Here is a 72,089-nt window from a genome sequence, read left to right on the forward strand (position 1 = left end):
CGAACTTTGATAACAAATATCGTGTGTGTGTCTCTCTCTATCTCATTTATATTTTTGCACTTAAGTTTTTGCATCTGTATGCTCTCATTTATCGTTATAATTATTTGCATGCACACCTCTATTTTAAATGAGATATGTTCCACCTGTATGTCTGCATTCATCGTTTTATTAATTTATATACACATGTGAAAATGAGATATGATAGGTGGTGAATCGTCATAAATGTTTAATTTAGTCAAAATATTTTTAAAATCCAATTCACCCCCCCCCCCTCCAACATATATTGAAGCTTGAAGATAAGATGGAGTCAAAGAAAGATAAGCATGAAGACTTAAGTGTTTCGAATGTCAAAGTTTTAAGAAGTCTTTATGCATGTAAGTACTTCAAACAATTTCAATATGGATGCATGAAACTCTTAGGTTAATTTCTTGAACCTAGATACCTTTTAAAATACTTGAAAAATATTTTTATAAGATCAAAGATTATTTAAAAAAGGTTAAAATTATTTTTGGAATGAAAAGCACCAAAATAGGATTTTCCAAATTCTGTTATTTTTTCTATATCCGTATTGATGTGTATTTTTCTGTATCAAAAACTCCTTATATTAAAACATTCTCAACATGAAAGTTGTGTTATTTTCTCTTAGCTTTCTGTTGATACTAATAAAGTCTAATTTGAAGTTGTGTAGAAAAATTTATGACCAAAATACTGAAAGGTGGTCAATACTATCAAGCGGCTGACCTTGTCTATTCAGATGACTGAACAGCAAACAAAACCACTTCAGGTGCCTGACCCTTGTAACCTCAGGCACCTGACCCTGTACTGACTTCAAAAATATGCTGAAATTTAAAGTCCAGGTGACTGAACCTTTGAGTTCATGCGCCTGAACCATCAAAATTCAAATTTTAACAGCTAGGCAACTTTCCAAAAGTGATTTCTTGGCCACCAAATTTTGTGAAAACTTGGGGAATACTCCAAGCAGCTTGGGTAACACGAAAATACTCTTTAAAATCTATAAATACATTATTAAACCCAAGGATCAAATACACCAACAACCTACATGCAGCAAATCAATCAAATTCTTTGCTGAGAAAAGCTCATGGGTCTTTGCATTTTTACTGATTTATTCAACCTAAGAAAGAACCCCGGTGATATATATACTTGAGCTTCATCTTTCTATATTGTGATTTTGATTGAAGTATATAGATTTCAATTGTATTAATCTACTCTTTTGAGTGTGTCATTGTACACCAAATTGTTTCTTGTTTCTCTTGTAGTTTTTTACTGTTTAAGGTTAGTAGAATCGTTACACCAAGTATGAGGCATCGCTTGGAGAGGGGGCTCCAACCTAAAGGAGTGATTGTAATGGTTAGTTTTGCCCGTAAAGGAACACTATAGTGGAATCCTTAGGTGGTCTTTCCTAAGGCGAGGACATAGGCTGGGGATAAGTTGAACCTTGTAAAAAACTCGGTCTCACTCTCTTTCCCTAAACTCTCTTTAATTTTCTGCACATATATAACTGCGTGGTTGTTAATTTCAAATCTATAAATTGTGTGGATTGGATATAAAATAAACCAAAAATTAATTTGACTTTGGGATTGCAGAAATCAAACGGAAACGGGAGTACGTTGGTTGATCAATACTTTTTGCGGAAACTATAAGGGAGTACGTTGATTGATTAACACCCAAGACTCATTAATTGAAATTTTATTTAAAATCTGAGTTTTGGAAGAGTGTTAGAATTTTCAATTGTGCTTCATTAAAACATGGCTTTTATTAAACTCTATTTTGAGTTATTCAGTTGTTGAATCTTGGAAGCTTTGCTGAAATCATTCTTTTGGGTGAATCTTGTTTTGGTTATCTTGTTGAGTGGATTGAATTATTCAAAAGTTGAAAGCATTACATTGTGAATCATTGGTTTGTGTTGATTGAATTAATTTATTGGTTGGGTGTTAATTAACATTGAAACCTAAGGTGTAGTCCCAAGACGGGGGGTGAATTGGGTTATTTAAAATTTTTCTTTTATGTCCCTTTTTGAAATCTTAACCTTTTACAATTCTTTTTAAAGACTTCTTATTTTCTTGTTGATTAGGCAATCCACACGAAAAACTTACGTATTCTATTCAATCCACATCCACAATATAAACAACCAAATAATCAATTATTCAAACCAATCAAACACAATACAAGTAATCAATTAATGTATGCTTTGCAGTATTCAGCCTAATTATTAGCAGCCTTGTATATGAACATGCAAGTCTTATAGTTGGCCTTAGAACGGAAGATTAAAATAACATCCAATCACTCTTTTCAATAACTCATATTTTAAATAAATCCTTAGTTAAAAGAATTTAGGAGTTGATTAACCAACGTACTCCCTTTCAGTTTCTACAATCAATGATGATCAACCCAATCACTTAGGTTTATTTAATATCCAAGGTTGTTTGTAAGATTAACACATCCACGCAATTTATATTGTTGTTCGAATTTAAAGAGAATAAGAGAAGAGAGTGACACGATGTTTTTACGAGGTTCGGCTTACCCCAATTTACGTCCTCACCTTAGGTCAACCCCCTAAGGATTCCACTATACCTTGTTCTTTCCGAGTGGGAAAAAAAAAAAAAAAAAAAAACCTTTACAATAATCAACCTCTTTTTCAAGAAGAGAAACCTCTCCAGGCAACAACCTATGCTTGGTGCAACAATCCAACTATACCTTGAACTATCAAAGATCTAGTAGAAAGGAACGAATATCTACGTACAAAAACACTCTCAAACACAAAGCAAGTTGTACAAGTTAAATCACTAATCATACTTCAAAACCAAAACTAAATAAAAAATATGAAGCTCAAGGTTTAGAAGTCACCAATGGTTCTTTCTTATTGACATAGAAATTTTAGTTGCAAATCAGGACCAAAGCTTTTTAATCAACTAGCAATTTCGTAGAGTTTTCCCCCAACAAGAGCGTGAGCAAGTATGAGCTTTAAGAGAGTTTTAGCGTAGAAATTGTGTATTGCTTGAGTGTATATTTTCATTGAGTAAGAGAAGTATTTATAGACTTCTTAAAGAAAAGTTTCCTCATTTAACAAGTTGACATGGAGTATTTAGGTAACTTTTCAAAAGATATTAAATTATAGAATTAATTTTGAAAAACTTTTCATATAGTTCGAAATTCAAAATCTCCGTAAAGTCAGTCGGCTGACTCACTCAACTGGGTCATTTTTGTACTAGTCAGTCGGTTGGACAGGCGGTTGATAGCATTTTGTCTCTCAAAAAATTAATTCTGATAAATTGTCAATCGACTTACTTAACTATGTTGAAAATAGTCAATCGGCTGACTAATCCTAGTTCAAAAATGGTCAGTCGGCTGACCAGTCCTCTTTTTCATTTTTGATTTTTAAACTCTAGTTCATTTTGAAAAGCTCAAATACCACTCTTTCAAAATCATTTTTTAGGGTTTTAGAAGAAATGGTTTCTAAGTCTTCTTATCTTAAAGAGTTTCACATATCTAAATAGTAATGAATTTCAAGTACTTAGAAACATTCTTGTAAGCATGATCTCTTTAATCACTAAGTTTTGCAGCCTCTTGAGGTTCAGTCTTCACTTCAAGTCCTGCCAAGCCTTTAAGCTCTTTATGTGTCTTTTATTTCTTCAATATTTAGAGAAGCTTTCATTTGATTGTCTTTGATTTACTGCTTGCTTCCCTGATTAACTATGAGTGTCCTTTGGCTTGGTCCTGAAAAAAACCACTCAACAACACATGTTAAAACATCCTTCATTTTGTTATCATCAAAACAAGATTGAAAAGCCCTGTTAGGCTAACAAACATTACTGCAAGATTAAGTTGATTTAGGCCCATACACCCCATTTAATTAGTTAGATGCTAGACAAATAGCTCATTTCTACCCTTATCTTAACTTTGGAGTGATGCTTGGAAAACCCCAAAACACGATTCCATTTCGGTGAACTCGTAGAGAATTTCTCCCAGATCCTTGTGGTGACTTCCGATCGTCGATTCAGGCGACGAACGACTAGAAATAGAATAGAGAAGGGGTGGGGTGCACAGGCTAGAGAGAGAGAAAGAGAAGAGATATTTTTGTTTTCTTAATGAAGAAGTAATTTAAAACCTATTTATAGGTCGTTGACCCGGCCATATTGGTCGATGAAATGGGGCATTCGTCAACAAATTACAGAAGAACATTCATCGACAAAAAGGGGTTCGTCGATGAACATTAAGCCTAAAAGTTCCTATCACTCGGGATTTCTTTGTCGATGACGCCTGAAATTCATCGATGAGTCACAAAAGGGAACTCGCCAACGAAAATAGGGGATTCGTCGATGGGTCCTATTGCTTTTCCCTTTTAAATTTTTCCTTTCTTCTTTTCTTATTTATTTCTTGTATTTTTTAGGTTCGAGTTTCTACAATCTCCCCCCTTATAAAATTTCATCCTCGAAATTGCTAGCTATTACTGATCACAACCTTAACATACGATTCATCTCTACAGAAGAATCAGTAGCCACCCATATAGCGGCCCCGTCCCAAGTTTATTAAATACCCTCACTTATGGCGGAGGAATACCGTGGTTACACACAATGTCTCGAAAGATTACAATATCATAAAAAACTCTCCCAGAAACCATCCATATACGAAATCGTAATTAATTGACAAAACTACACAACCTACCTTATCTAACCTGCAAACAAAATCAACACTTACCTGTGCTGCCGTACTGAATTGTTTAGCGCTAAACCTCTCTGAAAAGCTGTGAGTACTTCTGACATATTTCTGTTTCTAATTCCTAAGAAGCCTTCTCAACTGCATGATTATGCCACAGCACCTTCACTAATGGTATGTCCTTAGTACGCAGTTCTTGTATTTTCCGATCTAGAATTTGAATTGACACTTCCTCGTATGCCAGAGCATCCCTGATCTCCAAAGGCTCATAACTTATCACATGCAAAGGATTTGGCATATACTTCCTTAACACTGATACGTGGAAAACATTATGAACTCTAGATAATGCTGGGGGTAACGCTACTCGATAGGCCACTAGACCAATCCTTTCCAGGATCTCGAATGACCCAATGTACCTATGACTCAACTTGCCTTTCTTCCCAATTCATTGGAGCAATCCTAAAAAATATCATATCACCAATCTCAAACTATAGCTCCCATCGGCGAGTATCCGCATAACTCTTCTGCTGACTCTGTGCTGCTTTAATCCTCTCCCTAATAAGCTCAACCTTTGCAGAGGTCTGCTGAACTAATTCCTGCCCCAAAATCTGCCGCTCGCCTACCTCGTCCCAGTACAATGGAGATGGACACCGGTGACCATATAAAGCCTCATATAGTGCCATCTCGACACTGGCTTGATAACTGTTATTATATGCAAACTCAACGAGCGATAGATAGCGAATCTAACTATCCCCAAAATCCAGCACACATGCCCGCAGCATATCCTCTAGAATCTGAATGGTCCTCTCTGACTGCCCATCCGTTTGTGGATGAAACGCGGTACTGAAAGTGATTTAAGATCCCAAGGCGTCCTGCAAACACTTTCAGAATCAAGAGGTGAACCATAGATCTCGATCTGAAACAATGGAAACTGGGACGCCATGAAGTTGTATAATCTCCTACACATAAATCTCTACCATCCTATTCATAGAATAACCGACTTTAACAGGAATGAAGTGCGTAGTCTTCATCAAACGATCCACTATTATCTAGATGATATTCTGTCCATGCACCGCTAAAGGCAATCCCGATACAAAGTCCATCGAGATATCCTCCCACTTCCACTTAAGGATATTAAGTGGTTGAAGTGGTCCTGCTGGTCTCTGGTGCTCTACTTTTACATGCTTGCATGTCAAACACTGTTCCATGAATTTGACAATCTCCCTCTTCATGTTACTCCACCAGAAGGATTCTCGCAAATCTTTATATATCTTCATACTTTGCGAATGAACATTATAGAGAGAGCGATGAGCCTCCTCTAGAATTGTCTTTTTAATCTCCGCATCATTAGGTATACACAGCCTTGCGTGAAATCTGAGAATTCCATCCTCAGAGACATTGAAGTCCATATGTTGCTCACTTAGTACTTTCTCCATAATTTCCATCAACTCTGCATCTTTCGTTTGAGAGGCTTTAATTTTCTCCTGTAAGGTTGGCTGAATGATCAAATTGGCTATGATCGCCTATGGATCCCCGTACACTATCTCTACACCCAACCTCTCCAAGTCCATTATAATCTGATGCTGCACAACAATCGCTGAAACTGACGCCCCCACCGACTTACGACTCAAAGAATTAGCTATCACATTAGCCTTTCCTAGGTGGTAACTAATGGTACAGTCGTAGTCCCTTATCAATTCAAGCCATCTTCGTTGCCTCATGCTCAACTTCTTCTGAGTGAAAAAGTATTTAAGACTTTTGTGATCAGTAAAGATCTCGCACTTTTCACCGTATAGGTACTGCCTCCAGATCTTTAATGCAAAAACTACAACTGTCAGCTCTAAGTTGTGCGTAATATAGTTCTTCTCGTACTCCTTGAGTTGGAGAGAAGAGTACGTAATTACCTTTCCTTGCTGCATCAATACCCACTCGAGTCCTTTCTAAGATGCATCACTGTAGATCACAAATCCACTCTTTCCTGACGAAATAGTCAACACTAGAGCAGTGACTAGTTGTTGCTTTAACTCCTGAAAACTCTGCTCGCATTCACTAGTCCACTCAAACTTTCTGTTCTTTCTCATAAGCTGCATCAGAGGACCTGATAGTCTTGAAAATCCCTTAACGAGCCGGTGATAGTATCCTACCAAATCCAAGAAACTTCTAACGTTGTGCACGTTCTTCGGTCTCATCCAATCCACTACCACCTCCACTTTGCTTGGGTCCACTGAAATTCCTCCGCTGGACACTACATGTCTTAGAAATGCAACCTGTTCTAGCCAAAACTCACATTTCTTAAATTTAGCATAAAGCTTTCCTTCTCTAAGCACATGAAGCACTATCCTCAGATGTTCCTCGTGTTCTTCTAGGCTGTTTGAATACACCATTATATCTCAATAAACACTACCATAAACTGGTCCAAATACCAACAAAAGACCCTGTTCATCATATCCATGAACACTGTAGGAGCATTTGTCAATCCAAACGGCATAACCAAGAATTCATAATGGCTATACCGAGTTCCAAATGCAGTCTTTGAAACATCTTCCACCCTAACCTTCATCTGATGATACCCGAATTGCAAATCAAACTTGGAAAAGACCTGTGTGCCCTGTAACTGGTCAAATAGATCATCAATACGGGGTAACGGGTACTTTTTTTTCACTGTCACTTTATTAATCTCCCTATAATTGATGCACATCCTCATCGATCCATCCTTCTTCTTTATAAACAACATCGGTGCTCCCCAGGGTGATACACTCGGTCTGAGAAACCCTTTATCAAGAAGTTCCTACAGCTGCTCCTTTAACTCCTTTAGTTCAGCTGGAGTCATTCTGTATGAAGCCTTAGAAATTGGTGTTGTCCATGGATTTAATTCGATGGCAAACTCCACCTTGCGATCAGGTGGTAATCCCAGTAAGTCCTTAAGAAAAACATTCGAGAACTCCCTTATCGCTAGGATATCCTCCAGCTTAAGTCCCTCATTCGGTGCTTCTTTCATAAATGCAAGGTACCCCTGTTCACCCTCCAGAAGTAGTCTCCTTGCCTGAATCACTGAAAGGATCCGTGGTGCAGAGTGTACCCATGACCCGACCAATTTAAACGGAGGTCTGAACACTACCTCCTTTTTGCGGTAGTCAATGCTCACGTAACTGGATGCTAGCCAATCCATCCCTAAAACGACTTCGAACCCATGCATGTAAAAAACAATTATGCAAGCGGGCAACGTTCTCCCCTGAATTTCCACTGGGTAGTCTTTGATCACCTTACCACACACCACAACTAACCCTGTCGGTGTGACCACACCTAACTCGGCATCTAACAACTGAGTCTTTACCCTGCACAATTTAACCAATCCCCGAGCTACGAAAGACTGCGTTGCACCTGAATCAAACAATACTACAACATTATTTGACAGAATGGAAATAGTACCTCTCACCACATCGGCGGCGTTCTCCGCATCTCTCGACATAAGTGAATACACCCGTGCCTAAGCGGTGCCCCTCTGATGACCACCTCGGGGTGCCGACTTACCTCTTTGATACTCAGGTTGTGGAGGTGCGTAATTCAACATCGCGCGGTAGTCTTGTGCTATATGCCCTACCCCACCGCACCGAAAGCAACCTGCTGATCCACCCCTGCACTCACCCTAATGCCTTTTACGACATCTAGGACAGGTAGGATGCGATGAATCCCTCCAATGGGCTCAATATCCCATCTTCTATCGCTGGCCCGTGCTAGCGCTAGTCTGAAACCCCCGAGGCAAGGGCCTCTTCTTCTGGTTTACTGCTCTATCACTCTTCTGAATATTGGCCTTAACTACCATGGCCTTATCCACCAACTTAGAAAAATCTTACGTCAACAATGCCACCACCTGTGCGCATATCTCTTGCCTCAAACCCTTCTCAAACCTCTGGGCCTTCTTCGGCTCATCTGGGATCATGTATGGAGCGAAACGGGATAGCTCCATAAAGTTGGCCGCGTACTGTTGTACGGTTAAGTGTCCCTGATTTAGATTCAAGAACTCTTTTACCTTAGCCTCTCGGGTGGTAGTAAGGAAATATCTGTCAAAGAAAACCTCCCTAAAACAGCTTCAGGTGATAGCCACAGGTCCTGACCGCTGTTCCTCCACTAGCTTTTCCTATCTCCACCACCTCTTCGCTTCTCCCACTAGTTTGAAAGTAGCATACCGCACCTTCTACTCCTCCGTGCACTCCAGCACACCAACAGTTCCTCAATATCCTAAACTCAGTCTTCAGTTGTGACCGGATTTTCTCCTTCTGCAAATGCCGACGGATTTGCCCAAGTAAACTGCTAAAAAGTGTAGCCTTGAACAACCGGTGGCTGATTCTACTCTCTAGATTCTCTCCGGTTCTCCTTCCTAGCCTACCGCATTATACTTCGCAGCACTGCCGAGACATCGACATCATCCACACTGGAGGTATCCACGTGATTATCCTCTCTAGCTACAATATTCTTTCCCCTAGAATCCATCCTGAAGATAGGATAGAAGCCAACTTAGAAATTCCACATTTATCATGGTTGATGCAAGTATGGAACGACAAAATAATATAACATTTGAGTTTCCAGTTAAAGGAATCATTTATACAATTCTACTACAAAACCGTCAAGATACTGACCTCTAACCATAACACTCACACTATGCACATACTCATCCGACCTAACGTTCCCACTTAAAATTCCAAGCTCAAGTCTCTCACCCAAAAATGAAACCATCGATGGATTTACCATGGTTTTCCTAAAATCATCATTCTAGTAAAAACACAGAAGACCATCAAAGGATTTCCGCTTCTAAGCTTCAAAACCAAGACTCGCCTAATCTACCCATTCCTATCCTTAACTTATCTCAGCCTATACTCTAGTAATCATCAACTATCAAAGTCTGCAGAACCTAGCAAACCTAGGCTTTGATACCACTCGTAATGCCTCGACCCGCCACATGGGCACGGGATGCTACTTTAGTGACGTGTGTGTACATAATATCATATTCAAAATACAACGGAAATAAATAATAAATTCTCCAAAACATTACCAGAGTTCTAAGTAATATTATACATAGGGGTTTCCAGATACCCATAACACCAATCAATTCTGAAGGTGCACTATCCCAGTCCATACACCCATATCACATATCTAAAGACTTACGACATAACTTAAATATAGTAGAGTTCTTACAAACACTCACAAAAACTAAACTGGCTATCACCCCGCCCTGGAGTTCGCTATATTCGACCTCGAGATGGTCCTGAAAAGATGATTTTTAAATTGGGGTGAGACACTTCTTAGTAAGGCAGATTAAGTTAATATCAGTGTGTGGCCAACATGAGTTTTAGAGTATACAGATAACATCTCATTCTCCCTTTAACCGAAAATAACATTTATACATTATACTCATCGTGCACAATTGAAAATACATTTTTTTTTTTCATTTTCATAGTATAAACTCGTTCAGTAAATAATAACACCATTTAGACAAATTAACATATATGCGTAAAAGACACTCCCTGGGACTAACGACATGCTTAACCCCCATGACAGGTTGTGCGGCCTAAAGGCTGGACTTAGCCCTGGGAGATCAACCCAGACAATGTCAAAATATCCATCTGCTAATATACACCTGTAGGCATCCGCACCCCAGTTGCAGGTCTGATTGCCTTACCATTTCCTGGTCCGGACCCTAGGGAAGGTACCACCTCTACGTAGGCTAATCGGCAAAAACCACCCTACACCTCTCAATCCAATGTGGGCGCATATGACCAAATAATAATTCCCTAGCAACGGTACCATGCTCACAATACAACTGATCCTCAGGGTTCTTATACCATATCATGCAATTTAAATAGTAAAACTGTAGTATAAATTTCATTCTGTATAAAACCTACCATTTCACAAAACCCGTCCCCCGGCCATCAAATAAACTCGGCTCTCAGTCGTCATATACAACCTGCCCCTTGATCGTTAAATAAAACCCAGCTCACAGTCGTTAAATACAACCCGACCCTCGGCCGTTAAATAAAACCCGACTTACAGTTGTTAAATACATCCCGGTATTTCACAAAGGCAGTTCCAGTATTTTCACAAACAATTCAGTATTTCACAACCATACCCAAATTCAATTATACCATAACCCATATCGATTATTCACTTGGCACACAATTTCAATATTTGAATATAGCCATTTAAACAACCAAGAAAACACAGTTTGAAGCTTCTAAGATAAAACCTAGTTTTCCACCGTTCGTTTTATCCAAAATACCATATCATGTATCCTACATTTATAAAGTCCACTTTGAACGGTCAGTTTTTGAAATAACCCTAGAAATCATAAATACATACATACATACATACATACATACATATATATATATATAGCAGTTTAATCGGTTCAACTTTAATAAAATCCTGACTTAACTTAATCCCCTTACCTGTTTTATATATATATATAGCAGTTTAATCGGTTCAACTCTAATAAAATTCTAACTTAACTTAATCCCCTTACCTGTTTACTGGAGAGTTCCTACGACGCTCCTAAAGCCCAACCCACGCCGACACAGGCTCCAAACCCTGAAAACACATCTCCCTAGTCCAAACAACTCCATCCCAAAATAATAATCATTGAACATCCCCAGGCCCATACACCCCATTTAATCAGTTAAATGTTAGACAAATAGCTCATTTCTACCCATACCTCAACTTTGGAATGATGCGTGGAAAACCCCAAAACACGATTCTGTTCCGGTGAACTCCTAGAGAATTTCCCCCAGATCCTCGTGGTGACTTCTGATAGTTAATTCGGGCAACGAAGAGTGAGAAATCGAAGAGAGAAAGGGTGGGGTGTGCAGGTAAGAGAGAGAGAGAGAGAGAGAGAGAGAGAGAGAGAGAGAGAGAGAGAGGAGATATTTTTGTTTTCTTAATGAAGAAGTAATTTAAAACCTATTTATAGACCGTTGACCCGGCTAGATTCGTCAACGAAATGGAGCATTCATCGATGAATTGCAGAAGAACATTCGTTGATGAAAAAGGGGTTAGTTGATGAACCTTAAACCTGAAATTTCCTATCATTCGAGATTTCTTTGTCGACGACGCCTGAACTTCGTCGACGAATCACAGAAGGAACTCATCAACGAAAATAGGGGATTCATTTCGTCGACGAGTCTTGTTGCTTTGCCCTTTTAATTTTTTCATTTCTTATTTTCTTATTTATTTCTTTTATTTTTCGGGTTCAAGTTTCTACACTAGACCCTAGATTTGAACTCATAATAGTCCATCAGTAAATCCAATCAAAACGAAATGAAACCACCTCTCGTGAAGGCTCTGAGTTGTTTAACTCTCGCCACTCGTAGGCTAAGAACTGAACTAGGATTTTTAAGAACCGAACTGAGATTTTTTTCTGTCTAAAACCCTTTCAATTGAATCCCTACTCTTGTACAGTGCCTAGTGGCCCAAGCTCCTTTTTTTTTTTTTTTTTTTCTATTGGAATTACTCCAAATAATCTCAAATCTTAAAAATCCCAAATTAGGGTTGGAAAAACATGACTTTAACCGTAGCGAATAAAATTCCTTTAACCATAAAATGCAACAACACATCAAATCTAGGTTTTTCTTTAAACTTTATCATGCAAAACCTAAATCTATGGTTTTAATACAATCAATATCATTCCTAAACTAGATCATGCACAGTTTCTTAATTAATAACATGATTAGGTTCTAATAATACTTGTTGGAATTAACTTTAATCCATAAATCTAACAATCCAAGATCGTCATGTTATTCAATTAAGAAAACTAAATGGGGAATAAATACCTAGATCTATACTAAATGCGGAATAAATACCTAGATCCATAAATGTGTCTGATTTGATTGTCCAACAACCTTTAGCAGAAAGTTTTTGATCTTCCACAATCAAATCTCTAAGTGTCTCACTTGTATTCTTCTCTTTAGATGGGGAAAGTAAGAACGTGAAAACTATTTCCAATTTAACTTAGGGACCATAACCCTATTATCTTTTCTTTATATACTAGGTTAAGTTTAAAAGCCTATCAGTTTTAAATTAACTTAATATTGAACTTGTACACATTTTAAGGCTCATACCCAATAAATATTAAAATAATTTAGTAAAATAATTGTTCTTAAATATGTGAGCCACGATAGGAAATTAAAATTTCCTAAAAGTTCATCATTTATCAGCTACATACGAACCAAAACAAACAGTCGTCCTCCATGAACAAATCATAAAACGAGTTTGATTTTCTACCTTCCTCATGTGGCCATGAAAGGGTCGGTCACCTTAGTTGTATCTTGACTCTTTCACCCTCGCACCTCTTTTTTCCCTTGATGGGTACTGCCAAATGGCGATTGGCGACGATTACAGGCGTTTGACTGCTTGTCATCTTCCTCAGGTCACTGGCTTATTTGCCAGTAGAAGGAGGTGATGATGCACTCCGCATGGCTGCCACATTTAGCCATCTGCAATGGCGGAGGCGTGACCAATACCCTCCACTCAAATCAATGACAAAATCTTCAAAATTTTTACATTTATTTCCCTTGTCATTTTTTTAAGATTTGAAATCATAAAAGTAGTGTTTGAGAATATGAATTTTGAATATTAAATTTGGATTTGAGTGAATTTAGATAAATTTTAATATAACTTTATAATATATTTTATTTAAATTCAACATAAATCCAAATTCAATATCTCACAAATTAAAATGTACATATAAATGCTCCCGGGCATAGGTTCAGGTGGTAAAGAGGTTCACCAAAAGGCCTTCGACAAAAGTAAACTATGGGATTCAAACTCTGTCGCCTGCAGCGCACATCCGCGATTTACCTCCTACGTGTTGGCTGAGGGCACAGCTGGCATAAGTGTGGAATTAATTTGACGCGCAAGTCCACGAAACTCGGCATATAAAAAAGAATGTACATATAAATGACATATTTACCTTTTAACAATTTATATATAAACATGTGTACATGTATAAACTTGTTCATATGATACTTTGCTTTTTATTTGTTGAATTGAATTAACACCCCCATTAAAGCATGCTATACATTCAACAATATTATAAAATTGTTAAAAGGAAAATTTTCTTTTATTAATTAAAATTTCGTTGGTAAAGAGTTCGAATCTTCTAAATTATTTGAAGAGGTGAAAATTAAAGTAAAATTCCTTACTCCAAATTTTTTTTTTTTCAAATTCTCCCAAGTCCAAGTGTTGGTTCCATTCTTTTCTAATGTATTCTCTCTCTCTCTCTCTCTCTCTCTCTCTCTCTCTCTCTTTTACTATAGTTAAGCATTTAGCCTATTGGAGCTGTATTGGATTTTGAATAAAATATAATATAAAATTGTATTAAAATTTGTCAAAATCTATCTAAATCTAAGTTCAAATTTAAAATTTGAAATTCATACTCTCAAATGCAACGTATAAAATTAATGCTTTTATAATCACGTAATTAAAAAAAAATTATTAAATATACCAAATATATACACTAAATATTCATTTGATATAGTCAACACTTTTTCCATAATTAAGCCTCAATATAAGTGTATTATCATTAGGATTTTGAGTTTATTAACATATAATTTTTTAAAAATAATAGTGTTTGAGATCTTTTAAATCCTCGACTAATCTACTGAAATAATGAGTCACTTCTCTATCCTTCTCTATTTAAATATTCCTTCTCTACTTAAATATTAAAAATATAATCTTAAAAAGAAATTCATAACTTGAATTTTCCTAAACAACATCAATATTAATGGTTTCAGAAATGAGAGAGAGAGAGAGAGAGACCACAGGCACAATAGTGTTTGAGATCTTTTAAATCCTCGACTAATCTACTGAAATAATGAGTCACTTCTTTATTCTTCTCTATTTAAATATTCCTTCTCTACTTAAATATTAAAAATATAATCTTAAAAAGAAATTCATAACTTAAATTTTCCTAAACAACAACAATATTAATGGTTTCAGAAATGAGAGAGAGAGAGAGACCACAGGCACAGTTGGTAGTATAAGTAATAAGGTTAAAGCAAGCAATGAGGTCACATCTCACATGAGAGGGAGGCGGCAATGATGCATGACTCATGGCGCCATCCACTGCAGCAGCCGAGGGCTCACATGCTGCCACCCCTTCCCATTAAACTAGCATACCATACGCCACCTGCCTCTACCTCTCCCTCTCTCTCTCTCTCTCTCTGTGCGCACATGCGGCCACTTGGGCGAATTCTCTTTTCAATTATTAGCATTTTTTGTCTGTATAATATGATTGAAATTATAATATTTTTTTTAAAAATAATCAACCTGTGACATTATTAATTAAAACTCAAGAATAAAATAAATGAATATTTGTCCCCAAAAAAGGTAAATAGATTTCGGTTATAAGTGCATAAACCAGATATATATTTATAGCTATTTCATATATATATGATTTTATATACGTCTCGAGTATTACGACTAATGGTTATTATTAATAATAACTATATATGTTAATGTAGTTATATCTAAATTCTTAAGCTTAAAACCTGAAAAGTCAAAAATAAATTTTCTATTATTTAAATTAAAAGTTTTATGATAACGATAATAAAACTAAGTCTTAAGTCCCATTAGGTGAGGTCGGCTACATGAAATCTTTTTCACCAGTTTATGCGATCAAGATTTTAAACAAGAAAAAAAAAACACTTATGTTGAGAATGAATCATTGATGATTATGTGACTTTAATATTTGCTAAATGGTAGTAATTGAAGTGAATAGAAAATAATATTGTCAACACGTTAATGTCGACATTGTTGGCTCCTTCTACTTTTTGTCAAAACTGATATTTTTAAGGTAGTTTCATGTGAAACTGCTACCTTACCCTTCGGTGTTGTTTATGCTTGTGTGGCCCTTGTGCCATGTTCTACAAGATTTTTTTTATCTTGTAAGATCATGCTAGACATGTCCTCCACCCTCCTTTGGAAGGCTAAAAATTGGTCTAAAGGCACAATTTGCGGCAAATTGTCTAGTCATGGGGAGTGAATCGATTAGGGCAATTGATCCCTAACTACAAGTTCAGATTCACTATTGTATAATGTGGCAATGATTAAGTTTTAGAAAGAAATCCTTCCAAGTTTCCCATAGACGGTGCCAATTGTTGTTGCCAAAATTTGTAGAGGAGAATTTGGATCAATCATAACTGTGATCACTTGCTAAGAATTAAAGAAAAACGACTTGGGGGACCTGAATCCGAGGGATTACTCTAGTGCCTAAGTTAGGGAATTTGGAAGGATTGTGAGATTGCAATAGTAAAGGAGTGAGTGAGAATGAGATGAGATGTTCTACCTTCTTTAAAGGGTCCTTTTTATAGGCATTCAAGATACCTCCTTATTGATTACCCTACTAATGGATATTTATTTGGATTGCAGGTGTTACACTTTGGTTATGGATATGTTACTAGGGAGTAAAGATTGGTATGCTACCCCTTGCTTTAATTAACGAATGTTACCTACTTTCTATCAATCCTTTAATGTCTTTTCATTTTTTAGTCTTATGACGAGTTTGCCGTTTGTGTCTTTTTTAGGCTATATTAGTTGTCCCCCTACTCTTGAGTCTTAAAGTTACATTTTTTGGCTCGAGGGTATATTGCATTTACTATAAGTCTTTTCTTATCACGAGATTTGAACTAAGTCATCATATGCGTATCTTTGGGCCTTATGAGCAGTGCCCATTAAATGGGCCAATATTCTGTTGAGTAGTGCCCATTTCTGTTACCTCGTGAGTGGTGCCCATCAGATGGGCCTATACTTTGCCGAGCAGTGTACATCTCTTTCTGCCTCATGAGCGATGTTCATTAGATGAACCTATATTTTGCTGAGTAGTGCCCATCTCTTTCTGCCTTATGAGCAGTACTCATTAGATGATTATTTTTGAGTCTCATGAGCGATGCTCATCATATGAGCCTATACTTTCCGAGTCGTATTATCTCTTGCTGCATCATAAGCAGTGATTATATATGGACATTTTTAGATCTCATGAGTGGTGCTCATCAAATGGGCCAACTCTTTGTCGAGTAGTGCTCACCTTTTGTTGCCTCATGAGCGGTGCTCATTAGATGGACATTTTGGGCCTCTTGAGCGGTGCTGATTAGATGATCCAATTTTTTTCCGAGTAGTGTCTATATCTTATTGCCTCAAAAGTGGTGCTCATCATATGGACATTTTTGGGTCTCAGGAGTGGCGCTCATCAAATGGGTCATTTTTTTGTTGACCAGTGTTTGTATTTTGTTGCCTCATGAACAATGTTCATCATATAAGCATCTTTAGGCCTTATGAGCAATGTTCATTAAGTGGGCTAGTTTTTTGTCGAGTAGTGTCTGTCTCTTATTACCTTATGAGCGATGCTTATTAGATGACATTTTTTAGCCTCATGAGTAGTGCTCATTAGATGGGCTAATTTTTTGCCAAGCTATTCCCATACCTTGGTGAGTAGAGTTCGATTCTTTATGTCTCATGAGTAATGTTTATCAAATGGGTATTTTAGGGTTTCATGAGTGGTGCTTATCAGATAGGCCATGTCTCGATGAGTAGAGCCTACTTTTTATGTAAGAACTCGACCCAAGATATGTGGATTGACTAAATAACGGAAGGGTAAAAAGGTAAATTTTGTAGGCTTCATTGACAAAGCCATTATTCTTGTCGACAAAGGCCTTCATAATCTTCGTCGCCGAAATTCAGAGCCTCATCGACGAAAAGATACCGAACGTGTTGTAAAATATCGGAATAGGGTTCGTCGTCGAAGGAGCCAGTTCGTCTACGAAACGTTTGGATGACTCGTCAACGAAGGTGCCGTTTTGTAGACAAGGTTGGCCGGGTCAAAGGGGCTATAAATATCCTATTTCATTACTTAGGCGCAAAGAAACCTCAAATTCTCTCTCTCTCTCTCTCTCTCTCTCTCTCTCTCTCTCTCTCTCTCTCTCTCTCTCTCTCTTCGATTCTTCACTGTTCGTCGCGTGATTCAATGATCCAACGTTACTGCGTGGATCAAGGGAGGAATCTCTATGTTTTTAGCGAATCAAAAAGTCGTTTAGAGGATTTTTGGGTTTTGATTCAAAATCGAGGTAAGGGTCCGATTTTAGTTTCGTTTCAGTATATATGTAGTAGTAAGAATTGTAGTGAAGCATAGTTCTTGGATGTTTAGGTTTTGGTGTCTCGGTTTGTAGTTTTGGAGTCATAGAGTTCATATTTTGGTATTCGAGAAAAGGTAAGGGGATTCTGTTTATATCAATTTATTTTTGAAATCGGGATCAGTAAACCTGTAGTTTATGATCATATATATGTTTTGATTACTTATTTGGAAAAATCTATCGGGTGAAAATGCGGGATTTTTGGGTTACAGTTTTTGGGAAAATTTGGGGGTTTCGGGTATCATCTCTATTTTATTGGAGAAAACGTATGTTATATTAAAATGCTCTATTGAGATGATCGTACCCATATTTGTATTAAATTGTATTCTTGAACTGAAAACGATATGATTTGTTGTATACCAAATAAGTGTGGAATAAACTGTTATATGTAAAATGTTCCAGGTTTTGTAAAAAGAGGTAAGGGCGGCTAATTGTCGTACGCTAATGAGTGTAGGTACATGAGTTCCAAAATTGTTCCAGAATTTGTAAATCAGCTAGGGGCGGCTAATTACCGTACACTGAATCAACTAGGGGCGGCTAATTACCGTACGCTGACGCCATGTCTCGGCTAATTACCGTGGGCGAGAGTGTCCGATTCTATATCCGGGGGTGTGAAATATCACCTATTCTTTCCGGCTAGTCACTAATGGGTGTGAGCTACACCGTAGTGGCAACTATATCGCTGTGAGGCTTCGATTATCGTAGGTTATCGAGTGCTCGTATTGGCAACATTATCGCTGTGAGGCTTCGATTATCGCAGGGTAATTGGGTGCTTAGTGTGATGACACTGACCATATGTTTGGTATCGTATGTACTAGAACAGATTTGTGAAAAATACTGGAACTGTATTGAACCGTATTGTACTATATTGTATTGTATTATGTTTTACGTCGAAATAACATTCGTATGCCACACACTGATATAACCTATTTTCTTCATTACTGAGAGGTGTCTCACCCTGAATATACAAATGTTTTTTAGGTCCTTTTGGTAGTCGAAACTAGCATCCTAGCGTCTGGAAGTGGGGGTGTTGGTTAACTGCGTTTAGTACCTGTATAAGTTCGAGTTTTGTAACTGGGTTGTCATTGTTGGATTTTGTAGATACCCGGAGTATGTACTGTAATTTTGGGAACGTATATTCTAATTCTCTATAGACTCTGGTATGGTATGATATATGTATAAAAAGAACATTTTTCGATGTGTATTTGATGAGTATGGATATGTATGTGAATGAGCATAGGGTTTACGTGTATCCCACAGGGACGGACCCTCATTCAGTATTGTATCATGTATATTTAATTGATACAGAGACAAGTTAGGTTACTATATTCACACCTGGGACCCATCTGCAAGTTTGGGGTGTGACATTTTAGGTAGATTTCCCTAGCATGATTTGCATCTCATGAAACATCATGGTCCGTGCCACCTCTTTTTTCTTATATAAATAGTCCCTTCCCCTTCTCTATTATTCTCCAAAATTGTAAGGAAGTATTTACTGGAGGTACGTTTCCTTACTCCTCCCATCCCTGGTATGTTTTCTCTTTAAATCTGATTTGCTTCTTTTTTTTTTTTTTGGTGATAACCTCATCCAAGTTGATATATTTCTGGGCCCTTGCCGTTAGTTCTCCCATGTCTGTCGGGGGTTTCTTCCCTATGGAATTTAAGAAGTCATAAGGTTGTAGAGTTGTTGTCAAGGAGGCCACTATTACTTTATAACCCAGGTGTTTGACCTCCAGATTTGCATTGATAAATGGTGCATGAACTCTTTCAACGCCTTTTCCGTTCCTTGAACAATGCTCATAAATCAGGTGGGCCAATATGGTGTCCACTCACACCCATCGGTGACCAGTTGGAACAAACAAGCTGTAGTGACCTAGAGGAATTATAATATTTAAATAATAAAAGGAAGTGAGAAAAGGAAATTAAAAAGGGGCAAAAGCAGGCTTCGCGTTCGTTAACGACGTTGCATATTGGGCTCGTCGACAAGGGTGTGATTCGTCGACGAGAAAATACCGAGAGAGGTTTTGGGTGATTCTGAATTTTAGTGACAAGGAGAGAGTTCGTCGTCGAGTTGTCTTTATGGCCTTGTCGATGAGGTGACATGGCTTGTCGACGAAGGTCAGTGTATAAATAATTTTAAATGCGATTTTCACTTAATTTGGCCGCAAAAACTTTCTCTCTCTCTCCTCATTCGGTTCTCCTCACTTCTCTCTAAGATTCCGGACCGATCTTTTGCCTGTTCGACGATCTGAAGCCACCACAACACTGTTGGGGAAGTTTTCTGCATATCTGCTGGAGTGGATCGTTGGTGGGGCTAGTTTGGAATCCTTTCCAAATCTAGGGTAAGACTTTCTACTCAGTTTTTGATTCTACAACAGTTGTTGAAAGCGTAGTACACGTAGAAATACTAAAGTTTAGTTCTGGGAAATGTCGTTTTCAGGGTGTTAAATGGGGAACCCTGCAGGTGCAGGACTGTATTCTTAGGGGCTTCTCAGGAATCAGGTAAGAGGATAAATTAAGCTAGTTATTTTATGAAAATGTAAGTATGTTATTATAGCATCTGATTTCAGGAAAATAAATATACTTATATATGCTTTATGTTGGGAAATACTGCTGTAAAAGATGATATGTTTATATATATATGAAACCTATTTCGTGTGGCATGAGTAGAATTTATAATGAAATACTGTCTTCTGGCAATATTATAAAGATATGGATTTTTATTATGAAATATTGGCGTACAGGCCTAGATTTTTATATATGATTTACAGGCATACGAGCTAAGCTATGGATATATTTGCCAACGTACAGGTCAAGCTATGGATATGATTTTTCGACGTACAGGCCGAGCTATGGATATGTTTGCCGATGTACGGGCCGAGCTATGGATATGATTTGTTGGCGTACGGGCCGAGCTATGGTAAAATATGAAATACCGGCGTACGGACCGATGATTTTCATGATATACGTGTATATGCAAAATGAAGTGATGATAAACTTGGCAATTGTTAGTATGAAATATTCATGTATCACAGTTTGGTTATATGCTATATGTTATCAGAACCTGGTTGGCTTGGTCTAGGCTAACACTTGCACGGTACCGCTGCTATGTGTTCATGTTTCATGATATTGTGTGAACGCTGCTGTACAGAGTAAGTGGGGACGAATGGTCGATGTGGTTTTAAGAAATGTGAGTGCCCCTAGTGTACGGACTAGGTCTGGCAGACCCATCGGACTTACAAACTGTACTTCTGACTTGGCAGTGGTCGGCCAACCATTGTCAAGTCCCGCCTTCGGGTCACACAATCCAGTCATGTGGGGGTAATACATGACAACAACTAGCTAACCTACCAGGGTTATTTTTTTATTATATTATATGAGATGAATTATATTTATGAAAATCCTGTATGTTCTACCATGGTATGAGAATATATGTTTCTCAGATATGATACGGACAATTATGCTGATATGTTCATGTATGATTTTATATAGAACACGGAAATACTCATGTTGCCACACACTAGTATTAGTTTATTTCCCTTATTGAGAGTTGTCTCACCCCGAATTACATGAAATTTTCAGGAGCCCTTGATAGAAGAGCGGGTAAAGCTCCGCTGTGATAGTTACGGCTGATCTGCCCTTTCTGAAGGGTATGTATTTTATGATAGGGTCAGTTAAATTTTGTGGAAATGACCCTAAGACTCTTCTGGGTGATTTATATATGTATATACAGTGGATATAGCAACTCTGGTGTTGTGATGGATGATATTATATATGGTATTATGAGTTATTTATGATTTTATGTTTCCTGCTGCTTAGGCTTCCGTTATGTGTTTCTATTTTATCCCTAGTACCCACGGGTCCAATTGGATTATGATCTGCTGGATATATGATATTGGTTTTATTATAAAAAGAAAAAATATATATATGGAAATTAAGTAGGTCATTACAATTTGGTATCAGAGTCTAGGTTGCTAGGTTCTGTAGACTTTAGAGTGCAGCGGAAATGATACCAGAGTATAGGAAAATGATTTAAGGATTTGTTCTACAGTCTAGAGGCAGGACTTCCGTGGTGGTTTCTATGTTTTTCCTGGGGTGACAATTTCAGGAAAATCATAGTAAACTATTGTCGGGTTATGTTCCTAGAATGTAGGACCGGGGTTAGGAATAAGTTGAGAATGTTGAGATAATAGGTTAGGTTAAGCAGGTAAATCATAAGGATAGGATTTTTAAGTTGTATTTGTCATTTTTCAAGATGGATCCAGGAGAAGGTAGTGCCCATGCGAGTGGTAGCGATGGGGCAGGGCCCTTGAGTGCGACTGGGACTGAATCAGACGCAATATTACGTAGCTTGGCTCAGCAAGTTATGACTGAGATCGCTAGGAGCTCTAGGGAGTAGAGTGGTCCATCTGCAGGCCATAGGTGCACTATAGAGAAATTTACGAAGATGAATTCTCCGACATTCTCGGGAGGAGTCGATCCTGCAGCCGCTGAGAACTAGATGCAGAAGACCGAGAAAGTCTTGGCTGTGTTGCAGTGTACCGAAGAACAGAGGGTTCTCTTTGCCACCTATAAACTGACGAGGGAGGTTGAAAGGTGGTGGGCTGCTGTGAGGCTTCTGGAGCAGTAGAGGACTACACCGATAGCCATGAATTGGGATCGGTTTTGAGGAATTGTTCTTCGATAGATATTTTCCAACTACTGTCAGGGAAGCTAAAGTGGAGAAGTTCTTGAGTCTGAAATAGGGCCAACTATTAGTCCAGCAGTATGCGACTCATTTTATTGAGCTCTCTTGTTTCGCTCCGTATATAGTGCCTGATGAGGTGAATAAAGTGAGACAGTTTGAAAGAGGTTTAAGGCGGAGTATATTCAAGCAGGTGGTGGTGCTATGGATCCAAGATTTTGCTAAGCTAGTTGATAGAGCAGCCTTGGCAGAGGTTGGTGAGCGTTTGGATGCAGAGGAGCTTGGATAGAAGAAGAGATCTACATCTTTGGACTACCAGCAGGGTCCTAGACAAAATCAGTGGAGGAGAGGAAATCATGGTAGAGGGCAGAGGCAGAAGACTGGAGGTCGCGAGGTTCAAGCGGTGTAAGGTCCTCCAGTCTGTCAGACTTGTGGTAGGAGGCACTAGGGAGAGTGTCGAGCAGGTGGTGTGGTCTGCTATCGCTACGGTAGACCGGGACATATGGTGCTAGTCTGCCCTACACCACCAGATGCAGCTCTAGCTCCCAGACCATACCGAGGAGGTTATCAGGTGCCACGTGGGAGCCAGCAGTGGAATATGGCTCCAGCCAGAGTGTTCGCTTTGACGTCGGGTGATGCTGAAACAGCCGGTGATGTGGTGACAGGTATGGTTAGTATGCTTTCTTTTAAAGTTATTACATTGTTTGATTCAGGAGCTACACACTTATTTGTGTCCTTGGGGTGCACTAAACTATGTAAGGTAGAAACACAGTTGTTAGATACGGAATTGTTGGTATCTACACCGTCTGGGTCAGCAGTGAGGTGTAGTAGGGTACACCGGGGTTGCCCAATTGATATTCAAGGGGAAATCTTGTCTACCAATTTAATAGTGGTGAATATGCATGGATTCGATGTGATCTTCGACATGGATTGGCTAGTAGCTAATTTTTCTAGCATAGAGGCCATTCATGAGAAGTGATATTCAAACCTCCGGGACGAGCAAAATTTAAGTTCGTAGGGTCGTGAGTGCAATCCCCGCCTCAGCTAGTTTTAGCTATCCTACCCAGGAGACTACTACTGAGTGGTTTTCAGGGGTTTGTGGCAGTTGTGAAAGAGATGTCGTAGAATGAATTGAAACTTGCTAGCACGCCTGTAGTAAAAGAATTTACAGATGTTTTTCCAGGTGAGTTTCCAGGCTTGCCACCTGATCATGAGGTAGATTTCCCTATTGATCTACTTCCAGGTACAGTGCCGATTTCTAAAGTACCTTACCGGATGGCGTCAACAGAGTTAGCAGAATTGAAAAATCAGCTGCAAGATTTCCATGATAAGGGCTTTGTACGACCTAGTGTATCTCCGTGGGGAGCTCCAGTTCTATTTGTGAAGAAGAAAGACGGGTTTATAAGGATGTGTATAGATTATAGAGAGATAAATAAAGTGACTATCAAAAACAAATATCCTCTACCCTATATAGATGATTTGTTTGACCAGTTCGAGGGTACACGGGTGTATTCGAAGATTGACCTCAGATCCGGTTATCATCAAGTGAAAGTGAAAGCAGAGGACGTTTTGAAGATGACTTTCAGGACTAGGTACGGGCATTACGAGTTCTCTGTTATGCCATTTGGTCTGACGAATACTCCTACTATATTTATGGATTTGATGAATAGGATTTTTCATCCATATTTAGATCAGTTTGTTGTTGTTTTTATTGATGATGTACTGGTCTACTCGTGGAGCTATGAGGAGCATGAGACACACTTGAGGTAGGTTTTGCAGATGCTACGGGAAAAGAATTTGTATGCTAAGTTCGGTAAATGTGACTTCTGGCTTGAGAAGGTCGTGTTTTTAGGGCATGTTATCTTTGGAGACGATATTTCTGTGGATCCTAGTAAGGTTGAGGCCATAGTGAATTGGGTTAGACCGAGGAACATCCAAGAGATCAGGAGTTTCTTGGGATTAGCTGGTTATTACCATCGTTTTGTCGATGGATTTTCAGCTTTATCGAGGCTTCTAACACAACTCACTAGGAAGAATGCTAAATTTGAATGGGACGACAGCTGTGAGCATAGTTTCTAGGAATTGAAGCAGAGGTTAGTCACAGCACTAGTGTTGATCATCCCGTCAGAGGGTGAGGGTTATGTCATTTACAGTGATGCGTCCTTGAAAGGACTGAGTTGTGTATTGATGCAACATGGTAGGGTGGTGGCGTATGCTTTCAGAGAATTGAAAGAATATGAAAAGAACTACCCTACCCATGATCTTGAATTGGTTGCAGTAGTATACGCATTGAAGATTTGGAGGCATTACCTGTATGGCGAGCGGTGTGAGATTTTTTCGACCACAAGAGTTTAAAGTACTTTTTCACGCAGAAGGAATTGAATATGAGGCAGAGAAGGTGGTTGGAGCTAATTAAGGATTTCGATTGTACCATCAGTTACCACCCAGGGAAAGCAAACGTGGTAGCTGATACGTTGAGCAGGAAATCTAGGGAATCAGTGTTGGCAGCTATGGGGATCCAGTATCTGATCATGATGGATCTTGAGAGAATCAGCATTGAATTAGTCGAAAGTGATCCTCAGGTATGTATCGCCAGTTTAATAGTGCAACCTACTCTGCAAGAAAGGATTAAAGCTGCTCAGAAAGAAGGCCTAGAATTAGTAGAGGTGATGGACAGAGTGTAGATTGTCTAGCGGAAGGAATTTAGTATTGCAGATGACGGAGTTTTGCGGTTCCGTTCCATATTATGCGTTCCTGCTAATTCTAAGATGAGAAAGACTATTTTAGAGGAGGCTCACAGATCTTTGTACACAGTTCATTCGGGTAGTACGAAGATGTATTGGGATCTGCAAGAGTCGTACTAGTGGAGTGGTATGAAGAAAGAAATTGCTGAATATGTAGCCCAGTGTTTGACATGCTAGCAGGTAAAATCTGAGCACCAGAGGCAGGAAGGGCAGTTGCAGTCGTTATTTATCCTAGAGTGGAAGTGAGATCATACATCTATGGATTTTGTGTCAGGACTGCCGATGGCGTTACACGGCCAGAATGCCATTTGGGTGATTGTTGACCATTTGACTAAGACCGCCCATTTCTTGCCTAAAAAGACCAGCTATTCCTTTAGCCGTTTGGTGAAGATTTACATTCAGGAGATATTTCGTTCACATAAGGTGGCAGTATCTATTGTGTTAGATCGAGACCCACGCTTTACATCACATTTTTGGAGAAGCTTGCAGGATGCTCTAGGGTCTCAGTTATCGTTTAGCACAACATTCCATCCTCAATCAGATGGGCAAACAGAGAGAACGATACAAATATTGGAAGATATGCTTCGAGCGTGTGTATTAGATTTTGGGGGTAATTAGACTCAGTTTATGCCACTAGTAAAATTCGCGTATAATAACAGTTATCAGGCCAGCATTGGCATGACACCGTTTGAGGCTCTATATGGTAGGAGATGTCGTTCTTCTTTATTTTGGGATGAAGTGGGTAAGTGGCGAGTAGTGGGGCTAGAGCTTGTTTAGCAAGCCCGTGATAAAGTTCGGCTCATCAGAGAGAGAATTAGTGCAGCTCAAAGTCAACAGAAGAGTTATGTTGATACCCGCCACAGGAAATTGGAGTTTGACATTGGTGATCATGTATTTTTGAAGATAACTCCATTGAAAGGGGTTATGCGATTTGGAAAGAAGGGTAAACTTAGTCCTAGGTTTATCGGTCTATTTGAGATTTTATAGAAAGTAGGGTCGATGGCCTACAGGCTAGCTTTGCCACCTGTGATATCTAGAATTCATGACGTATTCAACATTTCCATATTGAGGAAGTACGTCCTAGACCCTTCTCATATTATCAACTATGGTGAATTAAAGCTCAGTGCTTCACTAGTGTATGAGGAGGTATCAGTACAGATTCTGGATAGGAAAGTACAGGAGTTACATAATAAAAAGATTCCTCTGGTAAAAGTTTTGTGGAGGAATCACACAGTAGAAGAGGCTTCTTAGGAGTTCGAGGAACAGATGAAACAAAAGTACCCACAATTATTCCAAAAAATTTCACTGGGTAAAATGTAAGTAGTTAGGTAGTATTTTTTTTGCAGGTACATGTAATAGTTTAATTAGTGTGGTATTTTAGTTTTGGGGGAATTTTCTTTTGTGTATGTAATCTCCTAGGACTCAAAATGTAACCACGGTATTCCTCCGCCATAAGTGAGGGTAAGTAATAAAATAAGTAGACCGTTTTGTTTTAAGGGATGATGAGTTAGATGGACAGCAAATTTCGAAGACAAAATTTTTTATAAGGAGGGGTGACCTAGAGGAATTATAATATTTAAATAATAAAAGGAAGTGAGAAAATGAAATTAAAAAGGGGCAAAAACAGGTCTTCATTGACGAATGCGAAGAGTTCGTCGACGACGTTGCATATTGGGCTCGTCGACAAGGGTGTGATTCGTCAATGAGAAAATACAGAGAGAGGTTTTGGGTGAATCTGAATTTCATCAATGAGGAAAGAGTCCGTTGATGAGTTGTCTTTATGGCCTTGTCGACGAGGTGATGTGACTCGTCGACAAAGGCCAGTGTATAAATAGTGTTAAACGTGATTTTTAAGCTTAATCTAGCCGAAGAAACTTTCTCTCTCCTCCTTTGGTTCCCCTCATTTCTCTCTAAGATTTCGGGCTGATCTTTTGCCTGTTCGACGATCTGAAGCCACCACGACACTCTTGGGAAAGTTCTCTATATATCTGCTGGAGTGGATCGTTTATGGGGCTAGTTTGGAATTCATTCCAAATCCGGGGTAAGAATTTCTACTCAGTTTTTGACTTTATGACAATTGTAGAAAGCGTAGTACGCGTATAAATACTAAAGTTTAGTTCTATAAAATGTCGTTTTCAGAGTGTTGAACGGGGAACCCTGCGGGTGCAGGACTATATTCTTAGGGGCTTCTCAGGAATCAGGTAAGATGATAAACTAAGCTAGTTATTTTATGAAAATGTATGTATGTTTTATAGTATCTAATTTCAGGAAAATAAATATACTTATATATGCTTTATGTTGGGAAATACTATTGTAAAAGATGATATGCTTATCTATATATGAAACATATTTCATGTGGCATGAGTAGAATTTATAATGAAATACTGTTTTCTGGGAACATGATAAAGATATGGATTTTTATAATGAAATACCAACATACGGGCTGAGATTTTTATATATGATTTGCCGGCGTACGGGCCGAGTTATGGATATGATTTTTCGGCATACGAGCCAAGCTATGGATATGTTTGTCGACATACGGGCCAAGCTATGGATATGATTTGCCAGCGTACGAGCCGAGCTATGGTAAAATATGAAATACCGGCGTACGAGCCGATGATTTTCATGATATACGTATATACACAAAATGATGTGATGATAAACTCGACAATTGTTAATATGAAATATCCATGTATCACAGTTTGGTTATATGCTATATGTTATCAAAACCTAGTTGGCTTGGTCTAGGCTAGCACGTGCATGATACCGCTGCTATGTGTTCATGTTCCTCATGATATTGTGTGAACGCTACTGTATGGAGTAGCGTGAGGACGGATAGTCGATGTGGTTTTAAGAAGTGTGAGCGCCCTTGGTGTACGAACCACGTCTAGCTGTAAGAACCCGAACCGTGATAAAGGGGTTAAATAAATAAGAGAGGGACAAATTGGGAATTTGGCAACGAAGCCAGAATTAGTCGATGAAGCCTTTGTTCTTCTCGTCGACGAAATTCAGAGACTCATCGACGAGGAGAAGCCGAGGAGTCTCGGAAAAACCGAAGATCCCAGATTTGTCGACAAGGCCATCGATTCGTCGACGAAGTCAGTGAAAGATTCGTCGACGAGAACACCATTTCGTCGACGAAATTTCCCGGGGTCAAAGGCCTATAAATAGAAATTTTCATTACTTCCTCACTATGAAACTTAGATTTTTTTTTTCTCTCTCTCTAAACCTCTCCCTACTCTCTCTCTCTAGATTTTTTCACCGATCGTTGATGGAATCAGAAATGTGAAGTTACCACGAGGATCATGGAAGGATTCTTTACAATTTCTATGAATTGGAATCTCATTTCGGAGCTTTTCGGGTTTTGGCAAAAAATCGAGGTAAGGCTCAGTTTCTAATTCTGATCCAGTAGCTTTGTAGGTAACTATCTTATGAGCATATTTTGTACTATGATTTCTAGGTTTTGGAACTCGGTTCGCTGTTTAGGGACCTTGGAGTTCGGGATTTGTTATTCAGGGAAAAGGTAAGGGGAACTAATATATTGGTTATTTTTTTGAAATCGGACTTGGTGGAACTGTGGTCCACGGTCCTGTGTGCGTTTTGGCTACTCATTTGGGGGGATCTAACAGGGAAAACTATGGGTTTTTCATTATTACAGTTTTGGGAAAAAGGGGGGCGATGGGCTGCATCCCTGGTTTTGTTAAAAACCGTGGGTATATGTTGATTTATACTATGATATTGTGATGGTCGTGCCTTGACTTGTTTAAACTGTATTTGTTTGGAAAACCATGATTTAGATTACCAAATGGGTGTGGTTTGTTTGGTTATATGAGCATGCATATGTTGTATTTTGGTGAAATAAGAATGGGGTTCTGAATTGTTCTAGGTTTGAAAATTCGGCTTTTGCCTAAATCTGCACCGATTCAACGCTGATGCTATGCCAGGTTGCCCGGGGCACCGATGTTTGCCGAAGGGTGTGAAATATCACTAGACTGTCGGCATTGGCTGAAGGGTGTGAAATATCACCAGATCACCGGTTTTTACCGAAGGGTGTGAAATACCACTAGACAGTTCGACTTCGAGCTGAAGGGCGTGACGACACCAGATTGTATTGCTTGGTTTGTGAAAATACTGGAACTGTTTTGATTGTTTTGATTATTGATCCATGCATGTTAGTGTATCATGATAACACTCAAATGCCACACACCGATGTGTATCATGATAACACTCAAATGCCACACACCGATATAACTTGTATTCTTCCTTACTGAGAGGTGTCTCACCCCTACTGTACGTATATTTTTACAGGTCCTTCGAGTAACCAGAACTAGTGTCCTGGTGTTGGGAGCGTAGTGGCCGGTGTAGTGCGTTTAGCACTGGGTAAGTGCTAGGATTGTATTTCTGGTGGGTTGCCATTTTGAGATGTATTTGTTTACTCGTTTGTACGTTTTGATAAAGCCATGTTTTGCTCTTGTATAGACTCTGGTATGGTACTCTATATGTGGTTATAGAATGACCCTTTTTTCTTTGCGTATATGATTGTGATTGGATGTGTTTAGGGTGCCTAGGAACCCACGGGGTCGGACCCTCATCCACTACACTATACCTTTGGATGTTTTATCAGATACAGGGACAGGTTAGATTATATTTCACCCTTGGGTCCCATTTTGGGGTTCGAGGTGTGACAACTTGATATCAGAGCTAACCAGGTTGTAAGGTCTTGTAGACTTGGTTAGGCTTAGTTGTGAGTACATACCAAAATATAGCATGTGGATATGGGTAGAGTTGGTTGAGGGTTGTTCGGTTGCTAGATCGGGATTTGTCGATAGTATTCTGTATTTTTCCTGGGATGATGATCCCAGTAAAAGCAGGGCAGATGATTGATGACTTTTGTGTCGGTGTGATAGGACAGACCTAGGCCTAGTAGGGAGTAGTTAACACGATTAGTATAGATCATTGTGTTAACTATATGTGTCGTAGGATACTGATAGATTCCTATTGTGCTGTAGAATGGAGCCCATGGATAATGACGTGGGAAGTGGCTCCAAGGATACTGCGAGCGATGAGTCTCCTTCTGTGCCTCGAGGTTTGACGAGGCAAGTGTTACGGGAGATCAAACGGAGTGTGAGTGTGATGACCCAAAAATATATATATATGATTAAAGTACAATAATAATAAAATAATAAAAATAGTCATTAAGTTAATATCAATACGGAAGTGTTTTTCTGTAGGATCCTTGATTCCATGTTTGATGCCTAAGAAAGACCTTGTCTTAGCGAGTGCTCAGAGACCATTGCGGCTCAGTCGCTCCGTGAGGGTCGGCCTGGTCAAAATGGAATTTCATATGATAAACAGGATAGACACTGTTTGTACACGTAAATAAGTATATATACATAAAATAGTGTTTTGACAGACATAATTTGTACAAATACATAATAAGATCATAATAATATAGGTATCATATGTGGGGCCCACAAGACTATGTGGGGTCCACATGAGTCCCGGAGCCACAAGACACTGTTTATATACGTAAATAAGTACATAAAATAATGTTTTAACTGATATAATTTGAAGAAATATATGATAAAATAATAATAATATAGGTATCCTATGCGGGGCCCACATGAGTCCCGAAGCCGTATGGAGGTTTACACGAGTCTCAAAGTTATGTAGGATGCATAAAATCGTATAAGAGTTATTCGAGTTACGTAGGATTCATTCGGGTCTCGAAGTTGTGTGGGGCCCACAAGACCATGTGGGGCCCACATGAGTTTTCAAAATTTAAATTTAATTCTTGTTCAAAAATAAATAATAAAATAAATAAATACTTAAAATAGTTTATAAGTAATAACAATGATAATAATAATGACAATAATGATTAAGAAAAATAATAAAATAATAAAATAATTAATTAACTAATTGATTAATTAATTAGGTAAGTAGTTAATTAAAAATTTATTTAATAGGAATGGTGGCAAGCACTCCCACATGGCCTCCATCCCCATCCCATACTCAACCCATACCTTGCCCATCCCTTGCCCATTCTTTAATTTTAAAAAATTATAATTTCACCCATCTCCCCACACTTTTATAAATTCTATTTCTTCCCCAAAATTTTCCTATAAATAGGGAGCTCTCAACCTTCATTTTTCACAACAATTTTCTAAGGAAGAGAAGGATTAGTGAGTGAAAGAATTTGTGGTGGAGTGAGAATTTTGAGTAAGTTCTCACTCACCCACTCTTTCCGATCTCATATCTTAAAGATAGTTATTGTGTTCGTAGCACACGGTAAAAGAAGAAGGTAAGTAAATTTTGATTATGTTAGTTTCTTTTTATTTTAAATTCATACCCGAGTTTATTTTGTACGTAAATTTTAATTATGTTACTTAGTTCCACAAAATTTCTATGAGTTTATTTTTACGCATATTTAATTATACCAGTTCTGTCTTTAATATACTTGCATCTATATTTGGGTTAAGAAATGTTCTAATCCCCTCGGGTAAATTTTCAGCATTTATTTCTATTCAAAAATAAAATTATATATATTTTTAACACAAAAATTGTGTGGCATGAGTTTATTTTTACGTTACATTTTTTATGAAAATATGAGTAAAGATGAGATTTTCACGATATTATTTTAAATTGCATAAATTATAATAAGATGATTTTAAAACCCCTTATGGCAACGAAAGTTCAAAGTTACAGATGCTCGGTACCGCAACTTAAAGTTTATACGGATCAGAGTGCACCCACACTGTTTACAGAGTGGTTATTTATGTTAGTGGATTTCTCCTGAGTGCACACCTGGTTCCGGACCAGGACTTAATAAGGAAAATCTCACTTAAAGTTTACGTACGTTGATTTAGTTTGGTCGGCCAGCCAGCTAAGTCCAGTCTTCGGACCGCACAACCCAGTCATGGGGGTAAACATGACTTACGGCAAACAGGCCTATGGGTGATTTTTATAATATATGTTTATACATATTTAATTACGTGTACAAGTTACTGATGATTTGAAGGAAAAGTATAAGTTTACGTGAAAAGGATCATTTTGGTACTTAAATGACGATCTAAGGAACATGTATAAGGAAAAGTATATGTATGTTTATCATTAAATATTTTTACAGTTTTAAAGTTAAAAGTTTAATTTAGCAGTTATAGTATATGATTGTAAAAATTTACTGTTGAAATTGATGACAAAAGTTTTATGCAGAAATCTTTAAATTTATGTTTATTCTAAAAACAGTCTTGAAATTATAGTATTAAATATTATTTTACGAAATTCTTTAAAAGCTCATTTTGGCTACACACTAATAATAATCTTATTTACTTACTGAGCATCGTCTCACCCCAATCATATTTTATTTCAGATAACTCTGAAGGACATGTCGGAAATCAGGCTTAGCAAGCATGCGGGTGGGGATTAGAAAAATAAAGATTTATTTGAAATATAGTATGATTTCAGATATTTACGTTTGTGTAATTTTCTTCTTTTGAAATAAGTGATTGTAACATGAATAATTAGCGCTCTGGTTTGAATAAAATTGAGTTTATTTGCTTCCGCTGTAAATTAGTAGTAAAAAGTTAATATCTCAGGCCCCTCGGGGTCGGGGTGTTACAGTGAGGAGACGCGAGCGCTCTCCTACCGCTGCGGGGTGCACCATTGAGAGGTTCACACGCATACATCCTCTGACGTTTTTTGGAGGACCTGACCCAAAGACGGCAGAGGACTAGATGGAGAAGACTAAGAGGATTCTAGGAGTCTTACACTGCACAGATAGGCAACGAGTTCTCTATGCCACCTTCCAGCTGTCTGGGGAGGCAGGTCGATGGTGGACTGCGGTGAGTCTGCTAGAGAAGCAGAGAGCCGGTCTTGAGGAGATGACGTGGAGCCATTTCAAGGAGGTGTTCTTTGACAGATACTTCCCAGCTTTAGTACGTGATGCGAAGGCAAATGAGTTTTTTGCTCTGACGTAAGGGAATTTGACGGTGCAGGGGTATGCGACTTTGTACATAGAGCTGTCCCGTTTTGCACCATGTATGATCTCGAGCGAGTATGAGAAGACTCGATGGTTCAAGAAGGGTTTGAGGAATGATATCCGCAGACTGGTGGGTATGCTTCAAATCCGTGAGTTCTCGGTGTTGGTGGATAAAGCCACGGTGATTGAGACTGGTATTCGAGAGGACGAGGTGGATCAGGCGAGGAAGAGGACAGTACCTTCTGGTCCTCAAACAGGATCTCATCAGGGATCGTGGAAGAAGAGGAGCAAGGGCTCAGGTTACCGCTAGAATACCGAGCGCCAGGATTCTCAGGGGAGCCAGACTCGTGGACGTTGTGCTAGATGCCACATTTGGAGGTATCTGCTATAACTTTGGCCAGCCAGATCACATGTTTCGTGATTGTCGTGTACCAAAGCAAGATGTGCTTGCATTCAGTGGAAACCGAGGGAGCAATTAGATACCTCGGGGAACCGTTCAGACGAATACAACTCCGGCCAGAGTATACTCTTTTACTCTAGCGGACGCTGAGCATACAGGTAATGTGGTGACAGGTACCTTATTATTGCTTTCGAATAAAGCTCTGTTTTGTTTGATTCGGGTGCAACCCATTCCTTTGTATCTATGAATTTTGTGGGACAGTGTAGGGTTGAGACCCGAGACATGAATGAGGTGTTATTCGTTACTACGCCATTTGGGAGTGTATCTTTTTGTAGAAAGATGTTGGTAGACTGCCCAGTGGAAATTTAGAAGAAGTTGTTACCTGCAAACCTTGTGGTATATGACATGTCAAGGTTCGATGTCATTCTGGGGATGGATTGGTTGTTCTCCAGTTATGTTGTGATCGACTGTTGTAGGAAGGTGGTAGTTTTCAGACCTCCTGGGGAGCAGGAGTACGAATTCGTGGGATCGTGTGTGCATCCAGCGCCACAAATCCTGTCAGCTCTACAGACGAGAAGGCTACTCTTGGACGGATGTCAGGGGTACCTAGTTTGTGTGCAGGAACCGTCGTGGAATGAGTTGAGATTTGAGGACATTCAAGTAGTCAGCGAGTTTCTGGATGTGTTTCCAAATGATTTAACCGGTTTACCTTCAAATCGTAAGGTGGAGTTTGCGATAGAGTTGCTGCCTAGTAAGGCACCGATCTCTAAAGCTTTGTACCGAATGGCTCCAGCAGAACTTCGGGAGTTGAAGGAGCAGTTGCAGGAATTACTGGACAGGGGATTCATTCGACCTAATGTTTCGCCTTGGGGAGCTCCAGTATTGTTTATGAAGAAGTAGGACGGGTCGATGCGGATGTGCATTGATTACTATGAGATTAACAAGGTAACTGTGAAAAATTGCTATCCTTTACCGCGTATAGATGATTTATTTGACTAGTTGCAGGGGACACAGGTCTTTTCAAAGATCGACTTGCGATTAGGATATCATCAGGTGAGGATCAAATTGGAGGATGTAGTGAAGACGACTTTTCGAACCAGATATGGACACAACGAGTTCTTAGTCATGCCATTTGGGTTGACGAATGCTCCGACGGTGTTCATGGATATGATGAACAGGGTTTTCCATGAGTACCTAGATTGATTCGTAGTAGTGTTCATTGACGACATTCTGGTATACTCGAGGAGTACGAAAGAGCATGTGGAACATTTGAGGTTAGTGTTACAGATTCTGCGGGAGAAGAAGTTGTATGCTAAATTGAAGAAGTGTGAATTCTGGTTGAGTTAGATTGCGTTCTTAGGCCATGTGGTTACTAGGGATGGTATATCAGTTGATCATAGCAAGATTGAAGCTGTGGTCGACTAGGTAAGGCCGAAGAATGAGCAGGAGGTTCGGAGTTTTCTGGGACTGGCAGGTTACTATCGTCAGTTCATAGAGGGTTTCTCTAAATTGTCTGGACCTTTGATACGATTAAACAGGAAGGGAGTCCAGTCTGAGTGGACCAGTGATTGCGAGTAGTGCTTTCAAGAGTTGAAGCACCGGCTGTTTACTGCTCCAGTGTTGACCATTCCTTCGGGGGATGGTGGATTTGTGATTTATAGCGACACGTCTCTAAAAGGCTTGGGATGTGTGCTTATACAACAGGGTAAGGTAGTGGCGTACGCTTCTTGGCAATTGAAAGAGTACGAGAAGAATTACTCTATGCATGATCTGGAATTGGCTACTGTGGTATATGCACTGAAGATCTGGCAATACTATCTGTATGGGGTGCAGTGTAAGATCTTCACTGACCATAAGAGCCTCAGGTATTTCTTCAAGCAAAAGGAGTTGAACATGAGGCAGAGACGGTGGCTTGAATTGATTAAAGACTACGATTGCACGATCAATTATCACCCAGGGAAGGCTAATGTGGTGGTTGATGCGTTGAGTCGGAAGTCAGGGCCTACGACTGTATCTGCAATTGTAACTCAGTGTCACATCAGACGGGATTTGGAAAGCTCAGGTATAGAGTTTGTGTCTGGTGATCATCCGGCTTTTCTTGCTGGTTTGGTGGTCCAACTGACCTTGTTTGAGCGTATAAAAGCTGTGCAAGCTAGGGATGCAGAGTTGGCAGAGGTTAGGGAAAAGGTACAGCAAGGATTGGCTACAGAGTTTAACATCTTTGAAGGGGTTGTATTGAGGTTTGGGACCAGACCGTGTGTTTTGAACGATGATGAGATCAGAAGGACGATTCTAGAGGAGGCGCGTCGTTCTATGTATACGGTACATCCTGGTAGTACAAAGATGTATTGGGACTTGCGCGAGACCTTCTGGTGGTCTGGTATGAAGAGGCAGATTACTCAGTTCGTGGAGTAGTGCCTGACGTATCAGCATGTGAAAGTTGAACATCAGAGGCTGACAGGGCCTTTGCAGCCTTTGCCTATTTCGATGTGGAAATAGGAGCATATCTCCATGGATTTTGCGATCGAATTGCTGCCAGTACTTCACGGGCAGAATGCTATTTGGGTGATCATGGATAAATTGACGAAATCTGCTCATTTCATACCAATGAAGGTTGGCTATCCTTTGAGTAGACTAGCAGATTTGTATGTGCAGGAGATTGTGAGAATGCACGAGGTACCGGTGTCCATTGTGTCAGATCGAGATCTGAGGTTTACTTCTCGATTCTGGACGAGCTTGCAGGAGGCATTGGGGACAAAGCTTACTTTCAGTAGCGTTCCACCCCCAGACTGATGGATAGTCGGAGAGGACGATACAAATATTGGAAGATATATTACAAGCTTGTGCGTTAGACTTTGGTGGTAGCTGGATACAGTTTATGCCACTTGTAGAGTTCGCTTATAATAACAACTTCCAGTCTAGTATAGAGATGGCACCGTTCGAGGCTTTGTATGGTTGGAGGTTTTGATCTCCTTTGTGTTGGGATGAGGTTAGTGAATGTCAGGTGTTAGGACCTAAACTTGTGCAGCAGGTGTCTGAGAAGGTGGGTTTGATCTGGGAGAGGATTAGATCAGCTCAGAGTCGGCAGAAGAGTTATGCAGATGTTCGCCGTCATGAGTTAGAGTTTGAAGTGGGAGGTAAGGTATTTCTCTGAATCACTCCGATGAAAGGGGTTATGAGATTCAGCAGGAAGGGCAAGCTGAGCCCGAGGTATATCGAACCATTCGAGGTACTTGAGCGAGTGGGACCGGTAGCCTACAGGATTGCATTACCTCCAGCACTTTCGAGGGTCCAAGATGTGTTTCACATATTCATGTTGAGGAGGTACGTGTTGGATCCATCACATGTTATCGGCTACGATGAGTTGGAAATTGGGGATACTTTAGCGTATGAGGAGATACCTGTTCAGGTTCTGGACCGTAAAGTTCAGAAACTTCATACCAAAGAGATACTATTAGTGAAGGTATTGTGACGAAACCACGAGGTTGAGGAAGCTTCTTGGGAACTGGAAACGAAAATATGCCAGAAGTATCCACAGTTGTTTTGAGCACTTGTACATGATCCTACTATGGGTTGGGATAGGTAGTTGGTCGTCGGAAGTGTGTGTGTATTGTGAACTCCTGAGACAGTTGTATATGTATTCACGGTATTCCTCCACCATAAGTGAGGGTATATATGTGTATATGTATGATGAGACTGCGCTGTAGTAGTCGCCAGTTTCTTGTTGGTAGTTCGTATATGTGTATTCCGGGTATAATTTTGTGAATGAGAGATGGCAAATTTCGAGGACGAAATTTTTGTAGGGAGGAGATATTGTAAGAACCCGAACCGTGATAAAGGGGTTAAATAAATAAGAGAGGGGAAAATTGGGAATTTGGCACATTTTGTCGACGAAGCCAGAATTCGTCGACGAAGCTTTTGTTCTTCTCATCAACGAAATTCAAAGACTCGTCGACGAGGAGAAGCCGAGGAGTCTCAGAAAAATCGGAGATCCCAGATTCGTCAACGAGGCCATCGATTCGTCGACAAAGTCAGTGAAAGATTCGTCGACGAGAACACCATTTCATCGACGAAATTGCCCAAGGTCAAAGGCCTATAAATAGAAAATTTCATTACTTCCTCACTAAGAAGTAGACCGTTTTGTTTTAAGGGATGATGAGTTACATGGACAGTAAATTTTGAGGAAAAAATTTTTATAAGGAGGGGTGACCTAGAGGAATTATAATATTTAAATAATAAAAGGAAGTGAGAAAAGGAAATTAAAAAGGGGCAAAAGCAGGTCTTCGTCGACGAATGCGAAGAGTTCGTCGACGACGTTGCATATTGGGCTCGTCGACGAGGGTGTGATTCGTCGATGAGAAAATACCGAGAGAGGTCTTGGGTGATTCTGAATTTTATCGATGAGGAAAGAGTCCGCCGACGAGTTGTCTTTATGGCCTCGGGCCGATCTTTTGCCTGTTCGACGATTTGAAGCCACCACGCCACTCTTGGGGAAGTTCTCTATATATCTGCTGGAGTGGATCGTTGGTGGGGCTAGTTCAGAATTCATTCCAAATCCAGGGTAAGTATTTCAACTTAGTTTTTGACTTTACGACAGTTGTAGAAAGCGTAGTACACATATAAATACTAAGTTTAGTTTTGGGAAATGCCATTTTCAGGGTGTTGAACGGGGAACCTTGCGAGTGCAGGACTGTATTCTTTGGGGCTTCTCAGGAATCAGGTAAGATGATAAATTAAGCTAGTTATTTTATGAAAATGTATGTATGTTTTACAGTATCTGATTTCAGGAAAATAAATATACTTATATATGCTTTATGTTGGGAATTACTGTTGTAAAAGATGATATGCATATATATATATATATATATATATATATGAAACGTATTTCGTGTGGCATGAGTAGAATTTATAATGAAATACTGTTTTTTGGGAACATGATAAAGATATGGATTTTTATAATGAAATATCGGCGTACGGGCCGAGATTTTTATATATGATTTGCTGGCGTATGGGCCAAGCTATGGATATGATTTGTCGGCGTACGAGCCAAGCTATGGATATGTTTGCCGACGTGCGAGCCGAGCTATGGATATGATTTGCCGGCGTACGAGTCGAGCTATGGTAAAATATGAAATACCGACGTACGGGCCGATGATTTTCATGATATACGTATATACGCAAAATGATGTGATGATAAACTTGACAATTGTTAGTATGAAATATCAATGTATCACAGTTTGGTTATATGTTATATGTTATCAAAACTTGGTTGGCTTGGTCTGGGCTAGCACTTGCACGGTACCGCTGCTATGTGTTCATATTCATTATGATATTGTGTGAACGCTGCTGAACGGAGTAGCGTGAGGACGGATGGTTGATGTGGTTTTAAGAAGTGTGAGTGCCCCTGGTGTACGAACTAGGTCTGACTGTAAGAACCCGAACCATGATAAAGGGGTTAAATAAATAAGAGATGGGCAAATTGAGAATTTGGCACATTTCGTCAACGAAGCCAGAATTCGTTGATGAAGTCTTTGTTCTTCTCGTCGACGAAACTCAGAGACTCGTCGATGAGGAGAGGCCGAGGAGTCTCGAAAAAATCGGAGATCCCAGATTCTTCGACGAGGCCATCGATTCGTCGACGAGAACACCATTTCATCGACGAAATTGCCCGGGGTTAAAGGCCTATAAATAGAAATTTTCATTACTTCCTCACTAAGAAACTTAGATTTCTCTCTCTCTCTCTCTCTCTCTCTCTCTAGATTTCTTCACCAATCGTTGATGGAATCGGAAATCTGAAGTTACCACGAGGATCGTAGAAGGATTCTCTACAATTTCTACAGATTGGAATCTTGTTTCGGAGCTTTTCGGGTTTTGGCGAAAAATCGAGGAAAGGCTCGGTTTCTAATTCTGATCTGGTAGCTTTGTAAGTAACTATCTTGTGAGCATATTCTGTACTATGATTTGTAGGTTTTGGAACTCGATTCGCTGTTTAGGGACCTTGGAGTTCAGGATTTGTTATTCGGGGAAAAGGTAAGGGGAACTATGTTTATATTGGTTATTTTTTTGAAATTGGACTCGGTGGAACTGTGGTCCATGATCCTATGTGCATTTTAGCTACTCATTTGGGGGGATCTAACGAGGAAAACTATGAGTTTTTCATTATTACAGTTTTAGGAAAAAGGGGGGCGACGGGCTGCATCCTTGGTTTTGTTTAAAATCGTGGGTATATGTTGATTTATACTGTGATATTGGGATGGTCGTGTCTTGACTTGTTTAAACTGTATTTGTTTGGAAAACCATGATTTAGATTACCAAATGGGTGTGGTTTGTTTGGTTATATGAGCATGTGTATGTTGTATTTTGGTGAAATAGGAACGAGGTTCCGAATTGTTCCAGATTTGGAAATCCGGCTTTTGCCGAAGAGTGCGCAATACCACTAGATTGGCCGGCTTTCGAGCTTTAGGGTATGCAAACACCAGATCTGCACTGGTTCAATGCTGATGCTATGCCAGGTTACCGGGGGCACCGGCGTTTGCCGAAGGGTGTGAAATATCACCAAACTGCTGGCGTTGGCCAAAGAGTGTGAAATATCACCAGATCACCGGTTTTTACCGAAGGGTGTGAAATACCACCAGACAGTTTGGCTTCGAGTCGAAGGGTGTGACGACACTAGATTGTATTGCTTGGTTTGTGAAAATACTGAAACTATTTTGATTGTTTTGACTATTGATCTATGCATGTTAGTGTATCATGATAACACTCAAATGCCACACACCGATATAACCTATGTTCTTACTTACTGAGAGGTGTCTCACCCTTACTGTACGTACATTTTTACAGGTATTTCGAGTAGCCAGAACTAGTGTCCTGGTGTAGGGAGCGTAGTGGCCGGTGTATTGCGTTTAGCGCTGGGTAAGTGCTAGGACTGTATTTCTAGTGGGTTGCCATTTTGAGATGCATTTGGGTACCCGTTTGTACGTTTTGATAGAGCCATGTTCTGCTCTTCTATAGACTCTAGTATGGTACTGTATATGTGGTTATAGAATGACCCTTTTTCCATTACGTATATTATTGTGATTGAATGTATTTAGGGTGCCTGCGAACCCCACGGGGTTGGACCCTCATCCACTATACTATATCTTTGGATGTTTTATCAGATACAGGGATAGGTTAGATTATATTTTCACCCTTGGATCCCATTTCGGGGTTCGGGGTGTGACACTGGTAGACCCATCGGACTTACAAACTGTACTTTTGACTTGGCAGTGGTCAACCAACCATTGTCAGGTCCTACCTTCAGGCCACACAACCCAGTCATGTGGGGGTAATACATGACAACAACCAGCTAACCTGCCAGGGTAGTTTTTGTATTATATTATATGAGATGAATTATATTTATGAAAATCCTTTATGTTCTTCCATGATATGAGAATATATGTTTCCCATATATGATACGGAGAGTTATACTGATATGTTTATGTATGATTTTATCTAGAACACAGAAATACTTATGTTGCCACACACTAGTATTAGTTTATTTCCCTTATTAAGACATGTCTCACCCCGAATTACATGAAATTTTCAGGAGCCCCTGATAGAAGAGCGGGTAAAGCTCCGCTGTGATAGTTACGACTGATCTGCCCTTTATGAAGGGTATGTATTTTGTGATAGGGTCAGTTGAATTTTGTGGAAATGACCCTAGGACTCTTCTGGGTGGTTTATATATGTATATATAGTGGATATAGCAACTTTGGTATTATGATGGATGATATTGTATATGGTATTATGAGTTATTTATGATTTTATGTTTCCTGCTGCTTAGGCTTCCGTTATATGTTTCTATTTTATCCCTGGTACCCACGGGTCCAGGTGGATTATGATCTACTGGATATATGATATTGGTTTTATTATAAAAAGAAAAAAAATATATATGAAAATTTAGCAGGTCGTTACACAAGCGATATTTTACACCCTCGGATATAGAATTGAACACTCTTGCCCACGGTATTTAGCCGAGACATGGGGTTTGCCCACGGTAATTAGTCGAGACGTGGCAAAATTTCACAAAACCTGAAACAATTTTGGAACTCATATTCCTATACCTATCAGCGTACGGTAATTAGCCACCCTTAGCTGTTTTACAAAACCTGGAACATTTTACATACAACAGTTCATTCCACACTTATTTGAGTGTACAAGAAATCATATCGTTTTCAATTCGAGAAATACAGTTTAATACAAATACAGGTACAACCATCTCATTACTACAGTTTTATACAACATATGATTTTCCAACAAAAATAGAGATGATACCCAAAACCCCTAATTTTTCCAAAAATTGTAACCCGAAAATCCCACATTTTCACTCGATAGAATTTTTCAAATAAGTAATCGAAACATACATACAAACGTAAACTACATGTTTACCGATTCCTATTTAAAAAATAACTGATAGAAACAAAATCCCCTTACCTTTTCCCGAATACCAAAATACGAACTCTATGGCTCCAAAACTACGAACCGAGTTCCCAAAACCTAAACATCCAAGAACTATACTTCACTACAATTCTTACTACTACATATATACCGAAACGAAATTGAAATCAAACCCTTACCTCGGTTTTGGGTCAAAACTCAAAAATCCTCAAAACGAATTTCAGATCCGCTATAAATGTAGAGATTTTCCTCCTGATCCACATGGTAATGTCGAATCGTTGATTCCGGCAACTGGCGACCTGAAATCCTAGAGAGAGAGAGAGAGAGAGAGAGGAGAGAGAATTTGAGGTTTCTTAGCAATGAAGCAATAAAATATCCTATTTATAGACACTTGACCCAGTCCAATTCGTCGACGAGACGGCACCTTCGTCGACGAATCATCCACATATTTCGTCGACAAATCATCCACATATTTCGTTGACGAATCGGCTCCTTCGACGACGAACCCTATTTCGATATTTTACCACACGTTTGGTATCTCTTTGTTAACGAGACTCTAAATTTCAGCGACGAAGAGTACGAGGGCTTTCGTTAACGAGAACAATGGTTTCGTTGACGAAGCCTGCAAAATTTACCTTTTTACCATTTTGTTATTTATTAAATCTGAAATTCTCGAGCCGGGTTCTTACATTAATACTATCATTTGAAAATGTATGGATATAAGTTTATTATCATGGACAATTCCATTTGAATATATACGTAATGATGCAACTATGTATGTATGTAGTCGATTTGATTTGGTTTTCCAAACCAATTAATATGCATGTATATACGTAATTACATAACTGATTCGATTTAGATACCTCTTAATCATAAAAATATGTAATTATTGTATTAATTATGCATACCATTTGAAATTAAAATTCATAATTGTATCATGAATTCTATAATTCAGTTATCTATGTACATAATTTTGTAATTTGTTAATAGTTTGGTTCAAATATGCAAATACTAATGTAATTATATATACAAAATTGACTTATTTTACTTATGAGTGTATATAATTATGCAATTACGAGCGAACACAATCGGTAGGATTTGTTTATACAACCAATTAATATGCATACATGCATGTACGTAATTACATAATTGATTGATTAAGATATATCCATAATTTATAGTTACATACGTATCATTATTATTGGTTACAATTACCCCTTAAAATTAAATTATTTAATTCATTAGAAAGCGATATTATAATTCGAAAATCTATATATATAGTTTTGTAATTGTAGACACAATGGTTTAAATATATATGTGCGTAATTATGCAATTATGAGTGTACATAATTGGTCAAGTTTGAACATACAAACCACTTAATATACATGAATGTACATAATTACGTAACTCATTGATTAAGATATGTCTATAATTATATTGATATGTAAGTATAGTATTTGCTATAATTACCATTTAAAATTAAATGATATAGTTTATTATGTAATTAACACTATAACTTATAAATCTTTACATAGTTTTGTAATTATTGACGCATCATTTCAAGTATGTACGTAATTGTGCAATTCTGAGCATACTCAATTGAATTCAATTCAGTTATGCAAACCAATTAATACGAAGGCATGCATATACGTAATTTACGTAATTACGTACATATTTTTCAATCAAATAATAGATTTAATAACCTTTGGTGGTAAGTTGTGACAATAATATTGTTTGAAGATGGTCATAAGTTTCGGTTGGTATTTGACAATTGATTTTATATGCTTTAAAATTAAATAGAACATTCAAAAATAAAACCTAGTCAATAAATAAAAACCATGAAAATGATGAATCCAAAATAAATCAAAAAATAATTAGCTAAAATTTTAATTGGATTTGTATCAACTTATTCGTTCTAATTTATAAAATATTTAAACTTTGCTAATATATATATATATATATATATATATATATGCATTTGGTTGATATAGTTAATTTAGTTAATTAATTAAATTAATCGAAACATTTCGATTAAAAAATCTCATTAACTGAATCGAACTAAAACTTTATATTAACTGAACTCAAAATCAGCCGAACCAATTTTTGGTTAAATCGGTTAACCTATTTAATATTTTAATGTATGTAAAATATAAATAATATATATAATTTTAATATAAAAATCAAATTGGAAATCGAAAACTGAAATTCAATAAAAATAAAAATTGAACCGAACTGAATAATTTTTCAACTACACTAAATTGAATTGAATAAATTTTTAACCTAACCGAATTGATCAAATTTATTCAATTAATTCGGTTTTAACTAAATTATGCTTAATCGCTCGCTCGCTCGCTCTCTTGCTCTCTCTCTAAAAGAATAAATAGGATCACGGTGCCCCGACCCGTATACCCGAAGGCACGCGGGTCGCTTCCCCGAGGCTTGTGGTTCTTCAGCTAGACGAAGGCTTCTTAGTTTTCAGGAACGAAGGTGCGAAGGCTCCCCTTCCCCGTTGCACGAAACTGCAAAGCCAACATTTTCAGACGCCATGATCAGCGTTCTTGCTCAGGTAATCGTCGAATTCCATTTTTCGTTATTTTAATTTTTTGCCTCGAAGGTCATTGTTCTATTTCCCTTTTGTTTTATTTTCTACATATATTTTTTGGTTGTGTGAATTTTCTAATTTGCGAGTTTTGTGGTCGAAATCGCGCAGGAGCGTCTTCTTGGCGCTGCATTGGGAAGCATACTAACAGGAGTCGTCGTTTTTGAGCAGCGCAGAAGGATCTACAGGTCCATTTCAGAAAACGAGTCTCAATTTGTCTCTCAATCTCAGGTTTATGAACTGTTTCTCTTTTATATTGATTGTTGTTACATAGAATGATGTCCGGATCCGAAAACCCAGAAACTGATACTTGTTTATTAGTTCATTTTAAGTCAATCTTTGAGATTCTTTTCTCAAAATCACGAATACTTCCTTCTATTTGTATGTGGGAAATTATTGTGAATAAATTTTGGCATTTTCCAGTAACTATTCAAAATTTTCCCTTGTTCCATTGGGAGGTTTGTGGATCTTTCCAGCTCATCTTCACCCAATTCCCTCATCTCATCTCAAGGATAGATGCTTTGATCCCGGAGACCCGTAGCATGGATGTCTCCTGCTCAAATTGTTTTATAGGGGATGACAACCATACTATTGCATGGTTGAATAGATAACTTTGATCAATGTTTTGAAGGCACAATTGAGGCTTGCCTTTGTTCATCTCAACAAGGCACTGCTAGAGTGTCCTGAGGCATGGTCTGAAATATTGAACTCCTTAAAAGTGAACAGGCTATATGGGCAAGGCTTATGCTTTTGCACATGTGCCTTTTATACTTTTTTGTTGATGCTTATGCATTTTGGGTTTGTGAGTTTGAAGTCAAATTTGTTTATTAAACTAGGCAACAATTTTAAAAAATGTGTCTATGAGCTAACAATTTTAAAAAATGTGTCTATGAACATGAAAGGAATAAAGTTTGCTCTAATTTGAGCGAATCTCTATACTTTTCAACCTGAGCCTCTCCAAATTCCAAAGCAATGTTTTAGAAGGCTCAATTGAGGCTCGCCTCAAGGCAAGGCATGTCTATACGCCTTGAGGCTCAATCTAGAATACCAAATTTCAAAAAGGCTTACCTTGAAGCTCAATCTAGAATACCAAATTCCAAAAAGGCTTATGCATTACACGTTGCGGCTTACGTGTTTGTACAAAAGGCATGCCTTTTGCTCCTTTTCAGTTGAGGCTTATGCATTTTGGGCGTGTGATTCTCAAGTTAGAATTGGCTAGAAAATTTTACCTATGTGTTCTTGTAAAAGGAATGTCATAATTTGAGTTGATTTCTAAAACTCTTGAACCTCAACCTTTCCAAAATAATTGAGAGTTGTATCTTAAATCATGAAAATAATTTGAACTTTGTAATAATATTTCTATCTCTCATCATGATTTACGTCATGAATTCAAGTTATCAGGCCAACAAGTGGTTTGCAATGCATATCTAATTTTTTTTTTCTTTTTTTGCATTATATTTGTGATTTTCTTAATTTTTTCTTTATCTTTTTTAAAAATATATAAAATGCTTCGCCTTATGCCTTTGCCTTTTAAAACATTGTTCCTAAGTAATTGAGAGTTGTATACTTGTATCTTAGATCATAAGCACAATTTGTACGTTGCGATGTTATGGTTATCTCTTAGCATGGTCTACTAAATGAATTTCAAGTTTGTATGTTTAGAATGACCAAAAAGTTTTACAAATCATATTTGATTTTATATACAACAACAATAACTACAACCACAACAACAACAAAACCAAGCCTTAAGTCCCACTAGGAGGGACCGGTTATATGAATCTTTTTCCGCGAATTTGTGTGATCATGGACCATTTCTTTTAACAAATTTAGGGCTATTAAATCCTTAATCACTATCTCATTCCAGGTTATTTTAGGTCTACCCCTACCCCTTCTACTTCCCCGCACAGTAACTAACTCGCTCTTCCTCACTAGCGCACTATGTGGCCTACGTTGCAAGTGTCCAAACCATCTAAGTCGTCCCTCCCTTATCTTATCTTCTATAGGAGTTACACCTAACTTATTGTGAATATGTTCATTCCTTAAGTTATCTTTCAATGTTATACCACTCATCCATCTAAGCATTCTCATCTTGGCAACTTTTATATTTTGGATATTTTGTTTTTTGGTCACCCAACATTCTGGTCCATATAGCATAGCTAGTTTTATAGCCCTCCTATAAAACTTCCCTATTAACCTTAAAGTTATTCTGCGATCACAAAGCACACTTGAAGTACTTCTCCATTTTACCTAACCTGCTTTAACTCTATGCATCACATCATCTTCAATTTCTCCTTTAGCTTATATATATATATTCTATTCTTAAAATTATATATCTGTATATGTGTGTGTAATTTAATATAATATAATCTAGTATAGAATTCTCAAAAGGCACATGCTTAAACCCTTGAAGCCTATTCCTTGCTCATTGGGAAAAATCCCTTGCATTCTGTCCTTGACTTTTAAAACATTGATTTGAACCATTGGTCTATGTTTTTTGAATGTATAAAACATTTATTCTTGTAAGCATTTGACAACTAGAATTGTAGAAACAAGGTTTTGAATTGATTGAATGAAGCTGCCAAGACAAGAATGTTAACAATGTTCAGTCATTGCAATTGGTTATGCAAAGGGAAAAAAAACTTGTATTTGGCTATTGAGCTCCTTAATTTTTTGGCATGAATATTTAAAGCTCTATGTTTTTTATCCATGCCCACAACTCAATAAGTCTTAAATCCCGACTGCATGATCTGTTTTTGCTAGTACAATCTAAGATGTCAAAAAGTCATTCATTATGAATTATGTCTTTTTGCACAATTTCACTAGTTGAACCAGTTTTAAGGGCTTCTGCTTGTATCCACGTGGCACCTTCAATTTGATTTAAGTGACTCCTCCATGAATGCATCCTTTCAGCTTTTGTTGCATGTGCTACTTTGCCTCATTGCATTCCTTAACATTTTTTAGGTACTAATAGGCCAAGAATGAGGAGGTTAGCTAGTTAATGATAGTGGCAGTAAGAGAGAGAGTAGACCTAGAGTAACTTAAGCTATGATGGTACAGATCTCCTAGATGATATTACCCTGTATAGTGTGCATAATGGTGGAAGAGGATTCATGTACTTGACTACACCTAGTGGGACTTAGTGTTTGATTGTTGTTGTTGTTTTTGACACATGCCTTTCTTGACATCTTAAGTTAAGACATGTTTGTGCTTATCATTTGCATCAACTTTTATTTTTCCTTTAAGCTTTTGTTGAAGTTTGATTTCAAATACTTTTTTCCTAGTTGTGCTTACCTTTAAATGTTCAGATTTTGAAATATTTCTCCATAGCTCTAACTCAGAATCGTTAGCTTATTTAGCCAACATATATCATATCAATGATGGAACATACACTGCTAGCACCCCTCCTAAAACACATTTATTTAAACCAATGCCAGAAGACAATAGCTTAGTGGCCTCCCTTGAATTAGTCTTATTCAATATTAATTGGAGTTTCACCAGTCACTAGTCTCTTTTAATAACTATTCTTATATTGCTAACCACATAAGTGTACATGTTAGTCTTGATTCAACAGATATCATATGGAGCATTTTTTGTCCTCCTATTTAGATCTTACTATCAAACATTTAAATTAGGAAAAAAATGCTTTTGCAGCAATTTTCCTTAGTTTAAAGTTTTTTTAAAATATATATATATATATATATTCTTGTGTTATATTTTACTATTTGCACAATGGTTTCCTGAAAAAAACTTTCGTGGTTCAAGCACATATGTTGATATGCATATATGCAAGGGATTTTTTTGTCTTTTTTAATTCTTTTTTGTTTTGTTGTTATTGTTGTTTGTCTTTGGAAGACTGTAAAATCTTTTAGCTCACTTAGGTAGGATTTTTATGAAACCAATCTTGACATCATGAACAAAGGGCCAATGGGCTAAACAAATTGAGTAACTTGGCTGGCAAGGAGGATTTTTGTTTTTTTGTTTTTTTAATGGAAAAATAAATTCATTAACAAGAAAGAAAAATTACATCAAGATGGAGGACAAGGGATCCTCAAGAAATTTTAAGAACCAGAGGAATTACAATACTGCTCCTCTCCAATTTCTTTGACAATTCGACAAAAGTAAACCCTGAAAAAACCCAAAAGAATGAGCCCAAAAAGATGCAAGGAAAACCACTCTACCCCAAAGCAAGGAAAAAAAATTGATTTGCCATTAAAAATCCTTGCATTCCTTTTCGTCCAAAAGAGTCCAAAGGAGCAAATATAGCACATCTCCAAAGGATCTTCTCTTCCTTATTTCTTTGAAAACCTTTGTAGTACACTATCCTTGGGAAACCATAGGCTCGCCAAAGATTGAAAACAAGATAAACCAAAGTTGCTTAGCCACCATGTGTCACAGGTCGACTATTTCACACCTTTGTGAAAGGACCGTGTGGCGCTAGCTAAACCCCTCTTGTTTAACTAGCCAGCCTATCGCTTACCACAATTCTTCCACAAAGCATTTTCATTATCATTCAATAAAACGTAAGCGGAAGCAGTAAACAATTATGAAAGCAGTGGCAAGTAAGCAGTAAACATTGAAGCAACACAATTCATTAACAACACCTCCATTAACATTGCATGTCTAGTAAGGAAGGCAAGTAAGCTAAACATGTTGACAATATCTAATGAGTTTTACAAGTTGATGAATACTCACTCTCCCCTAAAGAGCTTTCTATGCAATTCTCACTCTGGCACTAGGAAACATCAAATTGATCAAGGATTCATACTGCCTTATTTAGCTTGGGAGAAACTACTACTAGAAAATAAACCTACACTAGTATTTACATGATGAAAACCCATCACAAACGCATGAAACAAGCAATCACTGGCAAGCATAATGCCTTGAACAAGCTCGGCTCGTGACGCTCCCCCACTTATGCGGTCGACGTCCTCGTAGACTTTGACTCTAGGTACACTTCTACTTTGTCCACGAATGGTTGCATATCTTCCGTGGAAATCCAGCTGATTTCTTCGTTGCTAAGGCCTTTCCACTTCACTAGGAAATCCCCCGCTTCTTCCTTGAGGATGTGAACTCTCTATCTGCAAAATTGTCTTCAACTTTAAGTCTGTCAGGTTGCACTATCTTCAATTGTGCTCTGGTTGACTGACTTTTGCTTGGATCTTCTGTATCGGCATTGAATGGCTTGAGGCAGCTGGCGTGAAACATGGGATGCACTTTCATCCAAGTCGGAGGCTCGATTCTGTAAGAGGTATTCCCGACTTTGGCTAAGATGGGGACTGGTCCTTCATATTTGCGAAGTAGTCTCATATCTTGTCCTCGTAGTGACCTGATTTCTTCAGGATTGAGCTTAACAAGTACCAAGTCATCTACATTGAAGTGCTGCAGTCTTCTCCCCTGATCTGCCCACTTCTTCATCCGCTTAGAAGCTTTCTCCAGGTAGGCTTGGGCAATCTCTGCATTCTTTTTTCATTCTCTGGTGAAGATGTACGCTCTGGGACTCTTTCCTCTGTATGACTCATCCACTATGTGAGGTAACAATGGCTGCTAGCCTATAGCAAGTTCAAAAGGGCTCTTGTTGGTTGTTGAGCTCTTTTGGGCGTTGAAACAGAGCTGAGCCACATCAAGTAGTTGCACCGAATTCTTCTAGTTGGCGTTGACGAAATGGTGCAAGTACTCTTCCAATAGCCCATTGAATCTCTCTGTCTGTCCACCTGTCTGTGGGTGATAACTCGAAGAGGAACCAAGGATTCTGAAAAGATCTGTCTAGAGGTTGTTGGTGAATCTTGAGTCTTGGTCACTAACAATATCTTGGGAAACACCCCAATATTTCACAAGTATAAACGCACTTTGGTGCGGGTATAAACATATCATACTCCAAAATTTGTCTATAACCACAAGTATAGACCCTGCATCTCCCACTCTAGGCAGGTTGGTGATGAAGTCCAGTGAGACTCTTTCGGCTCCAGAAGCCCTACAATCTTCTTCCACTCCACGTTGTCTTGTTGGCAAATGAGACAAGTTCGAGTATAATCAACCCGCCAATAATACCTCTGCTTCAGTAAAGCCAAAGTGCGCTGCTATCCTGGATGTACGGCCCACATGGTATCATGATACTCTCTCAACAGTGTCTTCCTCAGATTACCAGCTCGTGGCACAAAGAGCCAGCTACCATGGGTCATCGGCAATCCGTCTTCCATCCAGAACTGACGTGCTTTCCCCTCTTCAGTCAGCTTCATGAGGTTTTGCGCAACTGGGTCTTTGGCTAAGTTCTCTTTGATACACTCCCGCATCGTCGTGGTAACTGTACTCACAGTCAAGTGTGTTACTATCTGCAAGGCCGCCAGCTCAACCTTCCTACTCAGTGCATCAACAACTTGGTTCAAGCGCCCCGCCTTGTGCTCAAAGTAGATATCAAATTCTGCCAAGACTTCCTACCATTAACCCTGCTTGGGTGTCAACTTTGGCTATGGGAAGAAGTGGCTAACACCTGAGTTATCCATTTTCACCACAAACCTTGACCCAAGTAAGTGATGTCGCAACACGTGGATACAATATATCACCGCGAGCATCTCCTTCTCTTAAGCTGTGTACCTCCGCTCCGCTTCACTAAGCTTACGACTCTCGTACGCAATAGGATGCCCTTCCTGTAATAAGACTCCTCCAAGGGCGAAGTTTGATGCATCTGTCTGCACCTCGAAGGATTTCATGACATTCGGAAGAGCAAGTATCGGATCTCTCATCATGGCATCCTTCAAGTCGTCAAAGCCTCCCTGACACTTCTTTGTCCAGTTCCACCCTTGACCCTTCTTCAGTAGTTCTGTCATAAGAGCAATTCTCTGCAAGTACCCCTCTACAAACTTCCTGTAATAGTTGGCAAGGCCAAGAAAGGAACGCAGCTCCTTCGCTGTCATTGGGATCTTCCATTCTTGAATCGCCCTTACCTTCTCCATAACCATCCTGATATGACCTTGCTCAATCACATAACCAAGGAATTTGATGTTCCATTGAGTGAAAGAGTACTTTTCTTTCTTCACATACAGATTGTTCCCCTTCAGCTTGTCGAGCACCTTTCGTAGATACTAGATGCTCTTTATGTTCCTCCAAAGTGGAACTAGAGACAACAATATCATCCAGATATGCCATGACAAACTTGTTAAGGTACTCACGAAATACCTGGTTCATCAAGGTACAAAATGTTGCAAGTGCATTCGTTAACCCAAATGGCATCACCAAGAATTCATACGCCCTATACCACGTCACACAAGTAGTCTTCAGCTCATCCCTATAAGCAATTCTCACCTGATAGTAGCTTGACCTAAAGTCAAGTTTAGTGAAGTACTTGACATCACTCAGTTGATCCAATAGATCGGCAGTCAATGGAATAGGATACTTGTTGTGCATTGTAACCTTGTTAAGCACGCGGTAGTCTACACACATCCACATGCTCCCATCATGTTTCCTCTAAAACAACATCAGTGCTCCGAACAGTGCTTTGGAAGGGCGAATATATCTCGCTTCCAATAACTCATAAAGTTGTTTCCTCAACTTTGCTAGCTCTAGAGGTGCCATTCGATATGGCCTCTTAGTAACCGGTTTCACTCCTGGCAACAACTTGATCTCATGCTCCACACCCCATCATGGAGGCAAGTTATGGGGCAACTTATCCGGCATCACCTCCTTGTACTCATCCAACACAGCTTGGATGGTCATAGGCACCAGCTCTTGGCCTACTTCTTCATCTACATTATCGTGGCTAGATATGTCTGCTCACCCTTTCTTAACCCCTTCTTGAGTTGCATAGCTGAAAGGAACTTTTCATTGGCTCCTTTCTTTGCAATGGCTTGCACCATGCATGGGTAATCTCCCATCAAACATAGGGAACTAGCAAAAGGCATCAACACTGCCTTCATCCCCCTCAGGAATTTCGTTCCTAAAATGACTTGAAAGTCATCCAACGGCATCGCTGTGAAATTCGTATGACTTGCCCACTGCCCAAGCTTCACAATCACTTGCTTGGCTACTCCCAAAGTAGGCTGGGCTATAGAATTCACCGCTTTCATGTGTCATGTATCCTTCTCTAAGGATAAGTTGAGTCTCCTTTCTGCCTATGGAAAAAAAAATTATGAGTAGCCTTGGTATCAACCATAGTGCGAGTACTCTTCCCATTAATCCTTATGTCCACGAACATCAATCATTTTCCTTTTGTAACTTTCGGTGCTTTTGCCTGCTTTTCCAATGCGTTCACCACCTGCATTGCACACATCCTCGGGGTATCCTCCTCTTTCCCATCACTTTCCACTACCTGCTCCGTAGTGGAAGCTTGTAAGGCATTAAGTGCTGCCTTGTGAGGGCACTCAAAAACTCTATGAGTGTCTCGACACAAGTAACACGAAATTTTACTCTTTCCATTGAGTGTGTTGAAACCTCGGGATGATAAAGCTTCTTTTGAAGTTAATGTCTTATAGTCGGCTCCCCCACTTTTGGGTTTGCCCTTCTTGAAATACTTTCCGCTGTTTCTCCCTACGCCAAACTCTTTGGACAAGGCAATATTATCACCAACGTAGTCAGTCTAGCGTTTCGCGGCAGTTTGTGCAGTAGACAAGTCTTGAACTCTTTGGCTATGAAGTTCTGTCCTTGCCTATGATTTCAACCCCTCAAGAAAATATAATAGCTTATCCTTTTTCGACACGTCCTTGATATCCAACATCAAAGCAGAAAATTGTTTCACGTATTCCTTGATTAACCCAGTATGCTTGAGGTCTCTCAGCTTTTTCCTGGCATTGTACTCAAACATTCTTAGGAAAGAATTGAGCCTTGAGCTCTCTCTTCAAGTCTGCCCAACTATCCATTATACGGCGTCCATTTTCAATTTCATTGTACTTAGTATGCCACCACAGTTTGGCATCACTAAGTACATAATCGCAGTATCCACTTTCACCTGTTCTAAGTTTGTCCCCAAAGCACGAAAGTACTACTCCATATCAAACTCCAACTCCCTAGCATCACGGGCACCCCTATACGTCCTGGGTTTTGGTATCTTGGTCTTGCTAAATCTGGAAGTTTTAGAGTTTCTCGTAACAAGAACCATCAAATTCACCTTTGCAGTCAAATCAGCTATTTGAGCTTGCAAGGTTTCCACAGTATGGTGAAAATCCTCTAACATTTCACGGTTTTCACCTATCAAACTTGCGTGATGCTTTTGTGATCCCACCACTTCATCAACAAATTCCCTCAGTTGGGCCATTTCTGTGGCCACATTATTGGTTGTCGTCTTAGCCTGTGCTTCCAACACACTAATTCTCTCAACATTGGTTGCTGCCATCGTCATTTACTAAAGCTTTCCCAATCCCACGAAGGCAACTGAATTCACATAGCAACTAACCAAGCTCTGATACCAGGTGTTACAGGCCGACTATTTCACACCTTTTCGAAAGGACCGTGCAGTGCTACCTAAACCCCTCTTGTTTAACTAACCAACCTATTGTTTACCACAATTCATCCATGAAACACTTTCATTATCATTCAATCAAACGTAAGCGGAAGTAGTAAGCAATTATGAAAACAGTGGCAAGTAAATAGTAAACATTGAAGCAACGCAATTCATTAACAACACCTCCGTTAACATTGTGTGCCTAGCAACAAGGGAGGCAAATAGGCTAAACACGTTGACAATGTCCAGTGAGTTTTACAAGTTGATGAACACTCACCCTCCCCTAAAGATCTTTTTATGCAATTCTCACTCTAGCACTAGGAAACATCTAAGTGACTAAGGAGTCTTACTACCTTATTTGGCTTAAGGAAAAACCACTACTAGAAAATAAACCTACACTAGTATTTACATTATGGAAACTCATCCCAAACACACGAGACAAGTGGTCACAGGCAAGCATAATGCTCTGAACAATCTCGGCTCGTGAATGTAGGAACAAGTAAGCCCTTTTCCACCACCACCACCACCACCCCCAAAATCTATTCCGCACTCTCTCCACTACCGGCTTCCAAAATGAAGCGTTACCACCAATTGTGAAGACCCAAATAAGTCAGAGGCCACTCCAAAAATGTGCAGGTATGTCAGCCAAACCATCTAACTCTGTCAAACCTAAGTTGATACCTACTACCCCACTCATAGACATGTTAATTTTAAGAAAAGGAAGGGCATCATCAACAAATTGAAGATGGGACTACCTACTTTGAGACCCCGAATGACATTGAGAACTTGGACATGATTGATCATCCTACTCAACACATCCACGACTAAGGTAAAGAGAAACGGGAAAAGAGGATCCCCTTGCCTCAAACCCTGTGAGGCCTGAAACCACTCCTTTGGTTGACCATTTACTATACCTGAGAATAGCTGGCTAGGTTGCTTACAGAACCAGTCTTGGCAATATGAAGAAAAGTTGGTTTAGAGGAGAAGGATTAATTATTTATAAATGAAAATGTTCATGGCTTCTAAGATTTGACTGGAAATTAAAAGATTTTCTTAATGTTTGCCAAAGCTGAGGTTTATCTGTGACTCCCCAAATTCTTAAGTTGATGGTGAAAAAGGTGAAATCCCAAGTACTGCTGGAAGTGATTTTTAGTATGATCTTTGATGGAATTCTGGCGGTGATGTAGAGATCACATTAAAAATAAAAAATAAAAAATCCTGAAATGTGAACTCCAAAGAATCCATGCTTCCTGTGTCTGCTCTTTAAGCATTCTGCTTGAAGAAATCAGAGAATGAATTAATTTAATGATTTATATGAGTGCATATTTTTCATTCTTGTGAAATAAACTTTGACGCTCACTCAAATTTTATATAGCACAACATTTGGTAAATTGGAATGCCTTGTGTTAAAATTGGCACTTGAACTGTGATTTTACAAAACGGCAGTGGCTGGTGATGGTGGTTGAGCCCACCACCCTACAAGGACTGCAGATTCTCTTTGCCCAAAACGAGCTTGACTTGGTCATGTTGTTAATCTATTGTGTTGCTTTTACCAGGAGTTCTCTGCAATATTTTATATCATCCAAAGGAATATTTTGATATATGATGGACTAGGATCATATGGTCATGTTAATTTTTAGCTTATGCATATTTTCTGGTTGAGCATTACTAATTGTTCTAACTTATTTTTCTTATTATGTTTGAACCTTGTTTTAACTTTCCTTTTACTTTAAGTTGACTAGTTCTCCATCCTGCATTTGTGGTATTAGATTTTAAATGGTTTGAACTTCTTTCAGACAAGAGAACCCATATTTGGAAAGAAATCTCGTTTGGAGTTTGCACACGTATGGAACAAAGCTGTGGACCGGACTCTGGGACCAGTGATTGAATCTCTTAGTTCACGTGGATGGTAGAAATGTTCTGAGTAATTTTTCGACTGAGATATGAATGTATTTCTCTGTATCTCTGACATTTATACTTGCCATGGGCTGCCTTTGTAGGTTTGTACACTTTCTGAATTAATGAAGAGAGTTGTTATAACTTATAATAAGACTCCACATGCTACAAAAGCAATGCTATTCACAGTTTCTTGATGTTTTTTCCCAATGTTTTTAATGAATATTTGTTATATGAAACCATAGAATCAAATTGTTTATAGTGAACCCCTTAAGTATGATATAAATACATATTTTTATATTTCTTGAGGTCATCAGCAGCACCTCTTTGAGATTGCCTAATGCGTGGGGCGTTGTACATTTTTTTTTTTTTTTATTTTCTTTTTCCTGTGGCCTCACATATGGTTGGGCTGGGAGAAGGCAGCTGGGGATTTTGTGCTCCTCTGTGTGTGTGGGTGGGGAGGATGTTCCAGAATAGTGAAAAAAAAAAGAAAAAAAAAAGACATATTTGTTACTTATTAAGGAGTCGCAAATGTTTTTTGCTATTAAACTCAACACTCTTGATTGGGTAGGCTAGCAGGAAAAAGGTTTCACGGAGCTAACTTTTTGTTATTGAGGACTAGGCTATAATGCTGAGTCATGTCGATAAAATTTACATGAGGATTGGATTCATGGAAATTGCTTTATGAGCTCAAGCATCGGGAACTGCTTGATAAACTCAAGGCTTGCTTCATCCTCGGCAACATTGGTTTTAGGGTTCTTCATACTCTTCATGGGGTAAAAGTTTTCAGGGAGTCCATTAAACTTGGCTGTTTGGCAGACTTAAAATGCATAAAAACTAACTGGCCTTTTCACAATTTTACTTTCTTTTTGTGAAAATATCTCTTCTCTCGCCTTGCACCAAAAAACAAATTGATAAATAAATTCTCTTTTTCCAGTTCTTTACCAGTAATTCCTGATTTCTTGTTTGTCAGCAATTGAGCTTTTAACCATTCTTAGGGAAATTCCATTTCTAGCATCAAAACGACAACCACAAAATAGGCTAGTATCTATGATAAATCCTTTTTCACAACTGTTGCAATAAACAGATCTTCATGTTTTCTAAAGCAGTTAATGTACCAAATAATTAATAATGCTCTTAGAAGCTTAATGTTGAAATTCTACTTAATGAACTTGGATGCCATATATATTTTTTCTCTAACTGATGTGAAGCTTGAAACTCCTTGAAAGGCGATGCTGTCTTCGTATTTGATTTGCTGGCACTGGTTGGTGCATTTCAGTCTGGAACATATTGTAAAAATATATAAATTAGTAAATTACAGTTGCAACTGCAGAAGAGTGTGATTCTGAAGGTTGAAATGGAAAAGTGTTGCATAAGTGAGGGCATGTTTTTTTGTGATCGCTTTACTTGTAAAACCAAATGTTTATTTCCATAATGAACTATAATTGTTGTTGTTGGCTTTTATGTTTGGTACAAAAAGCAAGAATTAAACCTCAGGGAACATTATAGTTGTCTAATTTTACTTCTTGTATTCCTTTGTGGCTTAGGTTAAGTGTCACCTAATCCTTTTTCCTTTTTAATTGCCCATTGCCCTCACTTATTATAAATTTTTGCCTTTCCCGTGAGTCTTCTTTTGTCACCTCTGGGACCTTTGATTCTCTGTAGTAACATGGTTTCATCTATTCTCTACCAGTCCTCCCCCAGGCCCTAAGGTCCTCAATGACAATGATACTTGATATGCCCATTGGGTCCACTCTGTTGCTTGGAGGCCATTGATGAAATTTTAGACCTTCTGTGGAAGAGTAGTAACTAGAAAACACCACGTATTTAATCACTAATGAGGATCATACATACATCTCACAATCTCAAACCTAAAAAGGGAAAGAAATTAAAAACAAAAATAAATTAACAAAAAGGGGAACTTTTGAGGAGGGAGGGAAGGAGTTGGGGACTATGTCATCAAGTGACTAACAGTTGGTTTATCAAGCATCAGGTTGAACAGAATTGGCTCGGTTCATGTTGTTTCGACGCATGGTGACAACATGGTAGACCCCCATTGTCAAGAAAACTGCGAAGACGAAACCAAACACAATGCCAGCAATCGCACCAGCTCCCATTCGACTTCCACCCTTCTGGGCAGTCGCAGACTTGCTTTCGTGTTGTTGAGTTGCTTCCACTTGAGCTGCAAGAGGCAATGGTGCACAATTGGATTCAGCACATGGTTTTTTGGCACTGGAGGTTTGGTCCTTCGGATGGAAGAATTCATAAGCCGAAGGTGAGAGTGCCATGGGGTTCTCATAAGCAATCCCATGGGGTGCTCTATCTTGAGCTGTTCCTATGGAGAGAAAAGCGAGGGAAAAGATGAAGAGGAAGAGCAAGAAAGAAGCCATGTAACTCATGCTAATGTGCTGTTCACTTGTTTTCCTTTTGAGTGACTTGAAGCCAAAGCTGCAGTAGTTTTGGACGTGTGGAAATTTATGGGAGCCTTGGACTGGGTTTTATAAGGTCTTGGGGAGTGCTTGTTGCTTGGACTTGAATTTTGGTGATGACAAAGAGGGTTTGAAAGTTTGAAAGGGGGAACAAAATAATGGGAATGAATGTCTCCCTTGCCATCCCCAGATTCAAACCTTTTCTTCCCGAATCTGCCCCTGACACTGTTAACCTTGTGACATCTATGGATGACAACTTTTGTTTTTCCCTTGTTTAAACATATGGGTAAGCTTTTTAAAAGTAGCGAAGTTGCTCCAAATGATGATGGAAAACAAAGACTTGTGTGCCAAGTGCCAACAGAGGCATTAATTAAACAATTATAATATTCTCCTTTAGCCTGGCTTTTGGTTTTCTGATGCTGGCTGGTTGACTGCTTCAACTGCTGCCTTCTTGCTGATGTTTCTCTACTGACTAGATTGTTACTTTTTAGTCCTTGTTTTTGTTTAGATTTTGTTTTTGTTTTTGTTTTCCTCCATAATCTCCCTTGCTGTTTCTCTTCTGGTTGTCCATTGTAGTGTGCAGGCTTTCTGTCTTGGTTCTTTCCCCTTTGCTAAATGGGGGGTTTTTGAGCTTTTGCTCTGTTTAATTTCCTATTTAAAAATAACTAAAGCCCAATTCAAAACCCAAATGAAGGGTATGCTTGGAACTTTGTCATTACCATCTTAATTTTATGTGGGGTGCATGTTTTCCTTACTTGAGTGCCTTTGTCAAATGGATGCATAGGTGGGGACCCAGACTGAAATTATACGTGTTCATTAATCTATGTGTGCATATGTAGTCGATTCACAAATTTGTTTCAACTGGGATTTTAAAATTGGTTGCTTAGCTTCTAATCTTTTGTCAAGAGGACATAATGGCTCCTGCTATCAAATGCCAACCCAGTTAGAAAAAAACATCCATGATTCCACCACATGGATGGATAATTAGGCAATTATCTTCTTTCCCTACGTAAATACCATGGGTAAAATATACTACAATCTGAAGTTTTACTGAATTTTCCCAAAATTTAATTGTAATAGTCATTTTATATTTGAATTAGTTCAAGTCTATCTCACTGTAACTATAGATCAGAACTTTAGGAAGTAAAGTGTAAAATTTTAGGAAGTGGGTTGCCATTTAATGAAAGTTAAAGAGACTTGGTTATAAGGTTATTTATTTTAGGCCGCATTCATTGATGAGGCTAGCCTAAATATCCTTTGAGTCTATGTTTGGAACAACACATACATGGGATAAGACTGATCAACAGGGAGGGCCATTTACATGGTATTAGGTTGGCCACTCCCCCTCATGAACTAGCTAATCAATCTTGGCAATCAAAAGGATTGATTTAGTCATTATTTATTTGTTTTTTTATTTTTAAGGTGTTTTGATGATTTGAATCATTAGCTTATCTTTCTTTTACAATGACAATTCAAATACAAGAAATGAGCTATTAAGTTAGCATAGTTTGTTTCTAACCATTTGGGTATTGTACCACAGATCTCACCCACCAAAGTAGACATACCCTTATAATCTCTATTTGTGGATGACATCAACGTTTGGAATTGAAACTTCAATGATAAATATTCCAATTAAAACTTTAATAATTGAAGTATAGTTTGGTAAAACACTAAAACCTAAGGGACTAGTGATGAAAGGAAACCAAAATGAATAACAAATGAAGAAATGGGGGTAGCTTAGCTTAGCTTAGCTTGGGAGTTCAGCAAAGGAGATGGAGATGGACAAATGGGTGGCCTCTTGGTGTATATTATTATTATTATTATTATTATTATTATTATTATTGTTGCAGCAAAGGTGTGGGGGTGGCGCATGCTGCAAGCTGAAATCAATGCATCTTTTCCCTTCTCTTCTGATATTAAAGTTGTGCCGCCCCTGTGCCCCCTTCAACCCTTTTCCCTTACTCTTCCCTCCACGCGTGAGTGTCTGTGTGTGAGTGTGAGTATGTGAGGCCCATTTAAGACGTGCACAGGATCCTAGCTTGTCGGTGTTAATGGGCCTTTAGGGCTTCACATGTTTAGTACTGCACCTTCCTCTGCTCACAGGAATTGTCCTTGTCTGTCTGTGAATAGAAGCCTTAATTTTTATTTTTATTTTTCTCCTTTATTGGAGACTCACATTGGGCCTCAATTATATGATGGGAAATAATCGATCTCCTATTTTATATGGCTTACCATTAGCCAATAAATTTTGAAGATATTTGGAAATTCAATTGTTAATGGTTTTTAGAATTGCAACAAATTATGGGGATGGATTGTAATTTATATAAAGTTTGAGGAGTTTTCTTGCAAGTGTAAATTTTTTAAATTGTAATAAATAATAGGTGTGAATTGTATTTTTCATGAAGTTGGCCTCCCAAGCCTAAATGTAGTTCCTCCCTTGAAAAGGATGGGGGAACTAGTGGCAATTGATGTATCACCATGCCTAAATGTCTTATGATGTCCATGCTTAATGATTTGCATTTTTCCCAAATGGAAAGAGTTCTAAAAGGAAATATATATATATATATATATATATATATATATGTATATTGTTGACTTTTGTGTAATCCCAATAAGGGGTAAATTGGATATTTTAAAATTTCTAAGTCAAATGATCAACAATTAGTATTTTCAGAACCTAGGGTCTATCTAAAACTCGTATTTAAAAACAGATAAATAAATTAATTTTTAATATGCACGAATATTTACTTAAGATATTCTCAATCAATCACAAATATGTATTTATGAACAGATTCAGCAGATATAAATATATCAAGAAGTAAGTGCTAGAAAATAAAGCATTCAGAATACGAGATAATACCAGATATGTTATCGGGATTCGACAACAGTGCCTACGTCCTCGCCTCGAGCAAACAAGTAGGAGGATTTCCACTAAACCTTTGCTCACTTGCGGGTGGAGTAGCACCATTTACAAAGCCTCTCCTTACTGGGCGAGGTAAACCCCAGGTCAGATTAACAGGGTTGACTCCAACCTTTACAACCAATCCTTACGGGTTAGATCAACACCCTCTCAAACCACGTCTGGAATACAATAGATGAATAATATAAATTTTTGTGTACAATATCAATGTTTCTCCAATAAGCAAGTATGTACCAATACGCACAATCAATACACTCACAGGTTATAGTAATTTATGCTTAAGTGAGATAAAGGTCAATCTATATGTCAACTCTTAACCAATGTGTTTATATTGTATATATGCGAGAGTGATACCTTTGATTGGAGACAATATATTCAACAAGTAGATAATCAAAGGACTTCAAACTTCCATGAAAATATCTCACCAAATATATTTCAAATATTAAGCACAACTGATATAGGGTTTCAAGCTTGCAAGAAAATATTTTATCAAATAACATAAGCAAGCCCTTGAATCTGGAAATAAAAATGCCAAAACTCAGAAACTTAATATGAGTTCTTCCTGAATAGTATTTAGCAATAAAATAGAACGGGAAAAACTTTAGCTTACTCTCTAAAAATCAAGTTCAAATCATGCAATATGAGATAGTTGTAAGCTTTGAGAATATGTATGAAATGAGCACACTAATATGGAATCAAACTCCCTTACAAGTTGCAATTAGTTTGCAACCAAGGGATATAATAGATGATTCTCCTTAAGAAATAGTTTTGCAAATCAAAGTGTAAGGAGAATGAGTAATCTATTTGGAAGATTCGAAGTATATGAGCAAAATGAGTATGAAAAATTTAGAGGATTTTTTGTTAATGATATTTGCTAATCTGATGCTAATTAAGAAAAATGAGAGGGTATTTATGGACATCCAAAAAATTAACCTTTGGGGACACAGAGGACCTTTTGGAAAAAGATTAATCATGTTTAGTTAAAAATAACCTCATTTACTTGCAATAAAAAATTGACCAACCCGAGAGGTTTGGTCGACCAAGGACAAGGTTCGGTCGACCATTTTTATAAGTTCGGTCGACCAAGGAAAATTTGAACTACAACTTTGGTCAACTATATTAGGGTGTTTCTGACCAAGGCAAAGGTTGGTTGACCATTAATATAGATTCAGCCGACCAAAGCCAATTTGAACTACAAGGTTTGGTTGACCAAGTAGTTAAGGTGTCGGTGGTTAATGGTTCAGTCGATCGAGGACGGTGCGTTCAATTCAGTATGGTTGACCGAGCGAAGTCAATATGTTGACTTCTGACCTGTTCGGTAGACCAAGCCAGTTTGTGGATGATGGGTTCGGTCGACCGAGCTAACCAAAAAATTAGAATTTTGGTCCTCTTTGGTCCCCTGTGCTTTAACAACCTTATATGAACAAGCACATGTCTTTTAAGTTCAAGAGTATTGGTCTTATGGTCATTTTAAGGTCTCAGGAGCATAAATACCTATTATGCATGATATGTAGATTATTATTATAGACCATTATTACAGACCAAAAAAATTAAATTGCAATTATAAGAATGAAAGATTTGGTTTTCATTTCTTTTTACTTCTTCAAAAACCATCTTGTGGTGTGAGCATTAAGATCTCTATGACTTCCGCTGTATCCTTACCCTTGTGTGCAAAGTATGGTAGTGTTTACAAACTCAAGGCACGGGTAAGAAATAAAGATATTTGTCATTATCAAAACGAGATATGACCAATAAGGTCAACATTCTCCCCTTTTTTGATGATGACAAATAGTTTAAGCAAAAATGGGTATAGCCTTGAAACCCCCCCCCCTATAACTCAAGTACATGGGAGAATAAATATTATGTGTGATACCAAGCAATCACTCCCAACTTGATTTCTCCCCTTTTTGGTATAAAAAAAAAAAAAAGGACTAGGGTGATAGAAGCTTATAAGCATGCAGTGGATAGTAGTCATTCAAATACAAGTTTAGTTTTGGGAAGATTTTTAGAAATTTCGGCAGCATGCCGTTTGAAAGTAGAGCATTTCCCAAAAAAAATATGTATATCAAAGACCTGATTGATTTCAACAAGCATTTTATAACATTCCGCATCAATGAACTCAAGCAGTCCAATATAGATCAAAGTAGTTCATAAAATAAGTGCATTACTTCCAACATCCAAAAGATAGTATAGTCATGTCGTGCAAAATTAATAACAAAAGTGATCTCACAAAGTATAAAGTAGCTCCCCCTCAGTTTATGCACTCAAACATACTTCTAGGTGGCATCTTTACTGTGCATTAGACCTAATTCACGTCTAATCTATATAAATCTATCCTCCTGAAGAGGTTTTGTGAATATGTCAGCCCACTGTTCATTAGTGCACATGAACTCAAGTGCCACATCCCCCTTTTGCACATGATCACGAATAAAATGATGTCTAATTTCAATGTTTTTGGTTCGTGAATGTGATATGGGGTTCTTTGAGATATTGAATGCACTAGTATTATCATATTTGATTGGAACCATGTCATAGTGCAATCCAAAGTACATAAGTTGTTACTTCATAAAAAGCATTTGAGCACAACAACTTCTAGTCGCAATATATTCAGCATCGACTGTGGATAGTACAATTGAGTTCTATTTCTTGGAGAACCAAAAAACCAGAGATTGTCTTAAGTAATGACAAGTGCGCTAGTGCTTTTTCGATCTACTTTACTACTGGCAAAGTCAGGATCCATGTAACTAACAATCTCAAATGAAGTATGCTTAGGGTACCACAATCCTAATTCTATAGTCCCAACAAGGTACCTAAGTATCATCTTAACAGCTAATAAATGTGATTCTTTGGGTGCAGCCAGAAATCTAGCACACATGCACACGCTAAACATAATGTTAGGCCTACTAGTAGTTAAGTACAACAAGCTACCAATCATGCCATGGTAGAGCTTGACATTTACCGGTATACCTTACTCATCTTTGTCTAGTTTTGTGAAAGAGCTCATGGGTGTTCCTAGAATTTTACCATCTTCCATGTTAAATTTCTTAAGCAAGTTCCTAACATATTTTGATTAGCATATGAAAGTCCCATGTTTGACTTGTTTAATCTAGAGTCCTAGGAAGAAGCTTAGTTCACTCATTATGCTCATTTCAAATTCGTTTTACATGCATTTAGCAAACTCATTATGTAGAGACCCAAACCGAAATAAGCTGGGTTTGTCGACGAAGGAGTCACGTTCGTCGACGAAGTCCTTTAGAGCCTCGTCAACGAGTAGATACCGAGTGGGTTAGAAAAATATCCGGAACTTGGGCTCGGCGATGAAGGGATGGCTTCATCGACGAGCTGTGTGGTGGATTCGTCGAATATCCAGTTTGGTTGCTTAGAAGCTAAGTTTGCTTCCAAACTCTCTCTCTCTCTCTCTCTCTCTCTCTCTCTCTCTCTCTCTCTCTCTCTCTCTCTCTCTCTCTCTCTCTCTCTACCAAAGAAACTTCTCTATCTCTCTCTCTCTCTAAGATTCTTCGCGATTCTTCGCCATTTATCGTCTGTTTTCAAAAACAAAGGGTACTGCGTGGATCAGAAGAGGAAACTCTACAATTTTAGCGGATCGGATTGTAGTTTCGGAGATTTTTGGGTTTTCCCCAAAAATCGAGGTAAGGATATGATCTCAAAATTTATTTAATATTTGGATAGTAGTCGAAGTTATGGTAAGGTTATGTTCTGTGGTTTTTAGGTTTCGAGGTCCCGGGTTGTTGATTTGGACCATATTCGTACGAAGTTTTGTTTTGAGTTTGAGGTAAGGGGAAATTGATTACAATAGCATTTTTGAAAAACTAAACTACTAAAAAGCTTATATGTATGATTTAATTGCTTATTTACTAAATTCTATAAAGTAGAAATGTGGATTTTACGATTTTTTGGTTTTTGGTAAAAACAAGAATTTTGGCGTATGATCTTCAAATCTTACGAAAATCACTTATTTGCATTTATATTGTAGTAGGAGATGCTTGAATCCTTTACTATTACATTTAAATGATGTTTATTGGATTTTTATCATTTAGCGGATTTTTGGATTAAACTCGTGTGATATATGTTGAAATGGAAATGTATGAATTTTCTATACTATTGATATAGATTATGGAAACGGAGTTCCAATTTGTTATACTGAGTATGTGGAAACAGAAGCTGGTGATACATTGAGCTACGTCAGTAAACAAAAAGGGGTAAACCGAGTGGGTAGGCACCAGTTTGAACCCGATGGGATTATCTGTATTTGTGAAAATACTGAAATTGCATAGGTTACTATATTTTGCTATAAATTGTATATATGATACTGGAACCATAGCTTGTGACCAAAATAAGTTGAAAGAAACTTTAGTTAAAGGGGTTGAAAAATACTCCAGTTCAGGGGTTAAAATAAACTCCTAGGGCTAGGTACCGATGCTGGTAGTACAGTGCAACCATACATGAGAAATCAGTATGGGTACTGAAATTAGGAATAGCTTCCCAAGAGGGGGGGGGGGAGTGAATTGGATTCTTTCAATTTTAGTGATTTTTAAGCTTTTGCTTATGACACCAAGAAAACAACAATTAATAAATAATTATCACACTTGAAAATACTGAAATTTAAATTCACAAGTCAATCAATGAAATCAAAATAATTCAACCACTCAACCAAGAATATTAGTGCTTTTGTCAATTGTAATGTTTACCACCTTGTTTGAATAAGCTCTTAGTATGCACTTATCTTGATCAAGATTTCCGCAGATTAACCAACATACTCCCTTTTGGGTTTCCGCAAATAGTTAATCAAAATGTACTTTCTAAATATCAAGAGTCTTTGTTTCTTTCTCACTTTAAAACCTGCAACATGCACTTTTAAATCATACAACAACAGCAAGTACAGAATATAAAGTAAAGAAGAGAGAAAGACACAAGATTTTTTACGAGGTTCAGTTTCAACACAGCCTACGTCCTCGCCCCTGGCAAAACACCGAAGGGTTCCACTATAGCAGTTCCGTTACCAGGTCGAACAACGCCTATTTACAACCACTCCTTGGCCAAGGCTAGAGCCCGCCTTCTCCAAACAATAAACCCTTGTTTGGTCAACAATCCAACAGCCTGGAATCGTCCAAAATCTACAAGAGAGATACCAGAAAGTTGGTGTACAAGAGAGGCTCACACAAAGAGCAGATTAGTACAAATTCAAACTATGTACTTCAAAAGATAAATATTAAGAAAGAAATACACTTTTGAAGCTTTACAAGAATTTCACCAAATTCCTTTTTCTCCAGATGAGAAATCAGTATTCTTTCTTCAGGAATTGATGAGCAAGAATATCAGAACAACAATACTTTTAGCTTGCAAGAGATTGATCAAAAAGAGATTTTGAGAGCAAGAGAGCTTGAGAGATTTTCAATGCTTGGTGTATATTTGATTCACAAGAACCATGTATTTATAGGCTTCCAAGCAAGTTTCCTTGTTGCAAAAGTTTCCTTAAAGAGTTTCCCAAGTTGTTAGAAAATTTGGGGTTCAAACGACTATAATTTAAAAAATAAGATTTTTAAAATTTTTGCCCATTAAACAGTGTTCAGACGTATGAAGATTCGAGGTCATAAGTCTGAAATTCCTGAAACCCTTGAAAAATAGACTTAGATACAGGGTCAGACATCTGAAGTCAGGGTTCAGACGTTTGAGGTTCCAGGTTCAGATGTCTGAAGTTGCGAGTTCAGACGTTTGAACTGCTACTGCCTCTTTTGGTTTTGTTCCATAAAATCTTTAGACATCTGCACTTAATCTTCAGACATCTGAAGTAATTTTTCATATTTCTGAACATGAAGTTCAGTCATCTAAAGTTGCTACTTCAGTCATCTGAACTGAAAAGTTTAGTCATCTGATATGCCAATATCCTGTTTTAGAAAATATTTTACTTTTAAAACTAATTTGCTCTTTTATGCTTTTTACAAGACTTGATTCAATATACTTAAATAAGTCCTTAAGCCCTCATAATCTCTTGAAAGAGCTTCAAAACATATTTCAAACGATATTTTGGCTTTTGAAATACTTACAACATATTTCTTAAAACTTTGTATAACAAGCTTGACTTTTTCCTCTATCTTTGATTTTGAAGTTCTTTGCTTGAGCTGCAAATATCTGAGTTTCTCTTTGGATGATTGAATAGTTGTCTCATACTTGATTCATACTTGGTCTTTACTTTGATCTTTTCTTGAACCATACTTGAGCTTTATTTGAATCACACTAGAACTTTACTTGAACCATACTTGATCCATATTTCCCGAAACACAAAAACTCAACCTTTCCAAGTTAAATAGTCCTTTGTTTGTTATCACCAAAACCGATTGAAAAACCTTGTTAAGCCAACAGGTACGTTAGATGGTCGACCTGGGAGGAGTTTGTAAGTTGCTGGTAAAAATAAACCAGGGGGCAGTCGGACTATAAAAGATGCTCGACTTTGTCTACACGAACAGGACACTGTCAAAGGCAATCAGTGCACAACCTGTGCCACGGGGTAAACAAGCAAATTGTCATATAAAGCTGGAGGTGTTCTAATAATCATATGCATGATTTAAGTATTTGATGTGCCGATAAATGTTATATGTTACAATATTATAAACAAATGTTTCAAACGTATGAGTTTATATAAAAATATGCATATATGCAGTCACACACTGTTGTAACACTTTCTTCCTTACTGAGAGGTGTCTCACCTTATTATACAACCTTTATTTTCAGGTCCATCAGTACGTCGGTCCAAGTAGCTAAATGGCTTAGGGAGACTATTTTTCGTTTAGCTTACGTAAGCATTTGAATCCTATATTAAACTTAGATGAAGTTCTTTCTAGAGGATTGTAATAACAGGATTTATTATATGTCTGAATTTATGTAATTGTGGATGTATTAGTAAGCTCTGGTATAAGACTAATAGAAATCTCAATGAATGTTTATGTTTTTCCGCGACATTTACATTTAAATTATGTATGATTTATACCTGTATGTCCCTAGTTAGGGCGGGTTGTTTACGTATCTTGAACAAGTACATGCATTTAGTATGAGTGAGTGACACCTAGGTTTGTATAAAGGGTTGGGTCGTTACAGCTGGTATTAGGGTCATAGCTAGTCAGAAGTATGATTTGTTTCATGCTGCCTGGTTAGGGATATGAGCAGAACTTAGGATTTGCTAGTTTTGATAATTTAGAATATACTAGAGTATAGGACATGGATATGATCTCGGGTTTTGTTTTGTATACCTTGAGACAAAATTCATTGGCAGACTTCTGTGTTTTTCTCGATCATTCGAAGGGTTCAGAAAATCATGGCAATCTATTGATGGTGTTGTTTCCGAGTGGAAGGGCAGAACTTGAGTTAGAATGATGATGTTAAATTAATGGAGTACATCGATATTCATGATGTGGATTTAAGGGAATTGAGTTTATAGTATGATAGAGTTAGTTGATGCTTAGGCTATTACCTTCTAATGGATTCTCGTATTTCAAGATGGAATCCAGGGATATCACTGCCAACATGGGAGGTAATAGTAGTGAGGGTGTTGGCCTTGAGGCTGGTAATGATTCCACTAGTGTGTTGCGTGACTTCGCACAGCAATTTATGGCTGAGGTAGTGCGGACGAATAGGGGGCAGGATCGTCCTACAATTGAATTAATTTGCTCCATTGAGCAGTTCACCAGGCTGAAGCCCTCGGCTTTTGTGGGCAGTGCAGATCCAGTTCATGCTGAGAATTGGATCCAGGAGATCGAGAAGATCCTAGACGTGTTGAATTACACTAAGAGGCAGAAAGTCACCTTCGCCACGTTCAAGTTGGCAGGGGAGGCTGAGAGATGGTGGGTGTCTGTATAGCATATGGAAGAGCACCGACTGATACCAATAGTGTTGATGTGGACCGGGTTCAAAGAGCTCTTCTTTGAACGTTATTTTCTGGCCACGGTTAGAAACACGAAGATGGAGGAATTCATGAATCTGACGCAACAATTGTTGACAGTGCAGCAATACGCTGCCAAATTCCAGGAGCTGTCTCAATTTGCTCCATTCGTGATACCAGATGAAGCGAAGAAGGCCTGGAAGTTTCAAAGGGGTCTGAGGAGCGAGATCCGTAAGCAGACAACGATCTTGCAGTTGCAAGACTTTGCTATGTTGGTTGATAAAGCCACGATAGCAGAAGAGTGTTTGCTAGAGGACGTAGAAGTTCAGGTCACGAAGAAGAGGCCAACGCCTCCTAATTCTTCATCTTGGGCAGGACAGGGTAAGTGGAAGAAGAACAGTGGTGGTACATCCCAGAATACCGCACGTGTTCCACGTTGCTCTTTGTGTGGTAAGAAACACCATAGGCAATGTTGGTTGTCTACAAGGGCCTGTATGCAGTGTGGTAGGTAAGGACATCAGATAAGAGATTGTCAGATGCAGAGGAATATTGGAATCTCGCAGCAGCCATACAGGGGTAATGCTCAAGCACAACGTGGAGGTCAGTAAAGGGGTACGGCTCAGGCAAGGGTGTATTCTCTGACTCCAACCGATGCTGAGAACGCGGGCGATGTTTTCACAGGTAATATTTACATGCTTTCTCATAAAGCTGTTGTATTATTTGATTATAGGGCAATGCATTCTTTTATTTCACATGGATTTGTGAAGCTTTGTGGATTAGAGGTGTAATTATTAGATTATGAACTGATGGTGGCTACACCGTCTGGATCTGTGGTCGGGTGTAGCAAGGCAGTTCGTGACTTCTCAGTTGAAATTCATGGAAGGGTGTTACCAGTTGATCTTGTAGTGTATGACATGTATGGCTTTGATATTATCTTAGGGATGGACTGGTTGTCTGCCAGTTATGCTAGTATCGATTGCCACATGAGGGAGGTGTTGTTCAGACTGCCAAGAAGGTGGGAATTTCAGTTTATTGCATCGTGTGTGCATTCTACACAACGGGTCCTTTTTGTTATGCAAGTTAGAAGGCTAATCCTTAAAGGGTGCCATGGGTATCTGGCGTTTGTGAAAGACACGCCAGCAGAGGAACGAGAATTGGAGATGATTGTTGTGGTGCGTGAGTTCCCTGACGTGTTTCCAGAGGACTTGTCAGGGTTACCTCTAGACCGTGAAGTGGAATTTTCTATTGAGTTAGCTCCAGGTACGTCACCTATATCGAAAGCTCCGTATTGTATGGCTCCAGCTGAGCTAAGAGAGTTGAAAGAACAGCTTCAGGAGCTGCTTAACAAGGGGTACATTTGACCTAGTGTTTCTCTTTGGGGAGCACCAGTGTTATTTGTGAAGAAGAAGATGGGTTGATGAGAATGTGCATCGACTATAGAGAGCTTAAAAAATTGACAATAAAGAATAAATATCTGCTACCCAGGATCAATGATTTATTTGACCAACTTCAGGGCACACATGTCTTCTCTAAGATTGACCCACAATCTAGGTATCATTAACGGCGACTGGTCACTACTTTAGTTTTGACTCTTCCATCCAATGATGGTGGTTTTGTTATTTATAGTGATGCTTTGAAAAAGGGTCTTGACTGTGTTTTAATGCAGCAGGACAAAGTGATTGCTTATGCTTCTCGTCAACTCAAAGAATACGAGAAGAACTACCCGACGCATGATATGGAGTTAGCAACAGTAGTGTTTGCACTGAAAATTTGGAGACACTACTTGTACGATGAAAGGTGTGAGATTTTTGCCAACCATAAAATTCTTAAATACTTTTTCACCTAGAAAGAGCTCAACATGAGACAACGCAGGTGGCTTGAGTTGATTAAAGACTACGATTGTACTATTAGCTATCACCTAGGAAAAGCTAATGTGGTAGCTAATACTCTGAGATGGAAGTCTGTTGATGCATCAATCTCAGCAGTGGAGGTTCAGCATCAGATCTGTATGGACCTTGAGAGGTTGAGTTTGGAGGTAGTAGAAGGAAATCATCAAGCTATTCTTGCTAGCTTGGTGGTACAGCCAACTTTGCAGGAGAGGATCCGTGTGGCATAGGAGGAGGATCCTGAGTTGATTGAGGCTATGGAGGGAATTCAGAAGGGGTTGAAGCCAGATTTCAGTATCTCCGGCGATGGGATATTACGATTTCGTGGCAAGGTTTGTGTACCGAATGATGCCAGGATTAGACGGGTCATTCTAGAGGAGGCACATCGTTCACTTTACACTATACATCTTGGTAGTACGAAAATGTACCGGGATTTAAGGGAATCTTTCTGGTGGCCCAACATGAAAAAATAGATTGCCCGATTTTGTAGAGCAGTTCCTGACATGTCAACGGATTAAAGCAGAACATCAGAAGCCGGCAGGACCACTTCAGCCACTCGACGTTCCTGAGTGGAAGTGGGAACATGTCTCGATGGATTTTGTAATGGGTTTAGCCGCGGCGGTGCATGGGCATAATGCCATATGGGTTATAGTGGATTGGCTGACAAAGACTGCACATTTTATTCCAATCAGAGTTGGCTACTCTCTGAATAGGCTGGCAGAACTTTATGTGCAGGAGGTGGTACGACTCCATGGTGTCCCTATTCTATTGTTTCAAATCGGGATCTGCATTTTACATCTCATTTCTAGAAGAGTTTACTTGGGATCGCGACTGACGTTCAGTACGTCTTTTCACTCGCAGACGGATGGATAGTCGGAGAGGATTATTCAGACGTTAGAGGATATGTTGCGAGCTTGTATACTGGACTTTGGTGATAGTTGGAT

At 38.5% G+C, this 72,089-nt stretch overlaps 2 protein-coding genes across 2 annotated transcripts; one reads left to right on the forward strand and one right to left on the reverse strand.

Moving 5' to 3' along the window:
- The first annotated feature begins 44,485 nt into the window (after nt 1–44,485).
- LOC131148937 (uncharacterized) lies at nt 44,486–56,255 on the forward strand. The gene is made up of 3 exons (XM_058098899.1): nt 44,486–44,657; nt 44,802–44,921; nt 55,917–56,255. The coding sequence occupies exons 1-3, from the start codon at nt 44,637–44,639 to the stop codon at nt 56,031–56,033; spliced, it is 258 nt and encodes an 85-aa protein (XP_057954882.1). The 5' UTR covers nt 44,486–44,636; the 3' UTR covers nt 56,034–56,255.
- A 1,567-nt stretch (nt 56,256–57,822) lies between these two features.
- LOC131148938 (uncharacterized) lies at nt 57,823–58,481 on the reverse strand. Its single transcript, XM_058098900.1, has one exon. The coding sequence runs from the start codon at nt 58,413–58,415 to the stop codon at nt 57,999–58,001; it is 417 nt and encodes a 138-aa protein (XP_057954883.1). The 5' UTR covers nt 58,416–58,481; the 3' UTR covers nt 57,823–57,998.
- Between the last annotated feature and the right edge of the window lie 13,608 nt (nt 58,482–72,089).

This window comes from Malania oleifera, chromosome 2 (genome assembly GCF_029873635.1).
Source record: "Malania oleifera isolate guangnan ecotype guangnan chromosome 2, ASM2987363v1, whole genome shotgun sequence".
Taxonomy (NCBI): Eukaryota; Viridiplantae; Streptophyta; class Magnoliopsida; order Santalales; family Ximeniaceae; genus Malania; species Malania oleifera.

Coding starts and splice junctions, on each gene's coding strand:
- LOC131148937 (XM_058098899.1), top strand. CDS start 44,637: ATGATCAGCGTTCTTGCTCAG. Junction 44,658..44,801: donor TGATCAGCGTTCTTGCTCAG/GTAATCGTCGAA, acceptor GAAATCGCGCAG/GAGCGTCTTCTTGGCGCTGC. Junction 44,922..55,916: donor AATTTGTCTCTCAATCTCAG/GTTTATGAACTG, acceptor AACTTCTTTCAG/ACAAGAGAACCCATATTTGG.
- LOC131148938 (XM_058098900.1), bottom strand. CDS start 58,415: ATGAGTTACATGGCTTCTTTCTTGCTCTTCCTCTTCATCTTTTCCCTC.